The sequence below is a fragment of the Carcharhinus amblyrhynchos genome, unplaced genomic scaffold (assembly GCF_965287045.1).
Source record: "Carcharhinus amblyrhynchos unplaced genomic scaffold, sCarAmb.v2.hapA scaffold_599, whole genome shotgun sequence".
Taxonomy (NCBI): domain Eukaryota; kingdom Metazoa; phylum Chordata; class Chondrichthyes; order Carcharhiniformes; family Carcharhinidae; genus Carcharhinus; species Carcharhinus amblyrhynchos.
Window position 1 is genome coordinate 30,282 of NW_027650339.1, and position 72,089 is coordinate 102,370.

Genomic DNA, 72,089 nt, shown 5'->3' on the forward strand with positions numbered 1-72,089 from the left:
ACGACCAAGAGTAATTACCAAGGGGTAATTTATAATGACCAACCCACCTAACCTACGCACAATCCATCTAACTTGCACTTCTTTGGATGCCGAGGGGGAATTTAGCATGGCCAATCACCTAACCCTCACATCTTTTGAATGTGGGAGGAAACTGGAGCACCCGGAGGAAACCCATGTAGACACAGGGAGAATGTGCAAACTCCGCACAGACTCCCAAATTGAACCCGGCTCCCTGACACTGTGAGGCAGCAGTGCTACTAACTGTGTCACCGTGTTGCTCTAATTAAACCTAATTTCCATCAAAGCTCAGCAAATTTTATCTTCAAGGTCACATTGGAAAGCCACAATTGATTTTTCCTCTGTCACTCACCTTAGACAGTACATTCCAGCTCATGCCCACACACTGCATGATGATGTTTAACCTTCATGTGGGTTTTTTTTTATTGCCCGAGAGCTCAAACCCGTTTTCTCTGCCATTCAGACCTTCCAAATGCGGGAACAGTTTCTCCATATCCACAGGGCAGGATTTTTCAGCCGCACTGTCCCCAAAACCGGAAAATCCCATCCGAGGACAATGGGCCTTTCTTGTGGGCGGAACCGGGAAATTCACTCCAGTGTCCAAACACTTCATCATGATTACAACGATCAAATTTCCCCTCAGCCATTGGAAGACAGCATCCTTGTGCCCTGCAATGGTTCACAGTCACTGAACTTCTTCAGTTCTGGAACCTTCTACTGCCTTCACATCCTTCCTAAAGTTGGCTGATCAGTACAGTCTGCTGTTCTCCCCGCTACTTCACTTGCTCCCTTTAAGGCCATAGAGTCATCCAATCCCTGCAGAGGCCATTTGGACCATTGAGACTGCATCAACTCTCTGACAGAGTAACATACACAGACCCCCCCACCGTCATACCTTGAATCTACACACATTTACCATGGACAATGCACCCAACCTGCACATCATTGGACACTGAGGGATTATTCACCCTGGCCAATACACCTAACCCACACATCTTTGGACACTAAGTCCAATTTAGCATGGCCAATCTAACTCACCTACACATCTTTGGACTGTGGGAGGAAACAGGAGCACCCGAAGAAAACCCACACAGACACGGGGAGAATGTGCACAGTCACCCAGATCAGAATTGAACCCGGGTCCCTAGTGCTGTGAGGCAGCAGTGCTAACCACTGTGCTGCCTACAATACTACCGAGGAATTATTCAATGAATGGTAGGACCTGAGGAAGTTCTGTGGAACAACGGGACTTTGGCGTCTTTGTCTACAAATCCCAGAAGGCGGAAGGCCATGTCGGTAAGGTGTGAAAAAGGCAGATGGGACATGACTTTATCAATCGAGGCACAGATTCCATAAGCAGGGGAATCATGATGGAGTTGTATAGACCTTTGGGGAGGGCACAGTTGGAGTACTGTGTGCCGTTCCGATCGCCACATTATAGGAAAGATGTGATCAAACAGAAGCAGGTGCAGGGGAGATTCACCAGGATGCTGCCTGGGATGGAACATTTAAATTATGAAGAGAGGATCAGCTTGGATTGTTTTTATTGGAGCTGAGAAAACTGAGGGGTGACCTGATTGAGGTGTACAAGATTATGAGAGATACGGGCAGGTGGATAAGGAGCAGCTGCTCCCCTTAGCTGGAGTGTCAGTCACGAGGGGACATAGGATCAAGGTGAGGGCAGGAGGTTTAGGGGGGAAGTGAGCAAAAACTTTACCCAGAGGGTGGTGAGGGTCTGGAATGTGCTGCCTGGGAGGGTGGAGGGGGTGGGATGTCTCTCATCCTTTAAAAAGTACCTGGATGAGCACTTGGCTCATCATCACATTCAGGATGATGGGCCAAGTGCTGGAAAGTGGGATTAGGTGGGAGTTCAGGAGTTTCTAATGTGTCAGTGCAGACTCGATGGGCTGAAGGGCCTCTTCTGTACTTCATTATTCTAAATTTGGGAATGAGAATGTAGTTTAGTTCTGAAGAGAAATGCGGCAAATTCAAAGATGGTCACAGGAACAGCTCAGGCAGTGAAAGAAGAAATTTCAGAGCAAACACACATGACTTTGTTGTGATAGAGTATAAAATGCTAGCAGACTGAGGAACATAGGAATTAGGAGTAAAAGTCAGCAAATTCAACCCTTTGAGCCTGTTGCACCATTCAATCAGATCATGGCTGATCTCTCCCTGGTCTCAAATCCACCTCCCCACCTGTTCCCAAGATTTTTTTTAAATTAGAAATGTCTCTATCTCCTTGAAACATTCAATGATTCAGACTCCACTGCGCTACGGGGCAGTGAGTTATAAAAACTCCCCACCCTCTGTGAGAAGTAGTTCCTCCCTATCTCAGTTTTAAATTTATCGATCTCAGCCTATACCTGTGATCTCTAGTTCGAGGCTGCCCAACAAGAGGAAACATTTGGTCTACATTTACTTTCAAAAATGTATATACCTTGATCAGATCCGCTCTCATCCTTCTAACCTCCAGCGAGTACAAACACAAACTGTTCAATCACACCTCATACATCAAATCTTTCATCCCCAGAATCAATCTGGTGAACTTTCACTGAGCTGTTTCCAATGTCACCACATCCTCCCTCAAATAAGGACACAGAACTGGACACAACGTTCCAGATGTGTTCTCACCAAAACCTTATACAACTGAAACAACTCCTTTCAATATTTATAATAATGCTTTTTCCATTTTAATTAGAGGGTGCAGCTGCACACAGACTTTGTGATTCATGAATTTCCAACAGATCAGAGAAGGAATTTCAGCCAAAGGGTAGAAATTGTGTGGAACAACATCTGTCTTTCTAAACCTGTCAACCCATTCATCCAATCCATCCGATCTGTCCATCCATCCATCTAACCTTCCATCCAATCTAACAATCCAGCCATCCAATCTATCATAAGAACATAAGAAATAGGAGCAGGAGTCGGCCATCTGGCCCTTTGAGCCTGCCCCGCCATTCAATAAGATCATGGCTGATCTGTCATGGCTCAGTTCCACATTCCCACCCTCTCCCCATAACCCTTAATCCCCTCTCCTATCAAAAACCCATCAACCCACATCTTAAATATATTTAGCGAGGCAGCCTCCACCACTTCAACAGGCAGAGAATTCCAGAGATTCACCACCCTTTGAGTGAAGAAGTTCCTCCTCAACTCCGTTCTAAACCACCCCCCCTTTATCTTGAGGCTGTGCCCCCTAGTCCTACTGTCCTGTCTGAGCGGGAAGAGTCTCTCCACCTCTATCCTATCCATCCCATTCATCATCTTATACGTCTCAATGAGATCTCCCCTCATTCTTCTAAACTCTAACGAGTACAAGCCTAGTTTATTCAGCCTCTCCTCATAGCTCAACCCCCTCAACTCCGGTATCAGCCTAGTAAACCTCCTCTGCACTCCCTCCAAGGGCAAAATATCCTTGCGTAAGTACGGCACCCAAAACTGCACACAGTACTCCAGCTGCGGCCTCACCAATGCCCTATACAGCTGCAGCAAGACCTCCCTACTTTTATATTCAATCCCCCTCGCTATGAAGGCCAGCATCCCATTAGCCTTCCTGACCACCTGCTGCACCTGCAGGCTGGGTTTTTGCGACTCAAGCACAAGGACCCCGAGGTCCCTCTGCACCGTCGCCTGCTGCAGTTTTTCACCCCGTAAGTAATAGTCCTTCCTACCATTATTCCTACCAAAGTGGACCACCTCACACTTGCCAACATTAAATGCCATTTGCCAGTTCCTGGCCCATTCGCCCAGCCTATCTAGATCCTTCTGCAGACTCTCCACACCCTCCGCACAATTTGCCATTCCGCCAATCTTGGTGTCATCAGCAAATTTCGACACCATACACTCGGTTCCCTCCTCCAGATCATCTATATAAATGGTAAATAGCTGAGGCCCCAGCACCGACCCCTGGGCCACTCCACTAGTCACCATCCGCCAATCTGAATGGCACCCATTAACCCCCACTCTCTGCCTCCTATTTGACAGCCAATCCTCTATCCACGCTAACACCCTACCTCCAACTCCATGCCCCCTGACCTTCTGCAATGACCTCTTGTGAGGTACCTTGTCAAACGCCTTCTGAAAATCAAGACCACATCCACCGATTAGATCCATGCAGCTCATGAACCTCCAAGGGGATAGATTCAGGCCTGCCTTGTCCACTCCGCACATTTAAACTCTTCTTTAAAGAAAGATGTATCTTCTCTCAGAAGCTTCACAGAGCCTGTTTCAGATGGAAATCAGGTCAAGTTATTCCAGACAGGGAGCAGTCTGCTAACAAGATCCTGTCCCTCAGTAACATTTATCACCAACAACTATCATTTAAAGCCAAATTCATTGGTAAAGATATTGCACCTGCTCAGAACACAACCAGAACATTATTTTAAATTTAAACCCCAATCATCACAAAGTCTCACCATGGAGAGGTAAACATAGGAGGATTAGAGCTCCAGGCTGATCTGCTTATTCACAGCATCCTCACAGTCCTTGTGGTAGTTCTCACACACTTGGGAAGCCATTATCACCTATTAGACTCTGAGATGAATACAAGTGGGACCAACTCACCTTAAATCCCCAGACTCACATCCCAACTGATCCCGCACCATTCCCAGTAACCAATCAGAACGACAAACTCCTTAGAGGGAACCAATCAGGAATGGGATGATCATTTGGACCAGGGAACATTCTGATTGGATCAGACAAGTTCAAAACTGCAGCTCATGGGAAGTGAAACTGACCAATCATGTTCTTGGGTCGGGTCTTTTGGGCGGGTCAAACAAGTAAACAAACTTAAATTACGTTCGGACAAAAAAAAGGGGGCAGCTCCCCAGAAGGAGGGGGAACGGCCCGAACAGAAACAAAAGGTACAAAGGAAACTTAAAACACGTCAAATCAAAATGTGATTATCGGGGTCTATAAGGCACCTCAGCCCCTGCGGTGCCCAACGGGCACGGAAAGCCTCGACTGTGCCCGCGGACACCGCGTGCTCCCTCTCCAGGGACACCCGGCTGTGAACGTAGCCGCGGTAGAGGGGCAGGCAGTCGGGACGGACGGCCCCGTCGATCGCCCGCTGCCTGGACCTGCCAATGGCGCGTTTCGCCAGGCCCAGGAGCAGGTTCACGAGGAGGTCGGTGTCCCTCCCCTCCCCTCTCCGCACCGGGTGTCCGTAGATCAGGAGCGTGGGACTGAAATGCAAACAGAACATCAATAAAAGGTTCTTCAGAAAATCAAAAAGGGAGTGCAATCTATAACACAAAACGTAGACGTGGTCCACGGATTCCACAAGGCCACAGAAAGAGCAGTCTCGGGAGTCCGTGAGCCAGTGAATCCGACTGTTGCACGGCACCGCCGCGTGCAGCACCCTCCACCCCAGGTCCCCGAGGTCATTGGGGGAGATCCCTCCGTAGAGGGACCTCCATCGGGGACCTCCGCCGCCCGGGGGTAACAAGGCCCGCCAAGGTGTGTCCGGGCCACGGGCGAGGGAGTGGTAGTGGAAGGTGTGCAGCAGCAGCCCGTACAGGAAACGCCTCCGCGCGCTGGAAAAGGGCACGGAGGACATTCCCGCGAGGCGGCTCGCGCTGTGGGGCACCTGACCCGGGGAGGGGGGTCTCGGCTTCGGGCCAATGTGGAATTCCGCCCGAACAGGGGAACGCTCGGACGGGATCCCACCGCACGCCCGAGCCGCCTCGAGCTGGCGTGTGCTTTCGGGGCCCAGCACGACCGTCCTAAGGTCTTGGATGGCTTTGGCCGCGCGCCGGACGGACACCCCCGTGCGCTCAGCCAGCACGCCAGGGTTCATCCAGCCCGCTCCTCCGCCGTCCAGCACGTCCCCGATCCTGGTCACCCCGGCCTCCACAGCCTCCCTCTCCGTCAGCCACCTGAAGTTATACGGCTGGAGGTGCGGATTCCTGAGCAACGGCTCTCGCACGAGGGCCGCTACTCCTGACGGGGGAGAACTGCGCCGCGAGGCGACCGCGTTCCAGACGGTGAGGAGGTCCTGGTAAAAGACGGGCAGCTCCCACAACGAGGTCGAAACGCACCCCAGATTGAGGTGCAGGAGCTGCACGTCATAATTGAGGCCACGCCACTGGGGGAAGAAATACGTGGCCAGGGCGCACCATCGTGGAGGAGGCTTGACGTAAAGGTATCTCTGCAGGGTCTGGAGGCGGAAGGTCGCTATCTGTGTGCGGAGGCACACCAGACCTTGGCCGCCCTCCTCAAGCGGGAGATGCAGGACCTCGGCAGCGACCCAGTGCAGTCGATTGTCCCAGAAGAACCGCACGAGGGTTCTCTGGATATTGGTGACAAAGCCAGGGGGAGGGGTCAAAGCGACCAGCCGGTACCACAACATGGAGGCCACCAGCTGGTTTATGACCAGAACTCGCGCCCTGTAGGACAGCACTCGGAGCAGTCCTGTCCAGCGAGCCAGGCCGGCAGAGACTTTGGCCTCCAGCTCCCGCCAGTTCTCTGGCCAGGATCCCTCGGCTGGGCAGAGATGGACCCCCAGGTAGAGGAGGTGGGTCGTGCTCCAGGTGAAAGGCCTGAGCTCCTCCGGAAGGGGGTCCGTCTCCCAGGGACCGACCAGGAGTCCGGAACACTTGGCCCAGTTGATCCTGGCGGAGGAGGCGGCGGAGTACACCGCCTGGCATTCTCGCATCCTCCGCAGGTCAGCCGGGTCCGTGAACACCAGGAGCACGTCGTCGGCGTAAGCTGACAGGACCACCCCTACGTCCGGGCCGCGCAGAGTCAAACCCGACAACCTCCTCCGCAAGAGGCGCAGGAAGGGCTCCACGCACACGGAATAGAGTTGGCCGGACAAGGGGCAGCCCTGCCGAACTCCTCTCCCGAAGCGAAGGGGCGCCGTCAGCGACCCGTTAACCTTAATCAGACACTCTGCGGCAGAGTAATCGGATCCGGGCCACAAACTGCGTCCCGAACCCGAATGCCCGCAGAGTCCCGAGTAAATACTCGTGCCCCACCCTGTCGAACGCCTTCTCCTGATCTAAGGACAATGCGGCGCTGGACAGACCAGCCCTCTGGGAATGATGGATCAGGTCCCGGACCAGATGGATGTTATCGTGGATGGAGCGGCCCGGGACCGTGTAGGACTGGTCAGGGTGGATCATGTGGTCCAGCACGGATCCGAGGCGCAGAGACAAGGCCCCGGCGAAGATTTTGTAATCGGTGCTGAGGAGGGAGACCGGGCGCCAGTTTCTCAGCAACCGGAGATCCCCCTTCTTGGGCAGCAGGTCAATGACGGCCCTGCACCACGAGAGGGGCATCTCCCCGCTCGCAATGCTCTCCCCCAGGACCCCCGCGTAGTCGCCCCCCCAGGACGTCCCAGAACACCCTGAAGAACTCCACGGTCAGCCCGTCCATTCCCGGGGCCTTACCCCGTCCGAGGCCGGTCAGCTCGGCCAGGGTGATGTCGGCCTCCAGCCGACCCACGCCCTCTGGGCTGACCTGCGGCAGGTCCTCCCACAGAACTCTGCGGGCATCCTCGCCGGACGGATCCGGAGAGAAGAGGGAGGTGTAATAATCCCGGGCGACGGCCCGGATCCCCTCCGGATCCGAGACGGGGGAACCGTCGTGGGCCAGCAGCGTAAGGAGCTGCTGACGGTCAGCCCGGCCTTTTTCCAGTGAGTAGAAGAAGGGAGAGCCGCGGTCCAGGTCCACTCGGAACTGGATCCGCGACCTCACGTACGCGCCGCGGGACCCGACCAGTTGCAGGTCCCGCAGCGCGTCCTCCTTCTCCCTGTACTCCAGACGCAGGGCCGGGTCCGCGTCGGGCCGACCCAGACGGGCCTCCAGGTCGAACAGCTCCTTCTCCAACTCCTCGAACCTGGATTTCCGCCTCCTCGTCGACCCCCTCGCCTACTCCTGACAGAAGGTACGGACGTGAGTCTTGCCCACGTCCCACCAGAGCCTCAAGGAGGGGAAGCCTCCCCGCTTCCTTCTCCAGCCGGCCCAGAATCGACGGAACGAGTCCAGGAAGCGCTCGTCCTCCAGCAGCGAGTTGTTAAAGTGCCAGTACGCGGAGCCCCGCCGGACACGGGACAGGACAAAGTCCGCCCACACCAGGTGGTGGTCCGCGCTCGGCACCTGCCGCACGGAGGCCGAGGAGACGGCGGACACGTACGCCCTCGAGACGTACAGGCGGTCGAGTCTAGACGCTCCGGCCCCAGGCCTCACGTCAGTGAAAGCTCTGGAGCCGGGATGGAGATGTCTCCAGACGTCCACCAAGTGGTGGGTCCCGAGCAGGTCCCGCAACTTCCCCATCGCCGGGGTGCGCCACCAGGGACCGGTGCGGTCCCGTGCCTCGAGGGTACAGTTGAAATCCCCCCCCGAGGATGATGCACTCGCCCCCAGCGATGGTGTCCAGATGAGCGGACACTTTCTGGTAGAAAGTCGCTTGCTGCGGTCCGGCAGTCGGGGCCGTAGACGTTCACCAAGTGAATGACCACAACCCCCCCCCTCACGGACCGTCCAGTGCAGCAACCGGCCTGGCACCGGCTCCTTGACCCCCAAGATCTCCGGCTGAAAACGCGGGGCCAACGAGATCGCCACCCCGCTGGAAGCGAGCGTGAGGTGGCTCATGTAGACCCCCCCCCCCCCCCCCTCGCCATTCCAGGAGCCACAGGGCTTCGTCCCGCCGAACGGTATGGGTTTCCTGCAGGAAACAGACCGCATACTTCCCGTCACGGAGGACCGAGAAGTTCTGGAAGCTGCGGTCTGGCTCACTGCTGCCGTTGATGTTGAGGCTGGTTATGGTCACCTTCATGGCAGAAGCACCGTGCCACCCTCACCACTTATCCAATTATCTCAGGGGGCGCTGGGGCAAGACGCGCCAGTCCGCTCCCCGCTGAGCCCGTCGAGGGGCTCCTGTTCCCCACGCCGCTCTCAGTCAGGCCCGAGGGGGGGGGGGGGGGGGGGGACCGGGAGCAGACCCGGGGGGGGGGGGGAGACCGGGAGCGGGCCTGGGGGGGGGGGGGGGGGGTGGTGGGGGGAGACCGGGAGCGGGCCCGAGGGGGGTGGGGGGGACCGGGAGCAGGCCCGGGGGGGGGGGGGGGGGGGGGTGGGGGGAGACCGGGAGCGGGCCCTGGGGGGGGGGGGGGACCGGGAGCGGGCCTGGGGGGGGGGGGGGGGGGTGGTGGGGGGAGACCGGGAGCGGGCCCGAGGGGGGTGGGGGGGACCGGGAGCAGGCCCGGGGGGGGGGGGGGGACCGGGAGCAGGCCCGGGGGGGGGGGGGGGGGGGTGGTGGGGGGGAGACCGGGAGCGGGCCCGAGGGGGGGTGGGGGGGACCGGGAGCAGGCCCGGGGGGGGGGGGTGCCGGGAGCGCAGCGCCGGGTCCGGCCGACGGTCGAGGGCCAGTCGGGCACTGGCAGGACGACCAGAACGGTCTTCGGGAAAGGCCTCGAGTTCCCCAGTGGGGGTGAGGGGCGACTCGGTGAGGGGCACGAGGGAGTCCCCCCGCCTCGCTCAGGGTGGACTCCGAAACAGTCCCCGTGCCCCCCACCGAGCAGCTTACCCTCCTCGGGGCCCCTCGACTCCGGGTCCCCCACCGCAGGGCGTACGGGGGGGGGGGGGCGACACGGGGCCGCCGACTAACCCCAGCTCCCCCCCCCCCCCCCCCCAATCCCACCCCCAGGATCGGCGGAGGAGGGGCTCCCCCCGGGCTCTCTATTTGGAGTTTTTGGGCCCCGTGGGCGACGGCGGCTCAGTCCCCGCCCCTGCCCCCCGCCCCCTCCCCCCCCCCCCCCGCCCCCGCCCCCTCCCCCCCCCCCCCTGCCCCAGACGCCTGGGCACCCCACAGGTCCGGAGAGTCTCCCGGTATGAGGTCGGGACAGAGGGGGGGGGGCCCTGGGTGCCCCCGCAGTCCCCCAGGAGCTGGAGGATGAACCCCTCGGTGCCGGTGTAGGAGAGCGGGTGGAAGGAGACGGCGGGGGTCCCGCTCCCACCCGCCCCGGGGGGAGCTCCGCCTGGGGGACCGCGGGGGCACATTCTTCCTTTTCTCCGGCCCCCGACTTGGGGGCAAAGACAGGTGGGGGTGGGGGTGGGGGTGGGGGGGGGGCAGGCGATGGGACAAATTGGGGGAGGGGTGTGGGTGCCACCCCCTCTGAGCTGGGGGGAGGGGGTGTGGGGGGTCCCACCCATCTCAGCTTCTCCCCCCCTCGAGGCGCGGCCTCTCTTCTTGAGGGGCAACCCCTCGGCGGGGGAGGACCCTCACACTCTGCCCCTACCCCCCCTGCCCCTCGGCCATTCCTTCTCCCTCCCCGGGAGGTGTGACCGCTGCTCGGGATCGCCCCCCCCCCCGGGCCTGACCCCCCCCCCGGGCCTGACCCCCCCCCCCCAGTAGACGGAGGTGGGGGAGGAGGAGCTCCACCGGGAGGAGGGGCGGGACGTTGGATAGAACCATCTTATGGGCGGGGCCTCGAGGGGGTCCACCCCCAAGAAGGTCCCGCCCACCGTGAGCCCCTTCTCCAGGGCGGGGTGGACCCCCCCCGCTCGGCCCTCAGGAAGAATACGGCCCTGCCGTCCATCTTACAGGCGGCGACAATGGCGGAGGGGCCGACAGCCCCCAGCCATTACCCTCACACAGGCCTCTATCGGGGTGGGCGGAGCACTCGGCTCCGAGCCGCCTTGTCAGAAGGGTAAACGGGGGCGGGGCCTCGGGAGCGGGGGGCGGGGCCGTGTGGGTGGGGACGCGGAGGCCCCGCCCCCGGGGGCGCTGGTGAGGTCGCCATGTTATTGGGGCGGTTCTACACCCAACCCGAGACTGCGCAGACTGCACGGCAGGGCGAGTATAGGGCAGGCGGGCCGAACGGCCGACAGGCCACAGGCCAGACGGTGATATCCCCCCTTCCCCTTGTCTTCCTTCCTTCCAGTGAAAGGATAGAGGTCGGAAGCAGTGAATTCCAGGTCAATCTACTTGTTAACACAAGATTCACAATCCTGCTTTCAGTTCTGCAAAATCTGGGAGGCTGTTTTGTGAACTTCTGTTTCCCAAATCGAGGACAGACTCCAACAACACCTCAACAGTCCCTGTGGTGGTTCAAACACACTTGGGAAGCTTCTTCACTGAGGATTCGAGTCCCACAACAACAAGCTCACTGGGAAGAAACCCCTCACTCCAAAATCCCCCATCAGAGCAAACAACTCAAGCATCTCTGGAATTCCATCAGTTTCTCAGCATGTTCCCGTTCCTCATGTGAGTGCTCCGTGAAGAACTCAGCAAAGTGACTCAGGGCAACATCATCCCGGTCAAAGTAACAGAACTGTGGGTGAAGAGTCAGATCGGAGATTATCCAGGGGACACTTGGAATCTAGAACCACCACCACAGGTCATTTCTTTACTCAAATGGAGTCAGTTAGTCTCAAACATCAGCCCACGTTTAATGTAACAGTGGGACATTCTTTCCTTCTCCCCCACCATGGAGATTTCACATCAATGCTCACCTCCAAACTCTGGCCTGGGCTTCAGGATCCAGTGACAGAGGGAGATCCTGAGCTTCCTAACCCACAGACCAGTCAGTAAGGATAGGCAAAAACACCCTTATGATCATCCTCAACACCGGTGCCCCACAAGGCTGTGTTCTCAGCCTCTTCCTATACTCCTTATACACCAAGGGTTGTGGCCAAATTCCCCTCCAATTCTACTTTCAAGTTTGCTGATGACACCAACGTAGTGGGTCAGATCTCAAACAATGAGACAGATTATTGAAACGAGAGAGAATCTAGTGAGAAAACAGTAATCTCTCCCTTGATGATCATCTGTTGTTTTGGTCACATCAACTTCCTGAAGTGGAAAGGAGAACATGTCCCTGTCCACATCAATGGGGATGAAGTAGAAAGGGTCAACAGCTTCCAGTTTTTAGGTGTTCAGATCACCAGCTATCTGGTCCCACCCTCCACACTAACACTATAGTTAAGAAACCCACCAACACCTCTTTCTCAGGAGGACTAGGCAAATTCAGCATGTCAGCTCCAACTCACCAACTTTTACAGATGCACCATAGAAAGCATTCTTTCTGCTTGTATCACAGCTTGGTATGGTGCCTGCTCTGCCCAAGACTGCAAGGATCTACAAAGGATTGTGAACGTAGCCCAATCCATCACACAAACCAGCCTGCCATCCATTGATGGTCTATACTTCCTGCTGCCTTGGCAAAGCAGCCAGCATCATTAAAGACCACAAACCCCAGGCACTCTCTGCCACCAGAGAAAGCGATCAAAGTCTGGAATCACATACCAACCGATTCAAGAACAGCTTCTTCCCTGCTGCTGTCAGACTTACTTTGCATCAGGTTGATCTTTCTTTACAACCTAGCTATGACTAACACTACATTCTGCACTCTGCCTTCTCTATGAAGAGTATGTTTCATCTGTCTAGCAAAGAACAAAATACTTTTAATTGTGTATGAATGTGACACTAACAAATCAAATCAAGTAGAAGAACTTCAATTCAACCCAGTTTATTGCTCCTGGGATGATTTAGCCTGGGGGAAGGTCAGTACAACAGGATTTACCCATTTCAAATGGCAGAGGGAGGAGAACATTCACATGGTCATCCAATTAGATTACTTCCATCCAAGTGGGATAATTGGATTAGATCCATGTAGCTCATGAACCCTCCAAGGGGATAGATTCAGGCCTGTCTGGTCCACTCTGCACATTTAAACTCTTCTTTAAAAGAAAGATGTATCTTCTGTTAGAAGCTTCACAGAGCCTGTTTCAGATGGAAACTCTTCAGAATCAGGTCAAGTTATTCCAGACAGGGAGCAGTCTGCTAACAAGATCCTGTCCCTCAGTAACATTTATCAGCAACAACTATCATTTAAAGCCAAATTCATCAGTAAAGATATTGCACCTGCTCAGAGCACAACCAGAACATTATTTTAAATTTAAACCCCAATCATCACAAAGTCTCAGCATGGAGAGGTAAACATAGGAGGAATAGAGCTCCAGGCTGATCTGCTTATTCACAGCATCCTCACAATCCTTGTGGTAGTTCTCACACACTTGGGAAGACACATTCACTATCACTGTCACCTACAAAACTCTCAAACTGCCACTTCCTACTACAAGCTCTGGTATTTATACATCCTGCACCCAAACCAGCAATGACAGCCCCAATAACTGATTGGCTGTCAGAGATTGTCAATCAGGAATTGGTCCTGAATCCAGGGACCAATGAGGGAGAGGGGGTGGAACCTCTTTTTTTTTCAGTTAACTTTTTTTTATTTAATTTATCCAAATTCAATTCCTCACTACAAGTTCTTCCTGTAGAAACCCAATGGGCCAGGTGGAATTGGAAACATCTCACAGCAGCAAAGCCATCTCCAATCCAATCCTAGATGTCACATTAAGCGCTCTCCTCCAGTGAGAGCTTGTCAAATAGGTACTCTCCCATCCCATTCTCAGGGGTCCCAGACGCTTCAAGTTGGTGATGTGGTCGCCAAGTTGCTTGATGGTCTTGACCTGCTCATCCAGAAAGTGAGTCTCCAGAAAGTCACACAGATGAGGGTCAGTCTGGGTGGTGGCGAGTTGGTGGAGATCCAGGAGACTCTGGTTCACATTCTTCTCCAGATCCAGGGCTACGTGCATTGCCTGTAGATCGTTGCCCCACTCATCCCTCTCTGGCTTCTTCACTTCCGGGAGGAGAATGCGGCCTCCACATTTAATGTTAAATTTAATCAGCTTCTTCGCTTGTTCCTGCTTCTCCCGGGACTGACGTTTGAAGAAGTGGAAGAAATTGTCAAGGGCCACATCATCCCGGTCAAAGAAAGATGTCAGAGAAAGGTAGAGATAGGAGGCCGTGAGCTCCAGGTGGACCTGCTTGTTGACACCAGCTTCACAATCCTGGTGATAGTTCTGGGAATCCATGTTTTTTTCTTCTCTTCACTCCCCTCCAGCTTACTCAAGAAAACCCCTGTATTACAAATATAAGATGAGCACAAATGACCTAAAACTTCACAAGCAAAGGACTTGCATTTATACCCCAAGATCCCCAACACAAGAGCCCAAAACTGGAAATGACACCATCACCCATGGCCACCCATTCTTGTTCACCAATCAAACAGCTGCCTTGTCGGTCTTTCGGGTCGTTCTTTCAGGTCGAACCAAGCAAACAAACTTAAATTACGTTTGGACAAAGTAAAAAGGGGGCAGCTCCCCAAAAGGAGGGGGAACGGCCCAAACAGAAACGAAAAGTACAAAGGAAACTTAAGACGAGTCAAATCAAAATGTGATTGTCGGGGTCTATAAGGCACCTCAGCCCCTGCGGTGCCCAACGGGCATGGAAGGCATCGACTGTGCCCGCGGACACCGCGTGCTCCCTCTCCAGGGACACCCGGCTGTGAACGTAGCCCCGGTAGAGGGGCAGGCAGTCGGGACGGACGGCCCCGTCGATCGCCCGCTGCCTGGACCTGTTGATGGCGCGTTTCGCCAGGCCCAGGAGCAGGTTCACGAGGAGATCGGTGCCCTGACCCTCCCCTCTCCGCACCGGGTGTTTGTAGATCAGGAGCGCGGGTGAATGGTTTAGTGAAAGTATTTAGTGAACGTTTTAGTGAATGGTTTAGTGAACAGTTTAGTGAATGGTTTGGTGAAGGTATTCAGTGAATGGTTTAGTGAAAGTATTTAGTGAACGTTTTAGTGAATGGTTTAGTGAAGGTATTTAGTGAACAGTTTAGTGAAAGTATTTAGTGAACAGTTTAGTGAATGGTTTGGTGAAGGTATTCAGTGAATGGTTTAGTGAAAGTATTTAGTGAATGGTTTAGTGAATGGTTTAGTGAAGGTATTTAGTGAATGGTTTAGTGAAAGTATTTAGTGAATGGTTTAGTGAATGGTTTAGTGAAGGTATTCAGTGAATGGTTTAGTGAAAGTATTTAGTGAATGGTTTAGTGAATGGTTTAGTGAAAGTATTTAGTGAATGGTTTAGTGAATGGTTTAGCGAAAATACTTGGTGTGTAATTCTAGTTTTAGTCACCACTCCATCAATACTATTACAGAATGATGACTAAAACTATTAATTATACTCCTGTGTATCATGAGATAAACTCCTCTAAAGCTGAACTAGAATCTGGCACCGTAAATCTCTCCATTTGCATGAACATTTGATTGATTTGTCCATTTTAAGCACTGTTTATTTTGAGCTAGCTGTGCCTCAAGCATAGCCAATGAATTAATCAGTTTACAGAAGCTACATGATTGCCATGATTTCCAGTATCTGGAGGGTACAAGTGCACACGCCCTGCCATGTGTGATCAGAGGGTACAAGTACACACGCCCTGCCATGCGTGATCAGTGGGTACAAGTGCACACGCCCTGCCATGCGTGATCAGTGGGTACAAGTACACACGCCCTGCCATGCGTGATCAGCTGATGTGCAGTGTGATTCCCCCATAGCCAATGTGCTGTGTGATTCCCACCATAGCCAATCTGCAGTGTGATTTCCCCCATAGCCGATGGGCTGTGTGATTTCCCCCATAACCACATACGGACGACAGATTTCATTCCCTGGATCATTGGTGAACCCGATGTGGTTTTTCCCCCGAAAATTTTCAATGTTTTTATGGTCACTGGCTGATTCTGAATTCCAGATATATTTATTCAAATTCCGTCATCTGCCGTGCTGAGATTTGAACTCGTGCAAAGAACATTAGTTGAGTTTCTGTTTTAATAGTCTCGTCATAAAACCGGCAGTCCATCACATCCACGGCCTGAGTGTACACACCCCGAGTTTCAGTCACCAAGACACACCATATTATATACAGCTGCAAGGTCCCGGGATTGGACAACATTAACTGCGTCAATCTGGGAGCTCATATTCCAATTCACCTGATAGTTATTGTTAAAGACATTAAGTATGTCTCCCTCTGTCTCTTTCTGTGCATCCCTCTCTGTATCTCGCTCTTTCTATCTCTCTACCTCTTTGCCTGTTTCTTTGTGTCTCTTACTGACTTTCTGCATCTCCCTCACTCATCTCCTCTCTACACTCTTCCTCTCTATCTCCTCCCCCATCTCAGTCTACCTCTCCTTCTATGTCCCCCTCTTTTTAATTCTCTGTCTTTCTCTTTCTCTACCTCGCTCTGTCTCTTGCTCTTGCAATGTCGATTGTACTCATTCAGTCTCACTGTTTCAAAGTCACTGTCCGTCTCTGAATCTGTTTCTCTCTGCCTCGCTTTCTGTCTCCCTTTCCATCTTAGTCTAGCTCTCTCATTACATCCTCTTATCTCTCTCCCTTTCTCATTCCCAGTCCATCTCCCTCCCCATTTCCCCCAATCTCTGTCCCAGTTTTTCTTGCTTTGTGCAAGTTTCTATCTATCTCTGTCCTTTCTCTCTCTCTGTCTCTCCCTCCCTCAGTCTCTCTGTTTCTTTTGCTGTATCTGTTAGAAACTCTTTCAAAATCTGTCATGCTCCATGCATTTATGCCCTTCCCTCTCTCTGTCAATCTTTGTCTTTCTATTACTCTCACTGTTACTCTCACTGCCCTCTCTCTTTATCTATCACTCTTTTAGTCTTTGTGATGCTATTTGTTTTTTTATATAATTTGAATGTCGAATAGAAAGAGTCAGGGGTTTTGTAGGTGTAATTTCATTAAGGTTCAAATGAGTTGAAAAATTGAAGTAAAGGGATATTTCAGCAGATTTTTCAGCTGTTGTCTGAAGTGTGTCTGTGTCACAGCATAAATGGCAGTGTTTGTGCAGCAACTTGTGAGTTGTAGCATGAAACCAAATTTCAGAACTAAATAATCTATCCATACCGACTGATAGCCCAAATCATACATCCGACGCCATATTAAAAAAAACATTAATGCCGACCATAACAGGATGAAATTGGCTGAGATAACAAACAGTAAAATAATGGATTTTCTTCGACTCTCCATCTCTGGATCTCTGGGATTCTCCCCACTGCTGTGAGCCCGGAGTCTCCTGCGGGCTCTGCTGCTCACTAAAATGTGTCTGACGGTGAAAACATTGAGCAGCAGAATCAGGATGAATGGGACACATGGGGTTAGAATGTGGTGGAGGAACTCGATTGCTGTCCAGACCGGAGATTCCATAACATGCCAGCTGAAATCACAAAACCAGAGGTCATTCAGCAGCCGATATCCACTTAATAACATAAAATACCAGAAAATGTTCTTTAAACAGCTCAGTGCCGTCACTGTTCCCAGAACCACAGTCGCTGATTTCTCAGTGCAATATTTACTTTTCAGCTTGGGGCAGCAAATGGCCACAAATCGATCAAAGGTGAAAGTGACGGTGAACCAGACAGAACAGTCAGTGGCTGCATAAAGCAGGACGGCGTGGATGTTACACACGGGGAGTGAGTGCAGGAATTCAAACTGTTCCCGATAAAGAATGGGGATGTGCCTCAATATCAGGTCGAGGATAATGACCAGCAGATCCCCCACTGACATGGCCACCAGGTAACGAGTGACACATTTGGACAGACCACAGTTTCTGCTCGTCAGGGTCACAATTGTGATTATGTTCACTGTCAGGAAGGGAAATAAAAATAAAATTAGACACGATTCAGGGAAAGAAGTTACCATTTAGACTGAGGATGTGTTGAAAGATAAAAAGTGTACACATATAAAATCACAAATCTTTTTTTTCTTAAATCCAGCCTGTCTTTTGCAGTGTGAGAGGAAAGAGGAGCATCCGGAGGAAACCCACACAGACACGGGGAGAAGATCCAAACTCCATACAGACAGTGACCCAAGCCTGGAATTGAACCCAGGTCCCTGACACTGTGAATCAGCAGTGCTAACCACTGTGTCACCATGCTGCTCTATGGTATACATTTGGGAGAGAGCTTTCCAGAGAGCCCACAACATTAACACTAAGTCAGCTACAAGTAAATAGCCCCTCTACCTTGTTGGGATTTGGAGGGTAGGGAGGCTGAGGGATTAAACACTGTCAGAACATCGAGGCTGCAGTCATGTAGGTGGTCATCTGTTGTCTCTCAGACAGCTCTCTGACAATCCCTGCAGCAGAGCTGGTACCAAACATTGCTGGATTGACCCTTCCCTCTGGATAATACTAACATTTGGCAGAGAGAGATCCTAATGCCTTGACAGCACTGAATCTCTATAATATTTACACAAAACTGTACCTGGAGGGGAGACCACAGCATTGTGACCACTATTAGCACAACTCAAGAAGAAACAGTAATTTCACACTCGATTGGCACAAAACTGCGGTTTGCTTTCAACAGTGGGAGAAGGATTCAGGGTTCAGTGAATACTGAGTGTCCAGAGTACCCAGTAAGTTTGTTACTGTCCCACTACGGCCCACTGGACCAGTGCAGCTCTGTGAGTCCCCTCTCAGCAGGAAGGCTGCTAATCTATGCAGCAGGTAAAAACTCAAACAAAGGCCAGTAACAAAGGACAAGCCAAACAGCCTTCCTTAATGACTATCGTCTGGTGACTCTGATATCCAACGTTGTGAAATGCATCAAAAGATTAGTCATGGCATGAATCAGTTCCAGCTTCCCAGATTGCCTGGATCCACTACACCTCACTGACATCCACAACAGGCCCACAGACACCATCTCCCTGGCCCTACAGTGAAATTGGTAACACTGTAACCCGGTATATAGAGAAGGAGAGAGTGCAGAATGTAATGTTTCAACCATAACAAGAGTGTATTAACGGATCATCTTAATGTGATGTGGGTCCATTCAAACGTCTGATGGCAGCTGAGAAGAAGTTCTTCAGTCGGCAGCATGGTGGTTAAACGGTTAGCACTGCTGTCTCACAGGGACCTGGGATTGATTCCTGGCTTGGATCACATATTTATTATATATGAAAATAATAAACTAAATCATTTCAAGTCAAATCAAATCAGTCTTTCACCTCTCAATGTGCCCTGGCGTTACCAATGAACTTTTGCAGTTTGATGATGTTTACAGGACTGCTGTGATCGAGACTGAATTTACAAGGCTCAGTTTGGGTTTTGCAAGAAACTGGATTTGCTCAAATTAGGTTCTTTCATAAGAACATAAGAAATAGGAGCAGGAGTAGGCCATCTAGCCCTTCGAGCCTGCCCCGCCATTCAATAAGATCATGGCTGATCTGTTGTGGCTCAGTTCCACTTTCCCGCCCTCTCCCCATAACCCTTAATCCCCTCTCTTATCAAGAACCCATCAACCCGCTTCTTAAAAATATTTAGCGAGGCAGCCTCCACCACTTCAACGGGCAGAGAATTCCAGAGATTCACCACCCTTTGAGTGAAGAAGTTCCTCCTCAACTCCGTTCTAAACCGCCTCCCCTTTATCTTGAGGCTGTGCCCCCTAGTCCTACTGTCTTTTTTGAGCGGGAAGAGTCTCTCCACCTCTATCCTATCCATCCCATTCATCATCTTATACGTCTCAATGAGATCTCCCCTCATTCTTCTAAACTCTAACGAGTACAAGCCTAGTTTATTCAGCCTCTCCTCATAGCTCAATCCCCTCAACTCCGGTATCAGCCTAGTAAACCTCCTCTGCACTCCCTCCAGGGCCAAAATATCCTTGCGCAGGTGCGGCGCCCAAAACTGCACACAGTACTCCAGCTGCGGCCTCACCAATGCCCTATACAGCTGCAGCAAGACCTCCCTACTTTTATATTCAATCCCCCTCGCTATGAAGGCCAGCATCCCATTCGCCTTCCTGACCACCTGCTGCACCTGCAAGCTGGGTTTTTGCGACTCATGCACAAGGAATACGACACGTTCTTGTAATGGGGGACATCCCAACAGGTTACATGTAAGAATGGAACAAAGCAAAAACAAAGCTTCACTAATGCTGATGGAATCCCAGGAATTGAACCAGGATCCCTGATGCTGTGAGGAAGCAGTGATAATCAATGTGCCATAGTGCCATCCTGCAAGGTGGCCTGGAGAGATCCAAGATCAGGCCCAGGACACCATCATCACCATATCCACGATAGGGAAATGATTGGAAAAGAATCTGAGGGACACAATTAATCTCCACTTTGAGAAGTAAGGATTTATGGACATTAGCCAGCATGGCTTTGTCAGGGGGAGGGCATGTCTAACAATTTGCTAGAATATATTGAGGAGGTAACTGGATGCGTAGTTGAGGGAAGTTCAGCTGATGTCGTCCTCACAGAAGCTTTGTAAAAAATTCTGCATGGAAGACTGAACAAGTATATGATATCCGATTGGAACCAGGGCAATTTGGTAAATTACACTCAAAATTGGCTGAGTGGCAGGAGGCAGAGGGTGATGGTCGAAGATGGTTTATTTGTGATTGCAAACCTGTGTCCTGTTGCGTTCCACAGGATCAATGCTGGGGCCCTCGCTGTTTGTAATGCACATTGATGGTCTAGACATGAATGTGTGGTGTATGATCAGTACGTTCGCAGATGATACAAAAATTAATGGTATGGTAAATATTGAGGAGAAAAGCCTTAGATTACAGGAATCATAAAATCCTACAGTGCAGAAGGAGAGCATTCGACCCACCTAGTCCACACTGAGCACAATCCCACCCAGACAATATCACCATAACCCCATGCATTTACCCAAGCGATTCTCCTTGACACAAAGTCCTGTATATCCTGGCCAATCCATCTAACCCACAAGTCATCGGACTGCAGGAGGAAACTGGAGCACCAGGAGGAAACCCATGCAGACATGGGGAGGATGTGCAAACTCCACACAGATATGGTCCAAGCCAGGAATTGAACACACGTCCCTGGTGCTGTGGAGCAGCAGTGCTCACCATTATGCCACCATGCCAAGGGAACGGGCAGGCTGGACAAATGGGCAAATGTAATTTACACCTGAAAAATGTGAGGCAATGCATTTGGGATGACTATCAGGGCAAGGAAATGCACCATGTCCCGTCAAGTGTGAGACTGCAGCTCTTCGTGAGCCGTCTCCAACCAGATATAAACCCAGCCCTCTCCCACCACCCGAACCAATCACTCCCCTTTCCCTCACACATCTCTTCCCCACAACTCTGCATGGAGAGTGACAGCAGGGCAACTGTCACTACCCCACTGTGTATACAGAGAGACAGCGAGACCCCCTCCCTACCCCACTGTGTATACAGAGAGGCAGCGAGACCCCCTCCCTACCCCACTGTGTATACAGAGAGACAGCGAGACCCCCTCCCTACCCCACTGTGTATACAGAGAGACAGCGAGACCCCCTCCCTACCCCACTGTGTATACAGAGAGACAGCGAGACCCCCTCCCTACCCCACTGTGTATACAGAGAGACAGCGAGACCCACTCCCTACCCCACTGTGTATACAGAGAGACAGCGAGACCCACTCCCTACCCCACTGTGTATACAGAGAGACAGCGAGACCCCCTCCCTACCCCACTGTGTATACAGAGAGACAGCGAGACCCCCTCCCTACCCCACTGTGTATACAGACAGACAGCGAAACCCCCTCCCTACCCCACTGTGTATACAGAGAGGCAGCGAGACCCCCTCCCTACCCCACTGTGTATACAAAGAGACAGCGAGACCCCCTCCCTACCCCACTGTGTATACAGAGAGACAGCGAGACCCCCTCCCTACCCCACTGTGTATACAGAGAGACAGCGAGACCCACTCCCTACCCCACTGTGTATACAGAGAGACAGCGAGACCCCCTCCCTACCCCACTGTGTATACAGAGAGGCAGCGAGACCCCCTCCCTACCCCACTGTGTATACAGAGAGACAGCGAGACCCCCTCCCTACCCCACTGTGTATACAGAGAGACAGCGAGACCCACTCCCTACCCCACTGTGTATACAGAGAGACAGCGAGACCCCCTCCCTACCCCACTGTGTATACAGAGAGGCAGCGAGACCCCCTCCCTACCCCACTGTGTATACAGAGAGGCAGCGAGACCCCCTCCCTACCCCACTGTGTATACAGAGAGACAGCGAGACCCCCTCCCTACCCCACTGTGTATACAGAGAGACAGCGAGACCCCCTCCCTACCCCACTGTGTATACAGAGAGACAGCGAGACCCCCTCCCTACCCCACTGTGTATACAGAGAGACAGCGAGACCCCCTCCCTACCCCACTGTGTATACAGAGAGACAGCGAGACCCCCTCCCTACCCCACTGTGCATACAGAGAGGCAGCGAGACCCCCTCCCTACCCCACTGTGCATACAGAGAGGCAGCGAGACCCCCTCCCTACCCCACTGTGCATAGAGAGAGGCAGCGAGACCCCCTCCCTACCCCACTGTGTATACAGAGAGACAGCGAGACCCCCTCCCTACCCCACTGTGTATACAGAGAGGCAGCGAGACCCCCTCCCTACCCCACTGTGTATACAGAGAGGCAGCGAGACCCCCTCCCTACCCCACTGTGTATACAGAGAGACAGCGAGACCCCCTCCCTACCCCACTGTGTATACAGAGAGACAGCGAGACCCCCTCCCTACCCCACTGTGTATACAGACAGACAGCGAGACCCCCTCCCTACCCCACTGTGTATACAGACAGACAGCGAGACCCTCTCCCTACCCCACTGTGTATACAGAGAGGCAGCGAGACCCCCTCCCTACCCCACAGTGTACACAGAGAGACAGCGAGACCCCCTCCCTACCCCACAGTGTATACAGAGAGACAGCGAGACCCCCTCCCTACCCCACTGTGTACACAGAGAGGCAGCGATGCCCCCTCCCTACCCCACTGTGTATACAGAGAGGCAGCGAGACCCCCTCCCTACCCCACTGTGTATACAGAGAGACAGCGAGACCCACTCCCTACCCCACTGTGTATACAGAGAGACAGCGAGACCCCCTCCCTACCTCACTGTGTATACAGAGAGACAGCGAGACCCCCTCCCTACCCCACTGTGTATACAGAGAGACAGCGAGACCCACTCCCTACCCCACTGTGTATACAGAGAGGCAGCGAGACCCCCTCCCTACCCCACTGTGTATACAGAGAGACAGCGAGACCCCCTCCCTACCCCACTGTGTATACAGAGAGACAGCGAGACCCACTCCCTACCCCACTGTGTATACAGAGAGACAGCGAGACCCACTCCCTACCCCACTGTGTATACAGAGAGACAGCGAGACCCCCTCCCTACCCCACTGTGTATACAGAGAGACAGCGAGACCCCCTCCCTACCCCACTGTGTATACAGAGAGACAGCGAGACCCCCCGCTCCCCGCTCCCCGCTCTCTTGTTCCAACCAATCATGTGCAAAGTGGCAGTGGGGACCACCTCTCCCATGGACAGTGTGTAGAGTGTTAATGGGACCCTCTACCACCCAGCAACTACATTCAGAGTAGGCCCCACTACCTTCAGGCTCTGCTCCTGTTGACCCCACCACCTCATGCCCCACTCCCCCAGTACTGCCCAGTGGGCGTTGCCCAAGGGGCACCTACCTTTGCCCTCGACCATGCCCGGTGACCTCAATGGCCTTCTGTTTTACTCGCCAGGTCATCACGATTCATCCGTGTTCATGTGGCCAGCTGTTTCCCTCACCGGACACAACCTCTCCCGGTCAGGCCGTACAATTCCACCCCCGGCTCATTCACTTTAATTTGTTTTAAAATATATTTCAATAATGTATTCAGCCTCTCACTGGCAGTGGACAGGAGACTGAATCTGCAGCATTGTTGCCGGTGAGCTGCAAGAGATGAGAAATCAGGTGTGTACCTGAGTTCTGAGGCTGAATTCTCAGTCAGTGGACAGGCGCTGGAGTGTTGTGACTTGGGGATTTTCACAGTTACTTCATTGCAATATTAATATTCTCATATTTTTGACACTAATGAATAAACGTTACAAAACATTCTCTCTCTCTCTGAGATCTTGCTGTGCACAGGTGACCAATAAAATGGAGTCTGTGTTCTGGTGTCTGGGTGGGTGATTACATATCACACCAGTTCACTGTAGAGGGTAAAAAGAATTCTGTCTCAATCTTTTACTTATGAAGGAATAGTGTTTGACGTGATACGTCTCTGGAAAGTCACAGCACACAGAAGACATCCTAGCCCATAGACCCTGAGACAACTGCCAGTGACTGAAAAGATTAATAATTTAATACAGAGAATCAACAGGATCAAGAGCAGCAAACTCATTACAGTAAATGACTAGAAAATCAATACAGTTAAACAGCCTTTCTAGAATCAGGAGCTGAACACACGGGGCATGACTTCACAGTCTCACTCTTCCCAAAGCTGCAAAATCCCGCCTGTCTTCCACAGAAGTTGCCATGCTCCACCCCTCACCTGCTCCAATTAACGTGACAATCAGTGTGGTACAATTCCAGCCAGAGACTTACCCGGAACACCAACAATCGCCAGGAAGGGATAGTAAAAACATTGAATCGCCTTCAGTAGAAATTCAATCCGATCAGTTGTTGTTATCCACCAATCATCTGCAGTAAACCAAGAAATCCAAAAGAATAAACTCCTGTCCATTGTTGGAACATTCCAATCCATTGTTCCCAGATTCTGATCCATTGTTGGAACATTCCAATCCATTGTTCCCAGATTCTGATCCATTGTTGGAACATTCCGATCCATTGTTCCCAGATTCTGATCTCTCCTCCCCCTCCCTCTCTCTCCACAGCCGCTGATCTCAGTTCGTGTCCGAGTTATCTCTCCCGCGGACACCACATTGAACGGAATTCCTTATTAATAGAAGAGGGAAAACCCTCCAGGCACACTAATCAGATCCATGGAGACTCACATCAGTTACAGTCACTAAACAAACAGTTCAATTAACCCCACTCAATCCAACACTTTTTATACTCAAAGTCGAAAATGTGCAGCCTAGATGGGGAGTTGAGGGTCAGCGAGGTGCGGAAAGTTGGTAATAATGGAGGGTCATCTTTCAATATTCATTCGCTGTAATAGCGGTTCCTTTGCTAGCGTTCATTTGGAGATGACAAGAGCACAAAAGCCGGGGTGTAACTGCTGACGTTTTGTAAGATTCCGGTCAGACCACATTCAGAATATTGTCAGCAAGTTTGGGCCTCGTACCTAAGGAAGGATGTGCAGGCCTTGGTGAGGGTCCAGAGAAGTTTCACTGAAATGAACCAGGGAATGAAAGAATTAATGCACAAGGAGCGTCTGAGGACTCTGGGTCTGTCCTCATAGAATCAGAGAGGGTTACAGCATGGAAACAGGCCCTTCGGCCCAATTTGTCCATGCTGCCTTTTTTTTAACCCCTAAACTTATCCCAATTGCCCACATTTGGCCCATTTCCCTCTATACACATCTTACCCATGTAACAATCTAAATGTTTTTTAAAAGATAAAATTGTACCCCCCTCTACTATTACCTCTGGCAGCTCATTCCAGACACTCACCACCCTCTGTGTGAAAAAATTGCCCCTCTGGACACTTTTGTATCTCTCCCCTCTCACCTTAAACCTCTGCCCTCTAGTTTTAGACTCCCCTACCTTTGGGAAAAGATATTGACTATCTAGCTGATCTGTGCCCCTCATTCTTTTATAGACCTCTGTAAGATCATCCCTCAGCCTCCTACACTCCAGAGAAAATAAGTCCCAGTCTATCCAGCCTCTCCTTATAACTCAATCCATCAAGTCCCGGTAGCATCCTAGTAAATCTTTCCTGCGCTCTTTCTAGTTTAATAATATCCTTTCTATAATAGGGTGACCAGAACTGTACACAGTATTCCAAGTGTGGCCTTCCCAATGTCTTGTACAACTTCAACAAGACGTCCCAACTCCTGTATTCAATGTTCTGATCGATGAAACCAAGCATGCCAAATGCCTTCTTCACCACTCTGTCCACCTGTGACTCCACTTTCAAGGAGCTAAGAACACGTACCCCTAGATGTCTTTGTTCTGTAACTCTCCCCAACACCTTAACATTAATTGATTAAGTCCTGCCCTGGTTCAATCGACCAAAATGCATTACCTTGTATTTATCTAACTTAAACTCCCATCTGCCATTTGATAGCCCACCGGCCCAATTGATCAAGATCCCTTTGCAGTTGGAGATAACTTTCTTCACTATCCACTGTGCCACCAATCTTGATGTCATCTGCAAATTTACTAACTGTGCCTCCTATATTCTCATCCAAATCAATGATATGAATTACAAAATTACAGTGAGCCCAACACTGGTCGCTGAGGCACATCACTGGTTACAGGCCTCCAGTTTCAAAAACAACTCTCAGAAGCACCCCCTGATTCAGTCAAGAAGCCAATTTTTTGTATCCATTTAGATACCTCATCCTGGATCCTGTGAGATTTAACTTTATGCAACAACCTACCATGTGGTCCCTTGTCAAAGGCCTTGCTAAAGCCCATGTAGACAACATCAACTGCACTGCCCTCATCTACCTTCTTGGTTCCTCTTCAAAAAACTCAATTGAATTTGTGAGACATGGTTTTCAACTCACAAAGCCATGCTGACTGCCCCTAATCAGTCCTTGCATCTCTAAATGCCTGCAGATCCTGTCTCTCAAAATATCTTCTAACAATTTACCCAGCACAGACGTGAGTCTCACTGGCCTGTAGTTCCCAGGCTTTTCCCTGCAGCCCTTTTGAAACAAAGGCACAACATTTGCCACTCTCCAATCTTCAGGCACCTCACCTGTGACTATCGATGATTCAAATATCTCCATAAGGGAACCACAGTTTCCTCCTTAGCCTCCCACAATGTCCTGGGATACATTTCATCAGGTCCCAGGGATTTATCTACCTTGATGCACTTTAAGACTTCCAGCACCTCCTTCTTTGTCATATGTACATTTCTCAAGACATCAGTATGTATTTCCCCAAGTTCCCTAACATCCATGTTTTTTTTTCTCAGCAATAAATACTGATGAGAAATATTCAGTTAGGATCTCGCCCATCTCTTGTGGATCCGTACATAGATGACCTTATTGATCCTTAAGAGGCCCTACTCTCCCCCTTGTTACTCTTTTGCCCTTTATATATTTGTAGAAGCTCTTTGGATTCTCCTTTTACTTATCTGTCAAAACAATCTTGTTTCCCTGTTTTGCCCTCTGATTTCTCTCTTGACTCTACTCCTACACGCTCTATACTCTTCAGGTGATTCACTTGATCCCAGCTGCCTATGCACCTCATGTTCCTCTTTCTTCCTCTTCACCAGGGCCTCAATATCTCGAGTCATCCAGAGTTCCCTGCTTCTGCCAGCCTTGCCCTTCACTCTAAGAGGAATATGTTTACCCTGAACCCTGGTTAACACACTTTTGAAACTTACCCGGCTTATTGTTCCTTCCCACAGACTCCCCCAATTCACTTTTGAAAGTTCCTGCCTGACACCATCAAAATTGGTCTTGCCCCAATTTAGAAATTTTAACTTTTGGGACAGTGCTATCATTCTCCATAACAATCTTAAAACCAATAGAATTATGGTCACTGAAGGACGTGGAGACCCTGGAGAGAGTGCAGAGGAGGTTTACCAGGATGCTGCCTGGTATGGAAGGACTGGGATATGAGGAAAGATTGGGAAAACTGGGGCTCTTCTCCTTAGAAAGACGGAGATTAAGGGGGGATCTGATAGAGGTGTATAAAATAATGAAGGGTATAGATAGAGTCAACAGTGGCAGGCTTTTCCCTGGATTAGAGACAAATATCACGAGGGGTCACGAGCTGAGGGTGAGGGGAGAGAGGTATAATTTGGATACTAGAGGGATGTTTTTCACACAGAGGGTCGTGGGGGTATGGAATGCGCTGCCGAGTAAGGTGGTGGAGGCAAATACGCTGGAGTTGTTTAAGGTTTATTTAGATAGACACATGAGTGAAACAGGGATGGAGGGTTATAGGAGATGGTTTTAAAAAGGGTCAGAGCCTCGGGTCGATACTGGAAATGTAATATTACATGTTAATGTTTTGTCTCTTTTAATCCACAGGTGTCGGTCCACCTTGTTGTCTAGCGAGGGGCATGCACACGGTGGGTCGTGCGTGGGCTGCTCTTGGATGTTTCGAGAGTGGCCTAGTACTTCGTGTCGTTGTGTGTGCTTAATCCTGGACCAGCAGACGGGCACCACGACAGCTCAGTGACTATCACTGCTGGCTGTGCAGATACATGGATTTGGGCCTGTGTCTGTGGGAGTTGGCACATTCTCCCTGTGGTTGCGTGGGTTTCCTCCGGGCGCTCCGGTTTCCTCCCACACCCCAAAGATGTGCTCTTAGGCTGATTGGTGTAACAAATTGACCCTACACTATTCTCCCCTGAATCTGGTTACATTAGGGGTACCATTCATATACACACGGGTCAAGGTAGGTGCAGGAAAATGCTTTGTTAAGATGGTGGCGCGGGCTCGTTGGGCCGAAGGGCCTGTTTCCTGTGCCGGGTTGTTCTTTGTTCTTTGGTCCCAAAGTGATCCCTCACTAACACTTCTGTCACCTGCCCTTCCTTATTTCCCAAGAGGAGGTCAAGTTTTGCTCCCTCTCTAGTCGGGCCATCCACATACTGAATGAGAAATTCCTCCTGAATACACTCAACACATTTCTCTCCATCCAACCCTCTAATACTAGAGCTGTCCCAGTCAATGTTGGGAAAATTAACATCTCTGACTATCACCACCTTTTTCTCTTGGAGCTATCTGTAATCTCCTCACATATTTGTTCCTCAATTTCCCACTGACTGTTTGGGGGGTCTATAGTACAACCCAATCAAAGTGATTTCCCCCTTCTTAGTTCTCAGTTCTACCCATATAGACTCAGTGACCGAACCCTCGGATATATCCCCTCTCAGTACAGCCGTGATGCTTTCCCTGATCAAAGGTGTAACTCCCCCTCCTCTCTTACCTCCTGTTCTATCTTTCCTACAGCATCTATACCCTGGGGCATTAAGCTGCCAGTCCTGTCCCTCCCTTAGCCATGTTTCTGTAATTGCTATAATATCCCTGTCCCACTACCCTGAGTTTATCTGCATCGCCCATCAGGACTCTTGCACTGAAATAAATGCAGTTTAATCTGGACTCCCCTTGCTCTCTGTCTTGCCTTTGCCTGATCTGTCTGGGATGAGAAAATGGCTGAGGCCTTGAATAACTTTTTTGTTTCGGTCTTCACGGAGGAAGACGCGAATAGTTTGCCGGATGTTAACAATGGAAAGATGGTAGGAGTGGAGGGTCTTAATGACATTACTGTTACTAGAGAGGCGGTGCTCGACAGACTAGAGGGACTGAAGGTGGACAAGTCCCCAGGACCGGATGGAATGCATCCAAGGGTTCTGAAGTATATGGCGGAGGTGATAGTGGATGCCTTGGTGGTTATTTTCCAAACATCGCTGGATTCCAGGGAAGTGCCGGAAGATTGGAAAACGGCTAATTTTATGCCGCTGTTTAAAAAGGGTAGCAGGCAAAAGGCAGGGAATTTTAGGCCGGTTAGTTTAAAGTCTGTTGTAGGTAAAATGTTAGAATCCGTCATCAAGGAGAAAATAGCGAGGCATCTTGAGGGGAATTGTTTGATAGAGCAGACGCAGCACGGTTTCGTTAAGGGGAGGTCGTGTCTGACGAATTTATTGACATTCTATGAGGATGTGTCTAGTGCGGTGGATAGATGGGAACTGGTGGATGTGGTGTTTCTCGATTTTCAGAAGGCGTTTGATAAGGTGCCGCACAGAAGGTTGTTACAGAAGGTTAGGGGGCATGGAGTTGGGGGTAGGGTGTTAGAGTGGATAGGGGATTCGTTGTCAAATAGGAGGCAGAGAGTGGGGGTCAACGGGTGTTATTCGGATTGGCGGTTGGTGACGAGCGGAGTGCCCTAGGGATCAGTGCTGGGGCCTCAGCTATTTACCATTTATATAGATGATCTGGAGGAGGGAACCGAGTATAAGGTGTCAAAATTTGCTGATGACACAAAGATGAGTGGAACAGCAAATTGTGCGGAGGGTGTAGAAAGTCTGCAGAGGGATCTGGATAGGCTGAGCGAGTGGGCGAGGACCTGGCAGATGGAATACAATGTTGGCAAGTGTGAGGTTATCCACTTTGGTAGGAATAATGGTAGGAAGGACTACTACTTACAGGGCAAAAAACTGCAGCATGCGACGGTGCAGAGGGACCTGGGGGTCCTTGTGCATGAGTCGCAAAAACCCAGCCTACAGGTGCAGCAGGTGATCAAGAAGGCGAATGGGATGCTGGCCTTCATTGAGAGGGGGATTGAATATAAAAGTAGGGAGGTCTTGCTGCAACTGCACAGGGCACTGGTGAGGCTGCAGCTGGAGTACTGTGTGCAGTTTTGATCGCCGCACTTGCGCAAGGATATTTTGGCCTTGGAGGGAGTGCAGAGGAGGTTTACTAGGCTGATACCGGAGTTGAGGGGGTTGAGCTATGAGGAGAGGCTGAATAGACTGGGCTTGTACTCGTTGGAGTTTAGAAGGATGAGGGGAGATCTCATTGAGATGTATAAGATGATGAATGGGATGGATAGGATAGAGGTAGAGAGATTCTTCCTGCTCAGAAAGGGCAGTAGGACTCGGGGGCACAGCCTCAAGATAAAGGGGGGGCGGTTTAGAACAGAGTTGAGGAGGAACTTCTTCACTCAAAGGGTGATGAATCTCTGGAATTCTCTGCCCATTGAAGTGGTGGAGGCTACCTCGTTAAATATATTTAAGACATGGGTTGATGGGTTTTTGATAAGCGAGGGGATTAAGGGTTATGGGGAGAGGGCGGGAATGTGGAACTGAGCCACGACAGATCAGCCATGATCTTATTGAATGGCGGGGCAGGCTCGAAGGGCTAGATGCCGACTCCTGCTCCTATTTCTTATGTTCTTATGTTTTTATGGTACTAGCATCACTGAAACTGTCTTTACTACCTAATGTGCACTCTTTAACTTCTTTGCTGTCCTCAACCTTCCCTTCTGCATTGGATCCCACCTCCCTGCCAAACTAGTTTAAACCCTCCCAAGTGTCTCTAACACATCTCCCCGCCAGGAAGTTAGTCCCCCTCCAGTTCAGGTGTAACCTGTCTCTCTTGAACTGTTCACCCCTTCCCCAGAAAAGTTCCCAATGATCCAAAAATCTAAATCCCTGCCCCCTGCACCAGTTCTCAAACCACATATTCATCTGCCTAATTGACCTATTGCAGCTCTCAGTTGCGTGTAGCAGTGCAGAAATTACTACCCTCGATATCCAGCACTTTAGCCTGTTGCCTAACTCTCTATAATCACACTTCAGGACCTCATCCCTTTTCAAAGAACAAACAAAGAACAAAGAACAACACAGCACGGGAAACAGGCCCTTCGGCCCAACGAGCCCGCGCCGCCGTCCCACTGTCTCAGTGACCTATTCATGATTTTAGTCTACGCCTAATGTGCGAGGATCAGGGAGGTCCAATTTAGGGACAATTTAGTACCCAATCAATCAGCCTAAAAGCACATCTTTGGGGATGTGGGAGGAAACCGGAGTACCCGGAGGAAACCCACGCAACCATGGGGAGAACGTGCAAACTCCCACAGACACAGGCCCAAATCCATGTGTCCGCACAGCAACAGAGATAGTCTCTGAGCTGTCATGTTGCCCTTGAGATGGTCCAGTTTAAGCACACTAACGACATGAAGCAATAGGCAACTCCCGAAGCAACGTCCAAGAGCAGCCCACTACAACCTGCCGCATGCATGCCCCTTGCTGGACTTAAATGCTTAAATTTCCTGCTTATGTCGTCGGCACCAATATGTCCTGTAAATGCTCAGTGACGTCCTTGACACTGGCAACAGGAGGCAACAAAACATTCTGGAGTCTCCATTGTGAAGCTTTGGTCTGTGCCTCTAATTAGTGAGTCTCTAATTACTACGGCTCACTTGCTCTTTCCACCACGCTGCTGGGCAGTAAGATCAGATGTGGTGCCACAGGCCTGGCTGCTGCTGGTATCTCCCCCCGACTAGCTCTTCCCCTGAACAGAATCCAATATTTCCTTTGCTTTTATGCTGTCCTTCACTTCCATCATCAGCCATGGATGCCTCCTCCTCCTCCCTTCAGCAGGTTACCTTCTCCTTGGGATGAATTTCTATTGTGCCACCTGAATAATCCCCAAAACTCCTGACATTGCTGTTCCACTGTCTTCACTACTAGGCATCCATCCCAATCAACACTGGCATCTCCTCCCTCATGTCTTTGCAGTTACCATCACTTAATTCCCATATCGTTAAATCTGATTGCAGCTTCTACCCCTGAAACCACAACGTAAAATCAATCATAATGTGGTCGCTCCTTCTTTAGTGTTCCTTTACCTCAAGTCCCCTGATGATAATGGGCTCCTGCTCTGTCCAAGACCGCAAGGAATTACAAAGAGTTATGTACGTAGCTCAGTCCATTCTGCAAACCAGCCTCCCATCCATTAACCCTGTCTACACTTCCCACTGCTTCAGAAAAGCAGCCAGCATAATCAAGGACAACATCCACCCTGGACATTCTCTCTTCCACCTTGTTCCATTGGGAAAAAGATACAAAAGTCTGAGGTCACGTACCAACCATTTCAAGAACAGCTTCTTCCCTGCTGCTGTCGGACTTTTGAATGGACTTACCTTGCACTAAGTTGATCTTTCTCGACACCCTAGCTATGACTGTAACACCACATTCTGCACTCTCTGGTTTCCTTCTCTATGAACGGTATGCTTTGTCTGTAGAATGCACAAGGAACAATACTTTTCACTGTATACTAATACATGTGACAATAATAAACCAAAACTGGAACACTTAAGAATTAAGATCAGTATTTGAAAGACCTCAGCATACAAGGTGTGGGAAAACACAATTAAAAGGGACACGTGTTTCAGAAGGAGCACAGACATAATTCTTTCTGTGGTGTAACATCCCATACACACAATTCCAAAATCAAATTTTCCCTTTTATGAACTTTATAAACAAACCACTTACACAGTGTTCCCTTCCTCCACCTCATGTTACTAAAATTAACACTCAGTACCAGCTTCCTGCTCAGAAGAGAACACTAGAAATCCTCCTCATGGATTGGGAGACCACACACTGTAGAAACACATTTCTCTAGGAAAACACTATAGAAATGATCCCTAAGAGTATAATCTCACTGACAAACACACAGAAACTCAGCTGCCAATACCACAGATACATATCACACTCACAGGCTGCGTCTCTCATTTATCGATTCTGTTATTTACATTTTTGCTAATTAATTCCTCTACAATTATACACCAAATTAAATATAGAAAAACAGATTATTTTTCCAAATGGAACATTGAAACCATCAGATTTGTAAACTCTCATTTCCATAATATATTCAATCCACCAATCAAAAGTTTTTGTTTTTGCAAATTATATTTATTCGTAAAATGTCTTAAGATCATTACAAACATTCCAAAGTGTGATAATTTTTAGGTTCTTTAGGGATATCATGTTGCACTCCGAGATACTTCAACACACTCAAAGCAACATCACAGATATTTTCCAATGGTCTGTATAAATGGTGTAAAAGTAGTTAAAGATTGTCTGTATCGAACAAATTGGACTTTGAGGTGTTTCAGTCACAGGGATAGGGGGTACAGCGGTCCAATTACTTGGAGTGTTTGATGGCAGTGTGGGTCAGACCCATCCTTCACAACCCAGGGGACAGATACTGTCTCAGTATGTACTCATACTGAATGTTTCTGTACCCAGAATCTACACACAGCTTGGTGCAGATATACACAAAGGGGGCTCTCAGGATTGGGATGATGTTGGACACGTTTTTCCCCTTCATCTCAAGGTTTATACATTGTGTTCCTGCGAGCGTGGTTTATTTTTGGTCTCCAGATACAATGGAAAATGTCTCAGCTGATTGTCATAGTGCGGGAGTGAGGAATGGGCCAGACCTGCGCCACATACAGTAACACCCAGAATGTCTCACATCTGATCACCAGGTTTTTACTTGGAATGGACAGGAAGCGTTGCTCCCACATTCCCAGCTTTTGGTTCATTCTACCAACTCGCTCCATCCAGCTTCTAATGCACCCCCTGATCCCTCCGAACCATATCCCCAGCACCCTGAGACTGTCTGACCTGACAGAGAAGGGGACTAAGGGATGGGTCCACCCAGTTCCCAAAGAACATGGTCTCACTCTCACCATGACTTACCTTGGCACCCAGGGCCAGTTTGAACAGTAATGTCGTTCATGTAGAGGGAAACTTTCACCTGAGAACCTCTGCTGTCTGGGATCAACACACCTCTAATACCCAATCCCTTCCTGATATACTCAGCACAGGGTTCTGTACAAACAGAGGGGGGGCAGCCCTGCCTGACTCCAGATTGAATTGGAAAGCTTTCTTATTCCCACCCATCGATTGAAAGTGTGTTACTGATGTTAGTGTCAAGCAGTTGGATCTAATTGTGGATTCTCCTTCCCAAACCCCATTTTGGAGATCACATCCATCATGTAGGTGTGTGATATTCTGTCCAAAGCCTTCTCCTGGTCCAGTCTGATAAGGCAGGTGTCCACTCCCCTGTCCCGCACACAGACAAACCTATCCTGAAGGAGCATGAGGCTATCAGACAAGAACAAAGAACAAGGGACAGCACAGGAAACAGGCCCTTCGGCCCTCAAGACTGTGCCGCTCATTGGTCCAACTAGACCATTTGTTTGTATCCCTCCATTCCCAGTCTGCTCATGAGACTATCCCAATATGTCTTAAACGATCCCAGCATTTCTGCCTCCACCACCCTACTTGTCAGTGCATTCCAGGCCCCCACCACCCTCTGTGTAAAAATCGTCCCTCTGATGTCTGAGTTATACCTTGCCCCCCCCTCACCTTGAGCCTTTGCCCCTTGTGTTTGTCACTTCCAACCTGGGAAAAAGCTTCCCACTGTTCACCCTATCTATACCCCTCATAGTTTTATACACCTCTATTAGGTCTCCGCTCATTCTCCGTCTTTCCAGGGAGAACAACCCCAGTTTACCCAATCTCTCCTCATAGCTAAGACCCTTCATACCAGGCAACATCCTGGTAAACCTCCTCTGCACTCTCTCCAAAGCCTCCCCGTCCTTCTGGTAATGCGGTGACCAGAACTGGACGCAGTACTCCAAATGTGGCCTAACCAGCGTTCTATACAGCTGCAACATCAGACTCCAGCTTTTATACTCTCTACCCCGTCCTATAAAGGCAAGCATACCATAGGTCTTCTTCACCACCCTCTCCACCTGTGCTGCCACCTTCAAGGACTTGTGAACTTGCACACCTAGGTCCCTCTGTGTTTCTATACTCTTAATAGTCCTACCATTTATTGTATAACTCCCCCTGACATTATTTCTCCCAAAATGCATCACCTCGCATTTATCTGGATTAAATTCCATCTGCCATTTCACCGTCCAATTTACCAGCCTATCTATATCCTGCTGTATTGTCCGACACTGCTCATCACCATCAGCAAGTCCAGCCATCTTTGAGTCATCTGTAAACTTGCTGATCGCACCAGTTACTCCCTCTTCCAAATCATTTATATATATTTCAAATATCAGAGGTCCCAGTACTGAGCCCTGCGGAACACCACTAGTCACAAACCTCCAGCTAGAAAAAGACCCTCCCTCTGCTACCCTCTCTCTCCTGTTACCAAGCCAGTTCTCAACCCATCTGGCCATCTGTCCTTGTATCCCATGAGCCTGAACCTTTTTCACCAACCTACCATGAGGGACTTTGTCAAACGCCTTACTGAAATCCATATAGACAACATCCACGGCTCTTCCTTCGTCAACCGTTTTTGTCACCTCCTCAAAAGCTCCACCAAATTTGTGAGGCAGAACCTCCCTCTTACAAAACCATGCTGTCTATCACATCTTCCTGCCAGGGACAGAACGGGTCTGGTCAGGGTGGATCACTGACTCAGGGACAAACCTGACCTGATCGGAGATGGACAGAATTTTACAGTCCACATTCAGCAGTGAAATGGGTCACCAATTTCTCATTTCTCCCCTTTCCCCCTTCTGCTTGTAGGTAAGGGTAAATATACAATCGGAGATGATGCCTTTCCTCATGGATTCTGATATGTTCCCAACCAGGAGCATCGTCTGGTACACTTCCAACAGCTTCAGGTCAAACCAGTCCCACAGAGCCCCGTACAATTCACCCACTAACTCATGGCTTCCGGGAGGTTTACTCTTCTCAAAGGACCCAAGGGCCTTAGTCAAGTCATCCAGGGTCAGTGTCTTGTCCAGGATCCCCTGCCCACTGTCCTCTCAGACCTCCATCAACATTTCCATTGACCAGAAACTCACCACACAAACACAGTGTCTCCAAGAGCAGCTCAGAGGCTGGGAAGACTGCGGTGAGTAACTCACCTCACCTCTCGCCGAAGCCTGCCGAGCACCTACAAGGTCCATGTCAGGAGTGTGATGGAATATTCCCTATTTACCTGGATAGGTGCACCTCCAAAAACACTTAAGAAGCTTAACCATCCAGGACAAAGCAGCCCGCTTGATTGGCACCACATTTACAAATCTTTCCAACAATCTGAGTTTCCCATCTGCTTCAGGAAGATAACCATTATCCCAGTGCCTCAGGAAAACCGAGCAGTGTGCCTGAATGTCTATCGGCTGGTGGCTCTGATATCCATCATTATGAACTGCTGTGAAAGGTTAGTCATGGCACAAATCAATCCCAGCCTCCCGGAATACCTGGATCCAATACAGTTTGCCTACTGCCATAACAGGTCCACAGCAGACACCATCTCCCTGGCCCTGCACTCAACCCTGGAACACCTCGACAACAAGGACACCTATGTTAGACTACTATTTATTGACTACAGCTCAGCCTTCAACACTATTATTCCCACAAAACTCATCTCCAAACTCCGTGGCCTGGGCCTCAGCTCCTCCCTCTGTGACTGGACCCTGAACTTCCTAACTCACAGACCACAATCAGTAAGGATCGGCAACAATACCTCCTCCACGTTCACCCTCAACACCGGTACCCCACAAGGCTGTGTTCTCAGCCCCCTACTATACTCCTTATACACCTCTGACTGTGCGGCCAAATTCCCCTCCAATTCCATTTTCAACTTTGCTGATGACATGACTGTAATGGATCGGATCTCAAACAATGATGAGACAGAGAACAGGAATGAGCTCGAGAGTCTGGTGAACGGGTGCAGCAACAATAATCTCTCCCTCAATGTCAACAAAACAAAGGAGAAGTGTAAAGGAGAACATGCCCCTGTCTATATCGACAGAGACAAAGTAGAAAGGGTCGAGAGCTTCAAGTTTTTAGGTGTCCAGATCACCAACAACCTGTCCTGGTCCCCCCCATGCCGACACTATAGTTAAAGCCCACCAACACCTCGACTTTTGCAGAAGGCTTCAGAAATTTGGCATCGGGTGATCGAACGAGGGGTGCGGGGGAGGGAGGGGTTGTCCTTTCCCTCATTCTTCCTTATCCTCCTCACCAGTTATCAATCCCATTCCTGCTGGAACTCTGATAGTTTCTCTTCCATGGGTTCAGCCCGCTGAGATGGGGGTGTGAGGGGAGTAGTGACCTTGTTTGGCCGTCTGCTGCCTCCCTCAGAGCTTTCCCTTTGTCTGCCGTTTTCCCTTCCTTCGTGCCACAGAATCCTACAGTGTAGAATGAGGCCATTGGGCCCATTGGGTCTGCACTGACCACAATCCCATCCAGCTCCTATCCCCATAACCCCATGCCTTTTCCCGAGCTAGTTCCCCCTCACATCAAGGGGCAGTTTAGCATGGTCAATCTACCTAACCCACACCGCTTTGGACTGTGGGAGGAAACCGGAGCACCTGGCAGAAACCCAGGCAGACACGGGGAGAATGTGCAAACTCCACACAGACAGTGACCCAAGCTGGGAATCAAACCCAAATCCCAAGTCCTTGGCGCCGTGAGGCAGTAATGCTAACCACTGTGCCACCATTGTGTTTGGGAAGCCATGGTTGAGTGGTTATGGTCAACAAGATTAATGTGTACAAAAGTATGATGGACATAGATTGGGTGGGCAAGAAGGAACTTTTCCCTTTAGTAAACAAGGCTAATAACCAGGGGGCGTAGATTTAAGGTAAGTAGCAGGAAATGTAGAGAGGATTAGAGGAAATACATTTTCACTGTCCTAGTCCCTTCACACCGATGCTATGGTTAAGAAAGCCCCACCAATACCTCTACTTTCTCAGGAGGCGAAGGAAATTTGCCATGTCCGCTCTGACTCTCGCCAGCTTTTACAGGTGCACCGTAGAAAGCATCCTTTCTGGTTGTATCACAGCTTGGCCTGGGCTCCTGCTCTGTCCAAAACTGCAAGGAATTACAAAGAGTTGTGAATGTAGCTCAGTCCATTCTGCGAACCAGCCCCCCATCCATTAACTCTGTCTACACTTCCCGCTGCTTCAGAAAAGCAGCCAGCATAATCAAGGACAACATACACCCTGGACATTCTCTCTTCCATCTTATTCCGTTGGGAAAAAGATACAAAAGTCTGAAGTCACACACAATGGACCTACCTCATATTAAGTTGATCTTTACATGCTAGTTGTGACTGTAACACTACATTCTGTAACCTCTCCTTTCCTTTCTATGAACGGTATGATTTGTCTCTATAACACACAGGAAACAATATTCTTCACTGTATAATACTATTTAAGGACCCCATGACCCCGGACATTCTCTCTTCCACCTTCTTCCTTTGGGAAAAAGATACAAAAGTCTGAGGTCACGTACCGACCGACTCAAGAACAGCTTCTTCCCTGCTGCTGTCAGACTTTTGAATGGACCTACCTCGCACTAAGTTGATCTTTCTCGACACCCTAGCTATGACTGTAACACTACATTCTGCACTCTCTGGTTTCCTTCTCTATGAACAGTATGCTTTGTCTGTACAATGCACAAGAAACAATACTTTTCACTGTATACTAATACATGTGACAACAATTAATCAAATCAAATTGGAACCTTCTACACTTAAGAATTAAGATCAGTATTTGAAAGACCTCAGCATACAAGGTGTGGGAAAACACAATTAAAAGGGACACGTGTTTCAGAAGGGGCACAGACACAATTCTTTCTGTGGTGTAACATCACACACGCACAATTCCAAAATCATTTTTTCCCCTTTTGTTAATTTTACAGACAATCCACTCAGACTGTGCTCCCTTCCTCCACCTCTCTACAAGAGAGAAAGGAGGAACACTCATCAATGACACTGAGCAGTTACTAAAAGCAACACTCAGTACCAGCTTCCTGCTCAGAAGAGAACACTCGAAATCCTCCTCATGGATTGGGAGACCACACACTGTAGAAACACATTTCTCTGGGAAAACACTATAGAAATGATCCCTAAGAGTATAATCTCACTGACAAACACACAGAAACTCAGCTGCCAATACCACAGATACACATCACGCTCATGGGCTGCATCTCTCATTTATCGATTCTGTTATTTACATTTTTGCTAATTAATTCCTCTACAATTATACACCAAATTAAATATAGAAAAACAAATTATTTTTCCAAATGGAACATTGAAACCATCAGATTTGTTCAGTCTGATTTGCCTAATACATTCAATCCACTATCAAAAGTTAACATATGTGTCATTCACAACACACAGACTGTATCATTGTCTAACTCTTCATAAAACACAGCAACTAACTCCCTGTCAGTGTGAATCAGACTGTAAACTTGGTGTTATATATGACCCTGAAATGAGTTTCCAACCACATCTCTGGATCATCAGTAAGGCAGCCTGTTCCCACCTCAGTAACATCTCTCATTGTTTTACAGAAATAGACTTTATTCCTCAAATATCTGAAAAGACATCACAAACATTTGAAAATGGACATACATCGAGTGCAATAATATTCAGGTTTTCTTCACAGATCATGTTGCACTCTGAGTGCTTCAAAACATTCAAAGGGACATAACAGACATTTCAAAATAGTCATTACAAAGAGTGTAACATCTCCCTCCTCAGTCCCTGCCTTAGTTTATCTGCCACAGAAACACTCTTTCCTGCCTTTATCACCTCTTGGTTATATTCGAACACATTCCAGGTTAGCCTCCCACTTTTACTTCTCTGTATTTTTGTGATCAGAGACTCAGCTGCCAATGTCGTCACTCACACCAGTGGGAGGGAAACCTTGCTTAAGGAAAAAGGCAGATTTGGCTGGAACAGTAGTTCGCACTGCTGCCTCACAACGCCAGGGACCCAGGTTCAATTCCAGCCTTGAAGAATCTCTCTACCTCACTGTTTGCTCACTGCCTTCTGCCTCTCACCCCAATACACACCTCACTGACCACAGATACACACCCCGCTGACCACACCTGTGGTCAGAGAACCCCCCCTCCCCCCTGCCCTCCACCGAAGGAAACCCCCAGCACCCCTCAATCGCTGGCCTCCTCCCTCCCTGGACTGCTCCCAATGCAGAGAGGTAACAGGATCCCCCAAGCCTACCAATTGCAGTGAAGCCCCCACCCCCCCCAACACATTTTGTCCCCAATCCTTAGCGCTGCCTAATTCTCATTGGGCATTAGCAGGGTGCCCCCTTGGCATTGCACTTTGCCCCTTGTGCAGTGCCTGGTGGCACAGAGCAGCACTGCCAGGGTGTCCATCCCCAGGGCACCAGCCCCCACCACCTGACCTTCGGGGGGGTCCCCTGTTAGCTCACCTCCGTTCCGGGGGGGTGTCCCGCTCGCTCCCCGAATGTAGGGAGCTAGTCCCAACATTGCCAGATTGAAATCCTCCTGCCGGGGTAGGAGATTCAATCAGGGTCTGAAAGGCCCTGATAATTAACACATTAACAGATATAAAATACACGCAGGAAAGATTGAAATGCCTTCCCTGCTGTCCCGCCTGTTTCCAGCCTGCTCTGGCAGGCGACTATTCTCCGGATCAGGGAGATGTGGATGTGTTCCCGGCGTATCCCTGCTCATGGACGCAAATCTCCCACCACAACCTGCCAGAGAAATTACTGCTGGCAATGGGGGAACCGCGGCCCTCATGTTCACCCCAGCCAAATTCAAATCGCAGAATTTCTTATCCAGGCGGCCTTTATTAAACACTGAGCAGATTCTGAACTGGATTATAACGCTACATTATCAAGTCGTAACAGCCCCAAACGTTTGCTGTTTCATTTTGCATTTTGGCCTCAGTGTGAGGATTGGTTGTTTCACTCCACCGACACTCTGGGAAGCTTTTATCAAAACAAACTAATAGCACAGCTCAACTGTGACAAATGGATTAGCTTAACAGTTAACATTTGAACAACACTTATGCATGGCAAGATACAATTCTTAAATGCTAACACATGCCTATGAGTTCCAATTCCAGTGATATTACTCCTAAATACTTTAGACCCACTTCTCCCATTAGCTGCTCCCATTAGCATATCACTCGGGTTGTGTTAATTAAACAAATCAAAACGTAAATCTGAAAGCCTAGGTGAAATCTAAGGAAATACATTAATCCAACATAAATCAAGCACCACATGTAAGTATCCTATTCGGCACTCAGCAAAACTGAGCGGGATGGACGGGGGAACTACACCCTGCAAACTGAAATGTCACAGTTTTTCCCCTTGGTGTTTTCAGAGTAGGGTTTTATCAGGTTGCTAAAAGGAAAAACAAAATGATTGGGCAGACACTTACACAGAGAAATCATTTCAATGATGTTTGGGTCGTTAGAGAGAGATAGATTTCTCTGTGTTTCTTTTTCTCTCTGGATCTGCCAGGAAATATACCTGAAGATGGTTGTATTGGAGTCAGAGGACAGGTGTCTTTAGAATATAGAATATAGAACATTCCAGCACAGTACAGGCCCTTCGGCCCCTCGATGTTGTGCCAAGTTATGTCCAATCCCAAGATCAAGCTATCCCACTCCCTATCATTCTGGAGTGCTCCATGTGCCTATCCAATAACCGCTTGAAAGTTCCTAAAGTGTCCAACTCCACTATCACAGCAGGCAGTGCATTCCACACCCCAACTACTCTCTGAGTAAAGAATCTACCTCGGACATCCCTCCTATATCTCCCACCATGAACCTTATAGTTATGCCCCCCTAGTAACAGCTACATCCACCCGGGGAAATAGTCTCTGCACGTCCACTCTATCAATCCCCCTCATCATCTTATAAACCTCTATTAAGTCGCCTCTCATCCTCCTCCGCTCTAAAGAGAAAAGCCCCAGCTCCCTCAACCTTTCCTCATAAGACCTACCCTCCAAACCAGGCAGCATCCTGGTAAATCTCCTCTGCACTCTCTCCAATGCTTCCACATCCTTCTTATAGTGAGGTGACCAGAACTGAACACAATATTCCAGATGTGGTCTCACCAACATCCAGTATAGTTGCAGCGTAACCCCACAGCTCTTAACCTCAAAGTTAATACACACTAACACTCTATAAACCTTCTTCACGGCTCTATCCACTTGAGTGGCGACCTTCAGAGATCCGTGTATATGAATCCCAAGATCTCTCTGTTCCTCCACATTCCTCAGAATCGTGCCATTGACTCTGTAATCCGCATTCAAGTATGTCCTACCAAAATGTATCACCTCACACTGTATGTATACAAAGCGGCTAAGAGGCTGGAAGTCCAGTATCCACATGAGCTGATTTATTTGTGTTAAGAGGAATGTATGTTGGGGGAATTATTGCTTACATTGACACTACAGAGAGAGCTACTTCTGAAGTATTCTATTTTATGTTTCTAAGTATTTATATTGGTGAAATACATGCTAATATTTTTGTTATATTTTAGCTGTCTTGTTCAATACAATTTGTTTCAATAAATTTGTCCAAGTGGGTCAATCCAATAATACCCGGAGTGAAATGCTTTGCAATATACTTGATAGTTTCTGATCTGGTCCTCAAATAATTGAGGGCTGTTACAGGATTAGAATCCATAACTCGCTTGTTTAGTTTTGGGTTATTGGACTCAAATACAGAGAATGGTGAGCACTCCCGTTTGCTTTTTTGGTGTTGAGTTCGATTTGTTTAGAGAGCCTTGTAGGATACTGGGTATTTCAGAGGCTACATATTTTCTGGGTGTGGAAGAAATTACTGGTCATGGTTTACAAAAGTTGGTTAAAAAAAAGTTTATTTAGGCTTTCATTAATACTGCCATAAAGTTAGTGTGAAAATCCCCTAGTCACCATCCTCTGGCACCTGTTTGGGGATACTGAGGGAGAATTGAGCTTGGTCAATGCACCAAACCAGCACATCTTTCAGACTATGGGAGGAAACCAGAACACCCAGAGGAAACCCACAAAGTCACAAGGACAACATGCAAGATCCTCACAAATAATGGCCCAAACCAGGATTTGAACCCAGGTCCCTAGCTCCATGAGGCAGCAGCGCCAATGTACCACCCAGTGAAACAGACCTTGTGAATTGTCCGATGAGCTGCAGTTGACATTAGCTGAACGATTGAGGAGAGTGGAGATACTTGCAGTGATAGCTTAGCATTTGAAGTGGCCAGAAACCCACAGTTGGGTTCATTGGAAATGCCTGGAATTCAATTACAAATGAAAGAGCCTGAATGGCAAGGGGAAAGGAAAGAGAAAAATAGCAGTGGCAGAACACAAAGTGAGAGACAGCCAGGAAAGGGGAGAAGGGAGAACATTTCAACTTGGCACGGAACTTGAACTGAAAAGTGAATGTCTACATAAAATGATGGAACGATGGGTAAAAGTTGGGAACTGTGATGAGGTCAGTGAGGAAGCAGAAACAGATCAGAAACATGGGTCTGGTGGGGGGTGTTTGAATAGGTTCAGGCATTAGAAAGGTAGATTAAGAAGAGCACTGGGGACACAGACGGGATAAATAGGATAGGCCAGGGAGCGTTTTGAATGTGAAAGGACCACCACTGTCAAAGCTAAACAGATGCAAATGAATGCAGAGCCTGTCAGTAGATGTGGTGGAGTTATTTCAATATTTTATTAAATGAGGATTGCCCACAGATTTACACTCAGATCAAGGATCAAATTTTACATCAAGGTTATTCAGGGAAGTTCTGGACAGCTTGGCAGGAAAACAATTTTAATTAACTGTGTCCCATCACGGGGAGTATTGGTTTAGTGGCATCGAACTTACTTTGTTGGTGGCACATAGTGAGAATTATCCAGAGGATTACAATAAAGGAATTCTATCGTCCTTTTGTTTTACAATGAGGGGTGGGTCTAACTGAGAGGAAGAGGAGAGATCAGAATCAGGAACATTGGGCTGGAATGTCCAGCAATGGATTCTTCACCGTCAGAGTCCTGGGATTCTCTCCCTGTTGGTATTGTGGGTAAAAACACAGCAGGCCAACTGTAATGATTCAGGAAGGCAGCTCCCCACCACCTTCCCAAAGGCAACTAGGGCTGGGGAAGTAAATGCAGGCTTAGCCAGCCAAGTCCATTGTCCATGAATAACAACAAACAAACAAAGAACAAAGAACAGCACAGGAAACAGGCCCTTGATCCAACTAGACCATTCGTTTGTATCCCTCCATTCCCAGCCTGTTCATGTGACTATCCAGGTAATTCCTAAATGATGCCAGTGTGTCTGCCTCCACCACTCTACTTGGCAGCACATTCCAGGCTCCCAGCACTCTCTGTGTAAAAAACATCCCTCTGATCTCGGAGTTATACCTCTCCCCTCTCACCCCGAGCCCGTGACACCTCGTGATCGTCACCTCCAAATGTATAAAGAAAGAAGTTCAGAATCCGAGACCAATGTGGAATGTCTCAATAATAGGCAGGAGTTTATCGCAGAACTTTGGGTTATTTCTACATTTTACTGTCAGATTCCATTTACCATGCAGATGGACTCCTCAATGAAGCCAACAGGAAACTGGACAACCTCTGAAAAAAAACCATTGCTGGTGCTTCCGAAAGCTAAAGTCTCACCGTTTGGATTGACTCCTGCTCTGTCTGAAACTGCAAGAAACTACAAATGGGCACGAACAGAGCCCAGGCCATCACACAAAGCAGCCTCCCCATCCATTGACATTGTCTCAACTCCTCACTGCCTCATAAACACAGCCAGCAGGATGATGCTGGCTGTGTTTCCTGAAACACAATTCCTTCATTGGCACCTTTCAGTTGAATGTTCTCCCCAACACCAAAAGCAAGTTCCTGCCCTTGGTGCTGCATCCTGTGTTTGGGGCTTTTTAAGTATCCACTTGTTGCCCTCCATTGCAGTTGTTTGCTGCCTCATTTGCTTTGTGACTGGTTTTAACTCAGGGTGCAGAGGAGGTTTACCAGGATGTTGCCTGGTATGGAGGGGAGGTCCTATGAGGAGAGACTGAGGGATTTGGGGTTGTTTTCACTGGAAAGAAGGCGGCTAAGAGGGGATCTTATAGAAACATATAAGATGATTAGAGGTTTAGATAGGGTGGATGGTGATAGCCTGTTTCCTCGGATGGAGAAATCTAGCACGAGGGGGCATGGCTTTAAATTAAGCGGGGGTAGTTATAGGACGGATGTCAGGGGCAGGTTCTTTACCCAGAGGGTGGTGAGGGATTGGAATGCCCTGCCTGCTGCAGTTGTAAATGCGCCTAGTTTGGGGGCGTTTAAGAGATTGGTGGATAGGTTTATGGACGAAAAGGGATTGGTTTAGATTAGTGGGTCTATGTTTTTTTTTAAAATAAGACTGGTCGGCGCAACATTGTGGGCCGAAGGGCCTGTTCCGCGCTGTAATGTTCTATGTTCTATGTTCTATGTTCTGTGTTCTATTTGGAGATTTTTATTTGAAGCCAGTGGGTTTTTGTTGATAGCCTGGCTCATCCTGAATCCTCTGCTCGAAGTTCAGTGGAGCTTGCGATGATCTGCCTCTCGCCGGCTCTGATTCCTTTGGCGGGCGGGAACGGTAACATTCCGGCGTGTAACTTTTGCAGACTGTTTAGTCTTTGGCTGTGTGTTCTGCCAGACCAAACAGTCTCTCAACATTTCTCGTAATGCTCGGCTGAACTCACGGTGCTCAATGTGGCCAGGAAACCTGAGACGGCCTCGGGATTGGCAGGGTTGGGGGAGGGAGCGGGGGCTTTGAAATCACTTTGAAGGAACGCTTCAAAAGATGTGGGGCTGAATCTTCCTGTCACACCCAGCACAGAAATTGTAGTGGACAGGACATTGACCATGCAAAGGTCAGTTGACCTCAAATGGGATTTGATAAACTTGGGGTGATTGTGATGGAGAATCCTGCCCTGGCTGTTAGGAGCATCAGGCCATGTTAAACACCTGATTCAACTGGATGTCCAGTGGTCCTCGAGATATGCAAAAAGTAACATCCTACCTGTCTTCAGTTGGTATCTCATTCGCTACAAAGCGACGGAACAGTGGCACAATGGTTAGCACTGCTGTTTCACAGTGCCAGGGACCTGGGTTTGATTCCGGCCTTAAGCCACTGTCTGTGGAATCACCAGGTTCTCCCATGTCTGCATGAGTTTCCTCTCCTCTCCAAAGTTGTGCAGGTTATACGGATTGGCTATGCTAAATTGCTCATTACTGCCTCAAGATTTGTATGCTAGGCGAATTGTCCATGCTAAGTTTCTCCTTGTATCCCGGGATATACAGTTTAGTGGATTTTCACATGCTAAATTTGTCCTTTGTGCCTCAGGATATGTGGGATAGGTGGAATGGCCATGCTACATTGCCCCTTAGTGTCCCAAGATGTCTAATTTAGGGGTATTCATTGGGGTCAATGTGGGGATAGGATCTGTGTGAAATGTTCTATCAAAGAGACAATGCTGACATGATGGGCCTGCTTCTCTTCTGTAGAGTTTCGATGGTTTTCTGTGTGGAGTTTGCACATTCTCACCTTGTCTCCATGGTTTCCTCACACACTCCAAAGATGTGCAGGTTAAGTGGATTGATCAAGATAAATTGCTCCTTTGTGTCCCAGTATTTGCAGTTTGGTGGATTGGCCATGCTAAGTTGCCCCTTAATGACAATGAGACTACTATAACAAATAATTGGGTTAACAGGGATAGGGTCTATTTGGGATTGTTGTTGATCAATGGAACAAATGACCTCCTTCTGCACCTGGAAGGATTCTGAACAGAAGTAATGCAAACTTTCAATACATTAGCTCCAGAATCCACTTCAGGGTCGAATTATTGTAATTTGCTGAACAAATGTGCACTTTTATCTTGCTTCTTCTTATTTTCGATGCTCCAGTCTCTTCACCTTCAATTGTGCTGTGTGAATCCCAATGTTTTGGATGTTTTTTTTAATTGGTGCCAGTGTCGAGGGCTGCCCGATAATGCTTCAGAAAAAAAGGCTATATTGACAATAAACCATTAACTATATTGATCAAATGGTCAGACAGAATAACTCTGAAACTGCACAATTCTCCTGCCTGGCTCCAACTGCCAATCCTCCCCTGGCTCGGGGTATGTGCCCTTGCAGTCAATTTGCTCAGCATCCCACCTCAACATGCCACAGGATCAGGACCCATCACATGGCCCAAAGGAAATGCCCCCTCAATGGCCACACCACCACAGTGGGCAAGTCACGCATCATCCTGACTTGGAAATATATCGTCTGTTCCTTCACTGTCACTGGGTCCAAATCCTGGGATGCATTCCCTAACAGCACTGTGGTAGTACCCACTGGACAAACTGCAGTGGTTTAAAAAGGAAGCTCATCACCGTCTTCTTAAGGAGAGCTAGGAATGCACAATGAATGCTGGGGTTAATCAGCGATACACCCATCCTAGAAAATGTATTTTGAAAGAAATGGGAAGATTGAAAGTTTATGGCCAGTGTCTTCACAATTTCCACTTGTCCTGCTCTTAGTGAACCTCCACATTATCCAGGTTGGGTACATAGAACATAGAACATAGAACATAGAACATTACAGCGCAGAACAGGCCCTTCGGCCCACGATGTTGCACCGACCAGTTAAAAAACAATGACCCACTAACCTAAACCAATCCCTTTTCGTCCATAAACCTATCCACGGATCTCTTAAACGCCCCCAAACTAGGCGCATTTACAACTGCAGCAGGCAGGGCATTCCAATCCCTCACCACCCTCTGGGTGATATGAAAATTGTTGGATTGAAGGGGGTTAATTGAAACTGTTTGTTTAGTGACTGTAACTGATGTGAGTCTCCATGGATCTGATTAGTGTGCCTGGGGGTTGGGGGTGGGTGTTCCCACTTCTATTAATAAGAGATTCTGTTCAGTGTGGTGTCCCATTGAGTCACGGGAGATACAACTCTGACACTAACAGAGATCGGCGGCTGTGGAGAGAGAGGGAGGGAGAGGAGAGATCAGAATCTGGGAATAATGGATTGGAAAGTTCCAACAATGGATCAGGATCTGGGAACAATGAACCAATATGTTCCAACAATGGATCAGAAAATGGGAACAATGGATTGGAATGTTCCAAAGCTGAACAGGAATTTTGCTCCGGGTCTGTTTTACTTATCTCAAGATTGGTTTGGTTCGTTACCATTAACAGTTCGCATCCAATTTGTGCTCTGGGTTATTCAAGGGGTTTACTATCCAATCCTGGCTATTGTTGGTGTCCCTGGTAAGTCTTTATTCTACTTATCATCCATGTTTCATTGTATTACTCTCTTTCTTATTTCAGTTTTGGGAACATGGAATCCATTGACTTCAGTTTCACTCTAAATCTCTGCTCCCTGTCCATTTACTCCATTTCCTGTACCTGAAGCTGGTCCACACTGATCACACCCCCCATTAACCCTTTGACTTTGAGCTGATTACTCACCCCATATCCCATGCAGCCGTATAAAACATTAGTTTGTCCACACTTTGGGTATTGTGTGCAATGTTGTTCACCACACTACCTAAGCTTTGGAGACAGTGCAAAGAGAGTTCACCAGGATACTACCATTTACCAAAAACTCAACTGAAAATTACTGCAGCGCGTAACTCATCTCCTGACTCCATATAGCCGACCCCCATCTACATATCATCGATGTTTCGTTGTATTACTCTCCGTGTTTCAGGTTTGGAAACATGAAGTTCATTGACTTTCGCTTCACATTTAATCTCTGTTCCCTGTCCATTTACTCCATTTCTGTACCTGAAGCTGGTCCACACTGATTACACCCTCCGTTGGTGTTGGTGCAGGCTTCATTGGATGAATAGCCTCTTTCTGCCCCAGAGGTTCTATGATAGTTATTTCAATTCTGGGAAAAAGATTCTGACTCTCAACCCTATCTCTGCTTTCATAGATTTCTGGGCTTCTATCAGATCTCCCCTCAGACTCTGCCGTTCTACCCTAGTTTGTCCAGCCTCTCCTTATAGTTTCGACCCTCTAAGCCAGGCAGCATCCTGGTATATATCTTCTGCACCCCCTCCAAAATCTCCACATCCTCCCTGTAATGTGCAACTTCATCAACAGGGACAGAGTGGAAAGGTTCGAGAGCTTCATGTTTTCAGATATCCAGATCACTAACAACCTGTCCTGCTCCTCCCATCATTACACAATAGTTAAGAAAGCCTCTATTTCTAAGAAGACTAAAAAAACTGGCATGTCAGCTGCGACTCTCACCAACTTTTATAGATGCACCATAGAAAGCATTTTTTTTCGGGTGTATCACAGCTTGGTCTGGCACCTGTTCTGTCCAGGACCGCAAGAAACTACAAAGTATCAGGAATGGAGCCAAATCCATCAGGCAAACCAACCTTCCATCCATTGACTCTGTCTACATTTCCCCTGCCTCGGGAAAGCAGCCAGAATTATCAAGGTCTCTCATACCCTGGACAATCTCTCATCCACCTTCTTCCTTCGGGAAAAAGTTACAAAAGTCTGAGCTCGCGTACCAATTGACTCAAGAACAGCTTCTTCCCTGTTGCTGTCAGACTTTTGAATGGACCTACCTTGCACTAAGTTGATACTTCTCCACAGCCTAGCTATGACAGTAGCGTTATATTCTGCATTATCTCCTTTTTCCCTCTATGGACAGCATGTTTTGTCTGTATTGCGCACAAGAAAAAATACTTTTTACTATAGAATCATAGAACCTTACAGTGCAGAAAGAGGCCCATCGAGTCTGCACCGAACACAATCCCACCCAGGCCCTACCTCTATATCCCTACATACTATACCCACTAATCCCTCTAACCTCCGCTAACCTGGGCACTAAGGGGTAATTTCTTAGCACGGCCAAACAACCTAACCCGCACATCTTTGGACTGTGGGAGGAAACCGGAGCACCCGGAGGAAACCCACACAGACACGAGGAGAATGTGCAAACTCCACAGAGAAAGTGTGGAGCTTATGTTAACTATATGTTAATACATGTGACAATAATAAATCAAATCAAATCAACTAGAATTGAAGGGTTTTTTTTGTTTTACCAATCTGCCTGTACTGGTCATCAGACCACCTGACAGTGGAAACATTATGGGCGCAATTATCCAGCCGTCCACACCCGGAGACCACATAATCCCACTTGTGGTCAACGGACCTTTGCATGGTCCATGTCCCATCCATTATGGATTGAGTGTAGGACATGACGGAAAAATTCCACTGATGTCTTCAATTCATTTATTGAAAACATTTACAATGTTGAAAACCTCCACCAAATATTCTTCTCTGCTCTACGGAGAAGAAGTCCAATTTCTCTCGTCTCACCAGGTCGCTGTATAATCCGTCCTCCCTGGAACAATTCTAGTCAATCTCTTCAGTATCCTCCTTCCAGTCTCTCCATCCTTCACAAAGTGTGGAGTTCAGTATTGGACACAGTATTCCATGTGGGATCAAAGTAGACTTTTACTGATGTTTACCATAAACTACTTCTGAATGGTTCTAATATTGCCAGATGTATTAGCGCACAGTGAATGGCATTGTTTCTTACAGTATACAGACACAGCTTCATGGAGAAGGAAAGCATAGAGCGCAGAATGGAAAAGCACCTGGAAACAGAGAAAAGAGCTGATGATTCAAGCTCTGATGATCCTTTGTCAAAGTTGCTTGGATTCAAGATTCCAGCATCCACAGTAATTAGCTTTTATAAAGGGGGTGTGGAATGTAATGAGACAGTCATAACTAGGACAAAGATCAACTTCATATATGGCAGGTCCAAGATTTTCTTGACTCGGTTGGTGCGTGTCTCCAAACTTCTTGTATTTTTTTCCCTGACGGGAGAAGATGGAAGAGTATATGTCCGGGGTGCGTGGTGTCCTTGATCATGCTGGTTGTTTTTCAGAGCAGTGGGAAGTATATTCAGAGTTAAAGGGTGGGAGTCTAATTTCTGTGATGGACAAGGCTATATTCACCAATTGTGTAGTAATTGCAATCTTGGACAAAATAGGAGTCATAACAAGCTGTAATACCATCAGAAAGAATGTTTTCTATGTTATGAAAGTTGGTAAGAGTTGTACATATCAAAATTCATTAACCTCCTGAGAAAGGGATCCAGTTCATAGCTCCTTGGAAGTGGATTCACAGGTGGACAGATTGGTGACCAAGGAATTGATGCACTTTCTGAATGAGAATGTCAATGTGGAGGGACCAGAATGTGTTGTCGGTGAACTGGCAACCTAGAAACTGGAAGGTCTCTTGTATGTGTAAACACATTGATATTACAAGTGGGAAATGGTCATTCAGCGCCTCATGTCTGCACTGCTATTCATGGCTAATCTGATCGTAAACCCACATTCCTGCCAATCCCTGATAACCTTTCCACCCCATTCATCAAAATACTCCAAAGGTTCTGCTCCCACCGTTTTGAAGGTGTAACCAAGCAAGTTGATGATGATAGTGCAGTTGACGTTAGATTTTCACAACGCCTTTGACAAGATACCACATGGTAGTTCATTGCATGAGGTTAAATATCACAGGATCGAGGGTGTGGTGGCCAGTTGGAGACAAAATTGTCTCGACTAGAGAAAACAGAGCGTGGCTTTTCAAACTGGTGGCCTGTGACCAGTGATGTGCTTCAGAGATCAGTGCTGGGACAACTGGTTTTTGTATCAATAATGTGGATGAGAATTTAGTCAGCATGGTTAGGAAGCTTGCAAATGAGATCAAGAATGGTGGCATAGTGGACAGTGAAGAATGTTATCTCGGATTGCAATGGGATCTTGCTCAATTGGGCCAATGGGCTGATGAATTGCAGATGGAGTTTATTTTGGGTCAATGTGAGATGATGTATTTTGCCAGATCGAATCAGGGCAGTTAACGGTAGGGCATTGGTGAGAGTTATAGAACAATTAGATCTAGTGGTACAAAACATAACTCTTTGAAAGTGGAGTCACAGGTAGCCAGAGTGGTGAAGAAGGCATTGGGCGTACTTCGTTTCATTGGTCAGAACATTGAGTACATGAGTTGGGACATCTTGTTGAACTTACACAAGGCCTTGGTTAGGCCACACTTGGAATATTGAGTACAGTTCTGGTCATCCTATTATAGAAAGGATAATATAAAATACAAGAATGCAGAATCTATGTATTAGGAAGCTACCTGGACTTGATGGATTGAGTTATAAGGAAAAGTTGGATAGGCTGGGACTTTTTCCCCTTGGTTTGAGGAGGCTGAGGGGTGATCTAACACTAGAGGGCATAGATTAAAGGTGAGGGGGAAGATCCAAATGGGTCAAAAGGGGCAATTGTTTAATGCTGAGGGTGGTGGGTGACTGAAATGAGCTGCCATCGGTAGGAATAGGGACGGATTTATATTTTTAAAAGGATTTAGACAGTTACATGGATAAGATGGGTATGGAGGGAAACTCAGAGCATTTTTTGATTTTTTAATATAATTTTACAAAAACTGGCTTCACAATACCTGGTATATTGGGCAGATAAATAGCAAATAGAATTTAATCCTGATAAATGTGAGGTGATGCATTTTGGCAGAAATAATGCCGGGGGGGGGGCGTTATTTGATAAATGGTAGACCTATAAAGAGACCAAAGATGTGCTATTAGGCTGACTGGTGTAACAAATTGTCCCTAAATTAGTTTCCCTCAATGTGGAATGCCATCAGCATCGACAAGGGCCATGGGTGGAAGGGGAAACTCATAATGTTAAAATGGCGGCGGGGGCTCGTTGGGCTGACGGACCTGTTTCCCCGGGCTGTGTTGTTCTTTTTACCTCCAAATTAAGAAAAAAACCCATCATCTTGAAAATATGTTGTCATTTCTTTATCTCCTTGAAACTTGCGACAGAACATTCTCAATAACATTTTTGTGACCCGCAGCATGTACAATCTGTAAGTTAAATGCTTTTAACATGCAAGACTTCCTGAGAAGGTGAGAGGGCATGGGATCCAAGGGCCTTTGGCCTTGTGGATCCAGAACTGGCTTGCCTGCAGAAGGCAGAGAGTGGTTGTGGATGGGTCTTTTTCTGAATGGAGGTCAGTCACCAGTGGAGTGCCCCAGGGATCTGTTCTAGGACCCTTGCTGTTTGTCATTTTCATAAATGACCTGGATGAGGAAGTGGAGGGATGGGTTAGTAAGTTCGCCAACGATACAAAGGTCGGTGGTGTTGTGGATGGTCTGGAGGGATGTCAGAAGTTGCAGTGGGACATAGATAGGATGCAAGACTGGGCGGAGAAGTGGCAGATGGACTTCAACCCAGATAAATGTGTAGTGGTCCATTTTGGCAGGACCAATGGGATGAAGGAGTATAATATCAAGGGCAGGAGTCTTAGGAGTGTAGAAGAGCAGAAGGATCTTGGGGTCCGGGTCCACAGGACTCTTAAATTGGCCTCGCAGGTGGACGATGTGGTCAAGAAGGCGTATGGTGTACTGGCCTTCATTTATCGAGGGATTGAGTTTAGGAGTCGGGAGGTAATGCTGCAACTTTATAAGACCCTTGTCAGGCCCCACTTGGAGTACTGTGCTCAGTTCTGGTCGCCTCACTACAGGAAGGATGTGGAAGCTATTGAGAGGCTGTGGAGGAGATTTACAAGGATGTTGCCTGGATTGGGAGGCATGCCTTATGAAGATAGGTTGAGGGAGCTGGGACTCTTCTCCCTGGAGAGACGAAGGTTGAGAGGGGACCTGATAGAGGTTTATAAAATGTTGAGAGGAATAGATAGGGTGGATTCTCAGAGGCTATTTCCCCGGGTTGAAATGGTCACTACGAGAGGACACAGATTTAAGGTGCGGGGAGGAAAGTACAGAAGTGATGTTAGGGGTAAGTTTTTCACTCAGAGGGTGGTGAGTGAATGGAATCGGCTGCCGTCAGTGGTGGTGGAGGCGAACTCGCTGGGGTCTTTTAAAAGACTTCTGGATGAGTATATGGGATTTAGTGGGATTGGGGGTTATAGATAGGTCTATAGATTGGTCGGTGTTGATATGATCAGCGCAACTCGTGGGCCGAAGGGCCTGTTTGCGCTGTAGTGTTCTATGTTCTATGTTCACATTTCCAACAAAATCATCTGGTGTTTTTCTACTTTGATTTCTTAAAGAATTGTCAAAGGATTGTGATCAATATACACAACTGAACTTATTACATTGTTTGAAATGTAAACATTAAATTGTTGTAAGGTCGTTACTAAACTCAATCATTCCTTTCCACTTGTGGAATATTTTGTCTGCTGGTTGTTGTGTTTTTTTTTGAAAATCAACCAATCAGCCTTTCAATTCCACATTCATCTTCCTGTAACAACACAGCTCCAACATCTACACCACTGGAGGTGATGGTGACTTTAAAGTGTTTCAAATTTTAGTGTGGCTAAAACAGGTTTGTTGTTAACACTGCTTTCAAACTCTCAAAAGCTTGCTGCCATGATTCTGGCCAACAAAATGTTCTGTTCTTTTCTAACAAGCCGAAGACCTACTAAAGATGGTACGATTTTTTTTTCTGTAGAATTCATTGGATCCCAAGAAATCTTTCTTCCACTTCCTTCTTTGATGGTGGTCTTATAAATTCCTTGATGGCCTTCATCTTCACATTTCCCAGTGCCATCCGCCCATATCTGTTGTTGTGCCATGAGATTGTTACTTCCCACTTCACACCATTCTGTTTTTGTCAAGTTTATGACCAACCTTGCCTTCCATAGTCTCTCAAAGAGCTCGATCAGTGCTCCATGTGATCTCTCCACGAATGACTAAAGATCACTAAACATTTACACAGACAGCATCATCAGTCAATCCTGCAACAACTCTCTTCATAAGCCTTTTATTTGCATTTTTCACCCCAAAAGGCATTTTTTTTTAAATTGGTATATCCTGTTTGGAGTTGCAGAGGTAGAAAGTTATTTTGTTGTCCCTGACAAAGGTACTTGCCAGTAACCGCGCAGTATGTTCAGTGTGGTGTTGTAAGGAGCTTGTCTGACTTTTGCCACACAGTCCTCCAGCCTTGGAATTGGATACGAATCAGATTTAGTCACAGCCTGTGACCAGCGGTGTGCCTCAGGGACCGGTGTTGGGTCTACTGTTATTTGTCATTTATAGTAATGATTTGGATGATAAATTAGGAGGCATGGTTTATAAGTTTGCGGATGACATCAAGATTGGTGCCAGTGTGGACAGTGAAGAAGGATATCAAGGATTGCAGTGTGATCTTGATCAATTGATCCAGTGGGCTGATGAATGGCAGATGGAGTTTAATTTAGATAAATGGGAGCTGATGCATTTTGGTAGATTGAACCAGGGCAGGACTTACTCAGTTAATGATAGGGCACTGGGGGAGTTATAGAATGAAGAGTTCTAGGGGTACAGGTTCATAACTCTTTGGAAGTGGAGGAGTTCAACATGCTTGGTTTCATTGGTCAGAACATTGAATACAGGAGTTGGGAAGTCTTGTTGAAGTTGTACAAGACATTGGTAAGGCCACACTTGGAATCCTATGTATCGTTCCGGTCACCCGATGATAGAAATGATATTATTAAACAGAAAAAAAAGTGCAGAAAAAAATAACTAGGACGCTATTGGGACTTGATGATTATTGAGTTACAAGGAGAGGACTTTTTTGGAGAGGAAGTGTAGGAGGCTGAGGGTTGATCATATCGAAGTCTATAAAATAATGAGGGGCATAAATCAGCTGGATAGTCAATATATTTTCCCAAAGGTAGGGATGTCGAATACAAGAGGGCTTAGGTTTAAAGTGAGACGGGAGAGATACAAAAGGGTACGGTGGGGGATTTTTCACACAGAGTATGGTGAGTTTCTGGAACAAACTGCTAGAGGAAGTTTTAAAGTCAGGTACAATTTTGTCTTTCAAAAAGAGTTTAGAGAGTTACATGGGCAAGATGGTTATAGAGGGATAGGGGTCAAACACGGGCAGTTGGGACCAGCTTACTGGTTAAAAACACAGAGGTGGCATGAACAATATGGACCAAAGAGCTTGTTTCCACGCTGGAAACCTCTCTGTACACTATGACTCTGTAACTCCACCATACCTGACTCTTTCTCTAATACTCCTCAGGGCTTGGCTGTGTCTGTCACAATTTCACCTCCCCGTATATCCCTGGTTGCACCCAATTTTATCTTGTTTGCCAATTCTGCAAGTGTAACATTTTTCAGTCTTTCTAAACATTTTTTTTGGGAAACATTTTCAATCCCCGAAGCCTCTTTAGGAATGTCAAGAGCCATTTCTCCACTTTTGATGAAACCAGTGTATTGTCCTTTAACAGATCTTCCACTTCTCACTTAAAGTTTATTTCAAGATCTAAGACTATTCAAATTTCTAGATCTGAGTCTCCAAATCTAATCCAAAGTGAAGGTTGATCTCCTGACTGAGAGGTAACACTCAACCACTCAAATATAAGTACCTCACTTAGTCAGCTGGTAAGAAGTGTGTGTGAGAAGGGGCAGATGTCGGGCATCTGCACTACAACAGCTATTAGTGGTTAAATCCAAATAACTACCTCAGACTTTCCCCAAACCACTCCCCAAAAAAACAAAAAAAAAACAATTAACATGTTATTTATCTAAATAACAGTAAACAGGTTAACTGAACCATGTACAAACTGAATAAAACACTATTCTAATGGAAATCTATTTAGGAAATTAATTAGCATTTAATAACAAACAATACAACTTTTAATCAAACTCGAAATACAATCTGGTGATATGTTGTGCGATCTTCTTACGTTTTTATCTTTTGTCTTCTTTGCTTCTTGGTACATTTATGTTTGAGTTGAGGTCTTGTTTTAAGACATAAAAATTGCTTTTACACTGACAGAGTTGTAGTCTGTGTGCGTGTGTGTTTGTTTGCGTGTGTGTGTGTTTGTGTGCATGTGTGTGTGTGTTTGTGTGCATGTGTTTGTGTACGTATGTGTGTGCGTGTGTGTGTGTGTGTGTGTTTGTGTGCATGTGTTTGTGTGTTTGTGTGCATGTGTTTGTGTACGTATGTGTGTGCGTGTGTGTGTGTGTGTGTGTGTTTGTGTGCATGTGTGTGTGTGTTTGTGTGCATGTGTTTGTGTACGTATGTGTGTGCGTGTGTGTGTGTGTGTGTGTGTGCGTGTGTGTGTGTCTCTTGCTGAGATTTGACACAGTCATTGGCAATTCTCTGGAGCTGGGAGCTGGTTTTATACCCCCAATGACATACCAAAACCCACCACAACAGGATTGGTTTGCAGGTTATCAAAGCATCAAATTCAAATCTGATAAGTTGCTGCTACTCAAATCCAATTTTAAATTGATTGATTAAAATTCAAAGCATGTGATGATTCAAATGCTGAAAGGCTGTTGCCAATGCAGCCCTGTGGTTTTTGTCTTTGAAACACTCTTTCACTTTGGGTCTCTCTTTCTGTACTTGCATTTACACATGCATCTCTTTTTGAAACCTAAGTACGAAAAAAAACACCTTTTAAACAGACAATTTTATAACTTTAAGCATTTTTGCAATCATTTTATAATTCTACAATCACTAACTTCACAACAATAGCACGTAAGGGACAATACTTTTCATTCTATACTAATACACATTACAATAATAAATCAAATCAAATCATCAATTTCTATTTCCCCTTACCCCTCAATCCCACTTTTGTCATTGTTTTCCCATTTATTCCACTGCATTAGGGATCTTCCCAGCTGGCATTTCAGTTTCATTGATTCCCAATATATTCACAGGATGATGTAACATTTTGGAAATATCAATAAAACAAAATTCAAAATAGCAATGTGATTGCTTATTTCCCTTCCTGACAGTGAACATAATCACAATTGTGACACTGAAGAGCAGAAACTGTGGTTTGTCCAAATGTGTCACTCGTTACCTGGTGGCCATGTCAGTGGGGGATCTGCTGGTCATTATCCTCGACCTGATATTGAGACACATTCCCGTTGTTTATCGGGAACAGTTTGAATTCCTGCACTCGCTCCCCGTGTGTAACATCCACGCCGTCCTGCTTTATGCAGCCACTGACTGTTCTGTCTGGTTCATCGTCACTTTCACCTTTGATCGATTTGTGGCCATTTGCTGCCCCAAACTGAAAAGTAAATATTGCAGCGAGAAATCAGCGACTGTGGTTCTGGAAACAGTGACGGTGCTGAGCTGCTTAAAGAACATTTTCTGGTATTTTATGCTGAGTGGTCGGTATTGGCTGTGGAACGACCCCTGGTTTTGTGATGTCACTCTGGAAGTCCAATTTTCTTCTGTTTGGATAACCATCGAGTTCCTTCACCAAGTGCTAACACCCTGTGTCCCATTTGTCCTGATGCTGCTGCTCAATTCTTTCACCATCAAGCACATTTTAGTGAGCAGCAGAGCCCGCAGGAGACTCCGGCCTCACAGCAGTGTGGAGAATCCCAGAGACCCAGAGATGGAGAGTCGAAGGAAATCAATCATTTTACTGTTTGTTATCACCACCAATTTCATCCTCTTATGGTCAATGTCAATGTTTTATTCTATATGGATCCGTTTATATGGTTTGGGTTATCACATCATATGGATAGATCGTTTTGTTCTGGATTTGGGCTTCATATTGCAGCTCCTGAGCTGCAGCACAAATACAGCCATTTATGCAGTGACACAAACTCAGTTCAGAAAGCAATTGCAGGTTGTGCTGAAGTCTCTCTTGATTCCAATTCTTTCTTTCATTAAACCATGGCGGGAGCTGAAACACTAAGAGTCTATGAATTCTTCCTTTTTCATGCTTCAGGCAGCAAGTGAAGAATAAGCTGACATATTTATTTTAGACCTTTACATTTGATGTTTTGATCACCTGTATTTTTAGATATTTTTCCTAGTTCTTTAATTAAATGAGTCATGAGAGGAATTGAATCACCAAAGAGATTCTGGAATTTTAAAAAAAGACACCAATTGAGAAATATGTCCCCATGGCAAAACAGCGGCTGCACGGTGGCACAGTGGTTAGTACTGTTGTCTCACAGTGCCTTGAACCCAGGTTCAGTTTCTGGCTTGGGTCACTGTCTGTATGGAATCTACATATTCTCTCATGTCTGCGTGAATGTCCTACAGCGGCTCCTGTTTCCTCCCACTGTCCAAAATTATTGCTGGTTAGATGAATTAGATGCTAAATTCTCCCTCAGTGTACCTGAACAGACACAAGAGTGTGATGACAACGGGATTTTTGCACTACCTTCATTGCAGTGTCAATGTAAGCTTACTTGTGATATTCATCAATTAACTTCAAAACTTGAAGCAATCCTCCCATTGGCCAGACCATTTCCCCTCATTCTGCTCAGACACTGAAAGGACAGACATCCTCCCCCTGACAACACTAACCTCCCACTGGCAGGGCCTTCCTTAACATCAGGCCAAATCCTCACTCTGACCTGACAGAAAACTGGAAGACAATACCCAAAGGTCAAGAGTGGGGCTATCAGGAAGAAAACAAGGTCACTTCTGGGGACTCGGGTTCGATTCCCACCATGGCAGATGGTGGAATTTGAATGCAGTTTAAATGATTCTGGAATTAAGATCCTACTGATGACAATATCTTAACAGACCTTTTCCGTTTGTTTTTCTTTTCTCTCTCAGTGTTGTTGGGCCATCTACTTTTATTGCTACTTCAATGGCTTCAATGGGGTGTTGTTTATTTTTACTATGTGATCTTTTTGACCTTGAATTGTGAGAGGGAAGCTGGATAGACAAAGTCAGGCGGTTCCTCCCAGGAAGCACATAAGGATTAATGTCAATGATCGTTCCAAAGGAGGTGAATATAAACCTGGAAAACAGTGTTCCTCTCTCTCTCTCTGACGACCACTTCCACCAGCCCTCCGTCCTCTCCCCCCACCTCCGGTTTCTGGAAATTCGGCTGTTCAATAGCAGTAAGCTTCCCGGCCAGACTGGAGAACAAAATCTGTTTCTGATGGTTTATTTGACGAGAGACTCTATGGTTGCTAAACTCATCTGACTCCAAGCTCATGTGAACCTCTATAGAACTGCAACAATAAATTCCAATATGATGAGAGCATTAATCTTTCCTGTGCTAAACCTGTGGAAAGTGTTTGGTTTCTAGGAATTGTTTTGTTGGAATGCCGTCGAGATCTTAAAGTTCATAAAATATTATATTTCTTCTTGGTTGTAATTGGTAAACTTTATTGCTATTTGTTTTTCTTTTTATATGTGTTAACTGTATTTTAAATAAACTTTGTTTGATAACAGCTCCTTCGTGGGCCTGTTGAATTATAACTGAAGTGAAGCATCTCAAAGCCAAACATATCATCCATGCAGACTTCATGAAACAATTTGGAGTTCCTGACCAGAATTATAAAAATGGACACATGACAGAGGCACAACAGATAGAACGGAACTGAGAACGAGAGCAATTGAGACAGAGAGCCAAGAGAGACGTGAAAGCGAGGGAGGAGGAAGACAGAGAGCGGAGACAAAGAGAGAGGAGACAAAGAGATGAGACAGAGACAGGAGAGAGAGAGGAGACAGAGACAGAGAGGAGGTGGAGAGAGAGGAGGCAGAGAGAGAGGAGACAGAAACAGAGGAGAGAGAGGAGACAGAGAGGAGGAGAAGAGAGAGGAGACAGAGTGAGAGGAGACAGAGAAAGGAGGCAGAGAGGAGACAGAGAAAGAGGTGATAGAGAGGAGACAGAGAAAGAGGTGATAGAGAGGAGACAAAGAGAGGGAGACAGAGAGAGAGAGGTGGGGGGGGGCAGAGATAGAGAGAGGGAGAGGAGACAGAGAGAGTTAAAGAATAAAAAAAAAGCCAAACTAACAGAGCCTGAGAAAGAGAGACACGGGGTGGAACAAACTGTTTGAGGAAGATAGAAAGAGCGCAAAAGAGAATGAGAGGGGACCTTGCGAGAATGTCACGATAGTGACAGAGAGTGGCACAGAAAGAGAAAGCGGAGAGAGAGTGAGACAATGCGTGAAAGTGAGAGAGAGGGATAAAGTGACACAGAGAGTGAGAGAGACCGTGACAGAGAGTGAAACACAGAGAGAGAGAGATATTGAATGGCTGATGTGACCATCACCTTACAGCTGTTTACAGAGGTCAGTGTGACCCCCCCCGGAGAGTTTGAGGAGGGGGGTGTTGCCTTTAGGGCAGGGCCCGACTGGCAGTGCCACCAGAGCAATGCCCATTGGGGGGGAGAAGGTAAAAGGGGGGCCGGACAAGAGGGGAGCTGCGAATGAGGGCAGGAAGGTTCTGGCTGGGGAGAATAGGGAATGGGCTAATGCTGGGGAGGGGGTTAATGTGGGGGGGGGATCCATTGGCAGAGGGGGTCAGCTTCTAATCTTCAGCCATCGGTGAGGGGGGGGGGAGAGAGGGAACCCGTTACAATCTGCAGTGATCAGTGGGGGGAAGGCAGCGAGGCCACCCACGATCATTGGGATCGGTCTGGACAGCAATGCTGATGCCCAGCTGCAGAGACCTGCACACGCACACTGCCCACCCCCTCCCTCAGGGATATCAAACCCCACCCACTGGATTCTGCACACACACACACTGCCCCCTCCCTCAGGGATATCAAACCCCCACCCACTGGATTCTGCAGTGAGCAATGGCCTTGCTCAGAAATGTTGAGGTGGGTGCTGGGTGCTGAAAGCTCTCCCAATAGAAGGATCTGGAACTCTCCCAGTTTCCCGTCTCTCCAGCATTTCGAAAACAAACATTCTCCACCCGGGTTCATCAAAAAAAATCTTGTAAATGTTAAAGATCAAAGGGACTTGGTTGCGATCCTCCAGGTACGTAAGAAGGATCACATTTCATATCAGGCTTTGGTGAAATGATATCTGGAATATTGTGTTCAGCATTAGTCTTCATGCCTTAGGGAATATTCATTGGTGGGAGACAGTCAAATATCACTACACTGAAATTAACCTTCTCCCTTGATCAAAGGGTGAAGAAATGCTGCTCTAATTAAAAAGTGACAAGGATGATTCCATTGAAATATGTAAGCTTCTGAGCGGGTTTGATCTGATTTGATTTGTTATTGTCACATCTATCAGGGCACAGTGAAAAGTATTTTTTTTTGCATGCTATACAGGTGAAGCATACTATTCATAGAGTAAATAGGGGAGAATGAAAGGAGGGGGTGCAGAATATACCGTTACAGTCATAGCTAAGTTATAAAGAAATATCAGCTTAATATAGAATCCCTACAGCACCGAAGGAGGCCATTCAGCCCATCGAGTCTGCATCGAAAATAACAATCCCACCCTGGCCCTCTCCCTGTAACCCCATGGACTTACTCTGGAAATCCCCTGACCCTAAGGGACAATTTAGCATGGCCATCACCCAAACTGCACATCGTTGGACACTAAGGGCTAATTTAGAATGGCCAATCATCTAATCTGCACATCTATGGATATTAAGGGCAATTTATGATGACCAATTCACCTAATTAATATATCTTTGGACATGAAAGGGCAATTTACCAGGGCCAATCCACCTAACCTACACATCTTTGTACAGACACTAAGGGGTCGATTTAGCAATGCCAATCCACCTAACTTACACATCTTGGGACGCTAAGGGGCAATTCAGCATAGCCAATCCCCCTAACCTGCAAATCTTTGGACACTAATGAGCAATATAGCATGGTCAATCCACCTAACATGCACATCTTTGGACACGAAAGGGCTATTTAGCATTGCCAATCCACCAAAGATGCACTGATTTGGAGTGTGGGAGGAAACCGGAGCACCCGGAGGAAACCCACACAGACACAGGGAGAACATACAAACTCCACACAGACCCCAAAGCTGGAATTGAACCAGTGTCTGTGGCACAATGGAACAGTGGTCCCAACAAAAATACCACATGGACATCGCCTCCCCCAACATAGATTGTGCGTTATATAAAAAAAAGAACATAAGAACATAAGAAATAGGAGCAGGAGTCGCCCACCTAGCCCTTCGAGCCTGTCCCGCCATTCAATAAGATCATGGCTGATGTGATAGTGGCTCAGTTCCACTTTCCCGCTTTCTCCCCATAACCCTTAATTCCCTTGTCTGTCAAAAACCTATCTACCCGTGTCTTAAATATATTTAAGATCTCGTTTAGTGTAAGACACTGTTTAAAATCTAAATTAGCCCTTAGTGCCCAAAGATGTGCAGTTTGGGTGATATATATATCTTTGTATGTGAGCCTATGGCTGTCTTGGTCTCTGTGTCTCATTGTGTCATGGTTTCAGGTTCTCCATGTCTCTGGGTCTGTGGATCTATGGGTCTCCTTGTCTCTGGGTCATAGGGTCTCTGAATCTCTGGGTCTCTGTGTCCCTGGTTCTCTGTGATTCAGTGTCTCTGTGTCCCTGGGTCTCTGCATCTCTGTGTCTCAGAAACTCAGAGTCTCAGACTCTCAGAGTCTCAGAGTCTCTGTGTATCTGGGTCTTTGTCTCTCTGGGTCTCTGTCCCTCTGGCTGTCTGTGTCTCTGAGTCTCTGGATGATTTTAAACAGTGCCCTACACTAAACAGAGATTTTAAACAGTGTCCTACACTAAACAGAGATTTTAAACAGTACCCTACACTAAACGGAGATTTTAAACAGTGCCCTACACTAAACAGAGATTTTAAACAGTGCCCTACACTAAACGGAGATTTTAAACAGTGCCCTACACTAAACAGAGATTTTAAACAGTACCCTACACTAAACAGAGATTTTAAACAGTGCCCTACACTAAACGGAGATTTTAAACAGTGCCCTACACTAAACGGAGATTTTAAACAGTGCCCTACACTAAACAGAGATTTTAAACAGTGCCCAACACTAAACAGAGATTTTAAACAGTGCCCTACACTAAACAGAGATTTTAAACAGTGCCCTACACTAAACAGAGATTTTAAACAGTGCCCTACACTAAACGGAGATTTTAAACAGTGCCCTACACTAAACAGAGATTTTAAACAGTGCCCTACACTAAACAGAGATTTTAAACAGTGCCCTACACTAAACAGAGATTTTAAACAGTGCCCTACACTAAACAGAGATTTTAAACAGTGCCCTACACTAAACAGAGATTTTAAACAGTGCCCTACACTAAACGGAGATTTTAAACAGTGCCCTACACTAAACAGAGATTTTAAACAGTGCCCTACACTAAACAGAGATTTTAAACAGTACCCTACACTAAACAGAGATTTTAAACAGTACCCTACACTAAACAGAGATTTTAAACAGTGCCCTACACTAAACAGAGATTTTAAACAGTACCCTACACTAAACAGAGATTTTAAACAGTACCCTACACTAAACGGAGATTTTAAACAGTGCCCTACACTAAACGGAGATTTTAAACAGTGCCCTACACTAAACGGAGATTTTAAACAGTACCCTACACTAAACAGAGATTTTAAACAGTGTCCTACACTAAACAGAGATTTTAAACAGTGCCCTACACTAAACAGAGATTTTAAACAGTACCCTACACTAAACAGAGATTTTAAACAGTACCCTACACTAAACGGAGATTTTAAACAGTGCCCTACACTAAACGGAGATTTTAAACAGTGCCCTACACTAAACGGAGATTTTAAACAGTACCGTACACTAAACAGAGATTTTAAACAGTACCCTACACTAAACAGAGATTTTAAACAGTGCCCTACACTAAACAGAGATTTTAAACAGTGCCCTACACTAAACGGAGATTTTAAACAGTGCCCTACACTAAACGGAGATTTTAAACAGTGCCCTACACTAAACAGAGATTTTAAACAGTGCCCTACACTAAACGGAGATTTTAAACAGTGCCCTACACTAAACAGAGATTTTAAACAGTGCCCTACACTAAACAGAGATTTTAAACAGTACCCTACACTAAACAGAGATTTTAAACAGTACCCTACACTAAACAGAGATTTTAAACAGTGCCCTACACTAAACAGAGATTTTAAACAGTGCCCTACACTAAACAGAGATTTTAAACAGTACCCTACACTAAACAGAGATTTTAAACAGTGCCCTACACTAAACGGAGATTTTAAACAGTGCCCTACACTAAACGGAGATTTTAAACAGTGCCCTACACTAAACAGAGATTTTAAACAGTGCCCTACACTAAACAGAGATTTTAAACAGTGCCCTACACTAAACAGAGATTTTAAACAGTGCCCTACACTAAACGGAGATTTTAAACAGTACCCTACACTAAACAGAGATTTTAAACAGTGCCCTACACTAAACGGAGATTTTAAACAGTGCCCTACACTAAACAGAGATTTTAAACAGTGCCCTACACTAAACAGAGATTTTAAACAGTGCCCTACACTAAACGGAGATTTTAAACAGTACCCTACACTAAACGGAGATTTTAAACAGTACCCTACACTAAACAGAGATTTTAAACAGTGCCCTACACTAAACGGAGATTTTAAACAGTGCCCTACACTAAACAGAGATTTTAAACAGTACCCTACACTAAACAGAGATTTTAAACAGTGCCCTACACTAAACAGAGATATTAAACAGTGCCCTACACTAAACGGAGATTTTAAACAGTACCCTACACTAAACAGAGATTTTAAACAGTACCCTACACTAAACAGAGATTTTAAACAGTGCCCTACACTAAACAGAGATTTTAAACAGTGCCCTACACTAAACAGAGATTTTAAACAGTGCCCTACACTAAACGGAGATTTTAAACAGTACCCTACACTAAACGGAGATTTTAAACAGTACCCTACACTAAACGGAGATTTTAAACAGTGCCCTACACTAAACAGAGATTTTAAACAGTGCCCTACACTAAACAGAGATTTTAAACAGTGCCCTACACTAAACGGAGATTTTAAACAGTGCCCTACACTAAACAGAGATTTTAAACAGTACCCTACATGAAACAGAGATTTTAAACAGTACCCTACACTAAACTGAGATTTTAAACAGTACCCTACACTAAACAGAGATTTTAAACAGTGCCCTACACTAAACAGAGATTCTAAACAGTGCCCGACACTAAACAGAGATTTTAAACAGTGCCCTACACTAAACAGAGATTTTAAACAGTGCCCTACACTAAACAGAGATTTTAAACAGTGCCGTACACTAAACAGAGATTTTAAACAGTACCCTACACTAAACAGAGATTTTAAACAGTGCCGTACACTAAACAGAGATTTTAAACAGTACCCTACACTAAACGGAGATTTTAAACAGTGCCCGACACTAAACAGAGATTTTAAACAGTACCCTACACTAAACAGAGATTTTAAACAGTGCCCTACACTAAACAGAGATTTTAAACAGTGCCCTACACTAAACAGAGATTTTAAACAGTACCCTACACTAAACAGAGATTTTAAACAGTACCCTACACTAAACGGAGATTTTAAACAGTGCCCCACACTAAACAGAGATTTTAAACAGTGCCCTACACTAAACAGAGATTTTAAACAGTATCCTACACTAAACAGAGATTTTAAACAGTGCCCTACACTAAACAGAGATTTTAAACAGTACTCTACACTAAACAGAGATTTTAAACAGTGCCCTACACTAAACAGAGATTTTAAACAGTGCCCCACACTAAACAGAGATTTTAAACAGTGCCCTACACTAAACGGAGATTTTAAACAGTACTCTACACTAAACAGAGATTTTAAACAGTGCCCTACACTAAACGGAGATTTTAAACAGTACTCTACACTAAACAGAGATTTTAAACAGTGCCCTACACTAAACAGAGATTTTAAACAGTGCCCTACACTAAACGGAGATTTTAAACAGTGCCCTACACTAAACGGAGATTTTAAACAGTACTCTACACTAAACAGAGATTTTAAACAGTGCCCTACACTAAACAGAGATTTTAAACAGTACCCTACACTAAACAGAGATTTTAAACAGTACTCTACACTAAACAGAGATTTTAAACAGTACCCTACACTAAACGGAGATTTTAAACAGTACTCTACACTAAACAGAGATTTTAAACAGTGCCCTACACTAAACAGAGATTTTAAACAGTACCCTACACTAAACAGAGATTTTAAACAGTACCCTACACTAAACAGAGATTTTAAACAGTACCCTACACTAAACAGAGATTTTAAACAGTGCCCTACACTAAACAGAGATTTTAAACAGTACCCTACACTAAACAGAGATTTTAAACAGTACCCTACACTAAACAGAGATTTTAAACAGTACCCTACACTAAACAGAGATTTTAAACAGTGCCCTACACTAAACAGAGATTTTAAACAGTGCCCTACACTAAACAGAGATTTTAAACAGTGCCCTACACTAAACAGAGATTTTAAACAGTACCCTACACTAAACAGAGATTTTAAACAGTACCCTACACTAAACGGAGATTTTAAACAGTACCCTACACTAAACAGAGATTTTAAACAGTACCCTACACTAAACAGAGATTTTAAACAGTACCCTACACTAAACAGAGATTTTAAACAGTACCCTACACTAAACAGAGATTTTAAACAGTGTCCTACACTAAACAGAGATTTTAAACAGTACCCTACACTAAACAGAGATTTTAAACAGTGCCCTACACTAAACAGAGATTTTAAACAGTGCCCTACACTAAACGGAGATTTTAAACAGTGCCCTACACTAAACAGAGATTTTAAACAGTGTCCTACACTAAACAGAGATTTTAAACAGTGTCCTACACTAAACAGAGATTTTAAACAGTGCCCTACACTAAACGGAGATTTTAAACAGTGCCGTACACTAAACAGAGATTTTAAACAGTGTCCTACACTAAACAGAGATTTTAAACAGTGTCCTACACTAAACAGAGATTTTAAACAGTGTCCTACACTAAACAGAGATTTTAAACAGTACCCTACACTAAACGGAGATTTTAAACAGTGCCCTACACTAAACAGAGATTTTAAACAGTACCCTACACTAAACAGAGATTTTAAACAGTACCCTACACTAAACAGAGATTTTAAACAGTGTCCTACACTAAACAGAGATTTTAAACAGTGTCCTACACTAAACAGAGATTTTAAACAGTGCCCCACACTAAACGGAGATTTTAAACAGTACCCTACACTAAACAGAGATTTTAAACAGTACCCTACACTAAACAGAGATTTTAAACAGTACCCTACACTAAACGGAGATTTTAAACAGTGCCCTACACTAAACGGAGATTTTAAACAGTGCCCTACACTAAACAGAGATTTTAAACAGTACCCTACACTAAACAGAGATTTTAAACAGTACCCTACACTAAACAGAGATTTTAAACAGTACCCTACACTAAACAGAGATTTTAAACAGTGTCCTACACTAAACAGAGATTTTAAACAGTACCCTACACTAAACAGAGATTTTAAACAGTGCCCTACACTAAACAGAGATTTTAAACAGTACCCTACACTAAACAGAGATTTTAAACAGTGTCCTACACTAAACAGAAATTTTAAACAGTGCCCTACACTAAACAGAGATTTTAAACAGTACGCTACACTAAACAGAGATTTTAAACAGTGTCCTACACTAAACAGAGATTTTAAACAGTGTCCTACACTAAACAGAGATTTTAAACAGTACCCTACACTAAACGGAGATTTTAAACAGTGCCCTACACTAAACAGAGATTTTAAACAGTGCCCTACACTAAACAGAGATTTTAAACAGTACCCTACACTAAACAGAGATTTTAAACAGTGTCCTACACTAAACAGAGATTTTAAACAGTACCCTACACTAAACAGAGATTTTAAACAGTACCCTACACTAAACGGAGATTTTAAACAGTGCCCTACACTAAACAGAGATTTTAAACAGTACCCTACACTAAACAGAGATTTTAAACAGTACCCTACACTAAACAGAGATTTTAAACAGTGCCCTACACTAAACAGAGATTTTAAACAGTGTCCTACACTAAACAGAGATTTTAAACAGTGCCCCACACTAAACGGAGATTTTAAACAGTACCCTACACTAAACAGAGATTTTAAACAGTACCCTACACTAAACAGAGATTTTAAACAGTACCCTACACTAAACGGAGATTTTAAACAGTGCCCTACACTAAACGGAGATTTTAAACAGTGCCCTACACTAAACAGAGATTTTAAACAGTACCCTACACTAAACAGAGATTTTAAACAGTACCCTACACTAAACAGAGATTTTAAACAGTACCCTACACTAAACAGAGATTTTAAACAGTGTCCTACACTAAACAGAGATTTTAAACAGTACCCTACACTAAACAGAGATTTTAAACAGTGCCCTACACTAAACAGAGATTTTAAACAGTACCCTACACTAAACAGAGATTTTAAACAGTGTCCTACACTAAACAGAAATTTTAAACAGTGCCCTACACTAAACAGAGATTTTAAACAGTACGCTACACTAAACAGAGATTTTAAACAGTGCCCTACACTAAACGGAGATTTTAAACAGTGCCCTACACTAAACAGAGATTTTAAACAGTGTCCTACACTAAACAGAGATTTTAAACAGTACCCTACACTAAACAGAGATTTTAAACAGTACCCTACACTAAACAGAGATTTTAAACAGTGCCCTACACTAAACAGAGATTTTAAACAGTGCCCTACACTAAACAGAGATTTTAAACAGTACCCTACACTAAACGGAGATTTTAAACAGTACCCTACACTAAACAGAGATTTTAAACAGTGCCCTACACTAAACAGAGATTTTAAACAGTACTCTACACTAAACAGAGATTTTAAACAGTGCCCTACACTAAACAGAGATTTTAAACAGTACTCTACACTAAACAGAGATTTTAAACAGTGCCCTACACTAAACAGAGATTTTAAACAGTGCCCTACACTAAACAGAGATTTTAAACAGTACCCTACACTAAACGGAGATTTTAAACAGTACCCTACACTAAACAGAGATTTTAAACAGTACCCTACACTAAACAGAGATTTTAAACAGTACCCTACACTAAACGGAGATTTTAAACAGTGCCCTACACTAAACAGAGATTTTAAACAGTGCCCTACACTAAACAGAGATTTTAAACAGTACCCTACACTAAACAGAGATTTTAAACAGTGCCCTACACTAAACAGAGATTTTAAACAGTGCCCTACACTAAACAGAGATTTTAAACAGTACCCTACACTAAACAGAGATTTTAAACAGTGCCCTACACTAAACAGAGATTTTAAACAGTACCCTACACTAAACAGAGATTTTAAACAGTGCCCTACACTAAACAGAGATTTTAAACAGTACCCTACACTAAACAGAGATTTTAAACAGTACCCTACACTAAACAGAGATTTTAAACAGTGCTCTACACTAAACAGAGATTTTAAACAGTACCCTACACTAAACAGAGATTTTAAACAGTACCCTGCACTAAACAGAGATTTTAAACAGTGCCCTACACTAAACGGAGATTTTAAACAGTACACTACACTAAACAGAGATTTTAAACAGTACCCTACACTAAACAGAGATTTTAAACAGTACCCTACACTAAACAGAGATTTTAAACAGTGCCCTACACAAAACAGAGATTTTAAACAGTACCCTACACTAAACAGAGATTTTAAACAGTACCCTACACTAAACAGAGATTTTAAACAGTACCCTACACTAAACAGAGATTTTAAACAGTACCCTACACTAAACAGAGATTTTAAACAGTGCCCTACACTAAACAGAGATTTTAAACAGTGCCCTACACTAAACAGAGATTTTAAACAGTACCCTACACTAAACAGAGATTTTAAACAGTACCCTACACTAAACAGAGATTTTAAACAGTGCCCTACACTAAACAGAGATTTTAAACAGTACCCTACACTAAACAGAGATTTTAAACAGTACCCTACACTAAACAGAGATTTTAAACAGTGCCCTACACTAAACAGAGATTTTAAACTGTACCCTACACTAAACAGAGATTTTAAACAGTGCCCTACACTAAACAGAGATTTTAAACAGTACCCTACACTAAACAGAGATTTTAAACAGTACCCTACACTAAACAGAGATTTTAAACAGTGCCCTACACTAAACAGAGATTTTAACAGGTGCCCTACACTAAACAGATTTTATACAGTGCCCTACACTAAACAGAGATTTTAAACAGTACCCTACACTAAACAGAGATTTTAAACAGTGCCCCACACTAAACAGAGATTTTAAACAGTACCCTACACTAAACAGAGATTTTAACAGTACCCTACACTAAACAGAGATTTTAAACAGTGCCCTACACTAAACAGAGATTTTAAACGTGCCCTACACTAAACAGAGATTTTAAACTGTACCCTACACTAAACAGAGATTTTAAACAGTACCCTACACTAACAGAGATTTTAAACAGTGTCCTACACTAAACAGAGATTTTAAACAGTGTCCTCACTACACGACGATTTTAACAGTACTCTACTAAACGGAGATTTTAACAGTGCCCTACACTAAACAGAGATTTTAACAGTACCCTACACTAAACAGAGATTTTAAACAGTACCCTACACTAAACAGAGATTTTAAACAGTACCCTACACTAAACAGAGATTTTAAACAGTACCCTACACTAAACAGAGATTTTAAACAGTACCCTACACTAAACAGAGAATTTTAAACAGTACCCTACACTAAACAGAGATTTTAAACAGTACCCTACACTAAACAGAGATTTTAAACAGTACCCTACACTAAACAGAGATTTTAAACAGTGTCCTACACTAAACAGAGATTTTAAACAGTACCCTACACTAAATAGAGATTTTAAACAGTACCCTACACTAAACAGAGATTTTAAACAGTACCCTACACTAAACAGAGATTTTAAACAGTACCCTACACTAAATAGAGATTTTAACAGTACCCTACACTAAACAGAGATTTTAAACAGTACCCTACACTAAACAGAGAATTTAAACAGTACCCTACACTAAACAGAGATTTTAAACAGTACCCTACACTAAACAGAGATTT

General features: G+C 46.3%; 1 non-coding gene and 2 pseudogenes across 1 annotated transcript; all 3 read right to left on the reverse strand.

Annotated features, from left to right (window-relative positions):
- Nucleotides 1-13,381: 13,381 nt before the first annotated feature.
- LOC145339666 (ferritin, heavy subunit pseudogene) lies at nt 13,382-13,902 on the reverse strand (annotated as a pseudogene).
- An 18,907-nt stretch (nt 13,903-32,809) lies between these two features.
- LOC145339668 (small nucleolar RNA U3) lies at nt 32,810-32,986 on the reverse strand (annotated as a pseudogene).
- Nucleotides 32,987-39,014: 6,028 nt separating this feature from the next.
- LOC145339667 (small nucleolar RNA U3) lies at nt 39,015-39,233 on the reverse strand. Its single transcript, XR_013886051.1, has one exon. It is a non-coding gene; the product is annotated as a small nucleolar RNA U3 (small nucleolar RNA).
- Nucleotides 39,234-72,089: the final 32,856 nt, after the last annotated feature.